At 41.0% G+C, this 72,089-nt stretch overlaps 1 protein-coding gene and 1 long non-coding RNA gene across 2 annotated transcripts in view; both read right to left on the bottom strand.

Moving 5' to 3' along the window:
- Window positions 1-14,191: 14,191 nt before the first annotated feature.
- Window positions 14,192-44,399, bottom strand: PPP1R3A (protein phosphatase 1 regulatory subunit 3A). Its single transcript, XM_081879392.1, has 4 exons — window positions 43,535-44,399; window positions 21,267-21,325; window positions 21,009-21,145; window positions 14,192-18,631 (listed from the first exon to the last, which is right to left on the bottom strand). Exons 1-4 carry the CDS (start codon window positions 44,353-44,355, stop codon window positions 15,830-15,832), a joined length of 3,819 nt encoding a protein of 1,272 aa, XP_081735518.1. The 5' UTR covers window positions 44,356-44,399; the 3' UTR covers window positions 14,192-15,829.
- A 25,418-nt stretch (window positions 44,400-69,817) lies between these two features.
- The window catches only part of LOC309350880, a 21,962-nt gene continuing 19,690 nt past the window's right edge, over window positions 69,818-72,089 (bottom strand). The window contains exon 3 of the long non-coding RNA XR_014160553.1: window positions 69,818-70,864. This is a non-coding gene — a long non-coding RNA (uncharacterized lncRNA). The remainder of the gene's footprint in view (window positions 70,865-72,089) is intronic.

Raw genomic sequence — 72,089 nt, forward strand, 5'->3', positions numbered from 1 at the left:
AGATTAAGTTCGGCGCTTTTGTTTTTGCTATTTATTTTGCGTTTTTGTTTCTGAGACTTTTTCAGTTAATTTGTTTTTGCGACTGTGTGGAACCCAGTTCAGCTGCTGATTGATTGATTATGTGACTGCTGAAATGACTATCATCAGTGCAGGTAAGGGAAAAAAAATAATTTTAAGTTTTATCATCTACAATATTGTCTTATTTATTTTATAGTACAATACATTGATTATTGCTTTCATTTTATGGATCAATGGTCTCGTTAGAGAGTAAAATTCATGTTAAATTGCTGTTTTAGCAGTTGTTTTAAAAAGTCTGGAATGGATTAATCCATTTTGCATTTCTATGGGAAAGCACGCTTTGGTTTTGGAACGCTTTGGTTTTGGAACGGACTTCTAGAATGGATTAAGTTTGAGAACCAAGGTACCACTGTATTCCAAAAAAGTTTATGTGTAACCCAGAGATGGGGAGCCTGTAGTCCTATAGATGTTGTTGGACTTCGATTCTGATTATCTTATTAGCCATAATGGCTAGGGTTCAGCCAAATGTGGAGTGGTGCATGTTGCCCATCCCTAATGCAATATAAGCTCCTTTATGTGTACTGAGCAATAAGTCTCTATTGCCTTCCAAAGGGAGAGGTAGCTGTTACCGAAAACAATCCTGTAGTGCTTTGAAAGTCTAACAAATTTATGATGGCATACACTTTCGCAAACTATAGTTCATCTACTTCGGATAAGCAGATTACTGAAGCACAAATACAGCTTGGCCTGGGAGACATTAGAACTAATTGGCTGCAACTAGATCCACTGCGCCATTTGCTTACTAACAGCTTTGTTAGAAAGCAGGCTCATCTTGTTACATCGTTGGAACAATTGGTTTTGGACTCAAGGGTAAAATACGTGATACGCTGTTAAATGTATCAACAGGAACAGTGACAGGCTAAAAAAAAAAACTTGGGGGAAAGAAATAATTACACACTGCTGAAATGCTATTTGGACTTCAGAAACCACTGAGATCACTTCTCAGGTTTCATTAGGGGAAACACAATAAAATTATAGCTTTTCATCAAACAGCAGCCTAGATTTCACACTTAGTGGAAACAGTCACACCTGACACCTAGAGAGAATATGGTAGGTAGTAGATGGACTGCTGATTTTTGGTGGCTATATTTAAAGAAATGTCAAGAAGGCTAAAATAAATTACTGGTTTTAAATTTCAGTTATTATCGTTGTTTGTTTGTTGTTATTGTTGATGTACCCTAAATTAAATTTGTATATTGCCTTTCACCTGTAGATCTCAGGGTGCTTTACAACATAGGAACAACATACAGAGAAGCAATGTAAAAAAAATGGTTTATCTTCATGTGGACAGCAGCCAGCAATCATCTGTCACTACATGCCATATAAGAGAAGGGAATATGGTCCATCAAGTGGGTGCCATCAAAGTAGATGCCCTCTTCCAAGTAGTAGACAAATTAATCTTGAGGGCTTGTGGCACCACCAGGAGGTCATTATGAGATGGGCTCAGTGACCAAACAAAGCAGCATGGGAGAAGGTGGCTTCTCAAATAACCAGGTGCTAAATAGTTTAGGACTTTGTGCACTATCAAGAAAACTTTGGACTTGACGCAGCAACAATTGGCAGTCGGTGCAGATCCTTCAACAGGGTGCTGCGTAGTAGGCAGCCTCATTCTACACTTGCTTCCTGCACCAGTTACAGCTTCCAAACCAACTCCAAGGGCAGCCCCCTAAGAGCCCATGGTAGTAATCCAGCGTTTGAGCACTGCGCTGCTGTTGCAAATGGACAGCAGATGGATTCACGTACAGTATTATGAAGCAGACATTTAAAAATAGATATCTAATTGTATTTATTTAGACATCAGCCAAGTCTTCTGGGTCATTTACAAAACTTTTAAAAATTTGTAAAAAAAAATGCATTGAAAAATAAAAGTCGTGTAGGGGGGGAAATGGCATGTTATGTATAATCCTTTTGTTCCTACTTCCTGGCTTTGTTCCAATCTCTCTGATTTGGAGGAAGAGAGCCAAAGAATGTGTAGAGTAGACAGGATCCTTGCCTTCTCTTAGCATTCATCATTCCACATCACAAATCCATGGAACTCATACTATACTGCTCATATCCCCTACCTCTCTCTGCCCCCGCCCCCTTAGTCATCACCTATATCAGGCAGGCACATCCAACCTCCAAGAGACTGCAATCTACTCCCACTATAAAAAGCTGGCAGTGATCTACACATTGGAGTTGTTGAGCTTTTTAGGGGGGAAGGTTGAGCCAAAATTGTTGAGCTTTCTGGAGGGACAATCAATCAGGAACCCAAGATCGACCAGGATCGACCAGGCACCCCACGATCGACCAGTAGATTGCGATCAACCTGTTGGACAGGCCTGACCTATATTATCCCTATCATGGGAAGTAGTTACTGCAGGACCCGTGACCTTCCATTTCTTTGCAGAAGGATCTCCTGGGATGAGTCCCTCATCAGATCAACTGTTCAACAGCCCTGGATGCCTAGTTCCCAGCCTGTGTCCTTACCAGCTTGGCTTCCTAGTCCAGAGGGACCTACCATGCCATATAACATGGCTCTTCTTAGGAGCTCCTCTTCCACTGTCTTTCACCCTGCTTTCTTCAAACTGTGTCCACCTGACACATGTCAGTCCAACTATACAAAAAGATCCCGTGTGTTTGTGTGTGTATGGTATGAGCTGCTGAGCATTTTCTAGCTTTATGAGCTCAATCTGTGACCATATTTCTGTATTCCTTCAGCTATCTGCTTCAAATATAAATGAAAAGGTCATTGCTAGCCCAAACCAGGATAGGTCAAGGGCATTTGCTATAGATCGTTTGCTTCAAATGCAATGTTCCAGAAGCAATCTGGCACTAGGCATAAATAGCAACAACAGGGAGTCTCAGATTTCAGATTCACGATAGAGTTTATAGGGGAGAGTGGTTGGGACGAGGCAACATTTAAATCTCAGCCAGCAGCAGAGTGGCATTGGAGACAGGAAGAGGCCCTAGTTCCTTTTGGAGGAAGAAAGTAGTTTGGTTGCATTAGGGGAGAGTAGAGCTGTGATATATTGTCTCTTAGAAGGAAAATGAAATTTTATTTCTTTTTAAATATAATAATATTTTATTCTTTTTTCCATGTAGAAAATAACACTTGTTACTCAACAATTATGGTATATTCCAATTTGACAAAACGGATGACTCCCCACTCTCCCAACATTGATGTTTATAGCCTAATTTACAATTTACAATTGCATTTTAAGGTTCTGTCTTATCTAATTTAATTCTCTCCAACATTCTTCTTAATGTATTCTGTTGTTTTTGTACACTTCAAACCCTGCTGTGGTCTTTGCATATGGGAAATAATTTAGAGAGAGAGGGAGAGAGAGAGAGAGACCTGAAATGGTTTCCTGTCTTCTTTAAAAGCTTTTAATTTTGTATCTTTTATCAGTGCTGTCAGTGTTGCCATCTCTGCATATTCAAAGATATATTCATCCACCATTCTTCTTAGGGGTTTGCCTGCACCAGCAACCTTTGACTATTGGCCACACTGGCTAGAAATTATGTGAATTGTAGTCTAACAATATCAGTAGGGTGCTACATTGGCTACCTCTGCTTTAAGCTGTTAGGGTCTCAAGGAACCAATGTGAGGAAAAAGAAGGCACCTTTTATCTAATAATAATAATAATAATAATAATCATTATTATTATTATTATTATTTATACCCCGCGCTCCCCGGCCAGAACCGGGCTTAGGGCGGCTAACACCAATAAAATTACAATAAAACATAATGGGGGTGGGGAAACATTTAATTAAAATACGGGTTAAAATACAATTTAAAATGCAGCCTCATTTTAATAGTAGCCCATAGATCAAAACCATAAGGCGAGGGAAACATAAGGGTCAGACTGAGTCCAAACCAAAGGCCAGGCAGAACAGCTCTGTCTTGCAGGCCCTGCGGAAAGATGTCAAAGGCCCTAGTCTCTTGTGACAGAGCGTTCCACCAAGTCAGGGCCAGTACTGAAAAGGCCCTGGCCCTACTTGAGACCAATCTAACCACCTTGCGGCTTGGGACCTCCAAAGTGTTGTTATTTGTGGACCTTAAGGTCCTCCGCGGGGCATACCAGGAGAGGCGGTCCTGTACGTATGAGGGTCCTAGGCCACATAGGGCTTTAAAGGTCAAAATCAGCACCTTAAACATGACCCTGTACTCCACCGGGAGCCAGTGCAGCTGGTATAGCACTGGGTGAATGTGATCCCACGGCAAGGACCCTGTAAGGAGCCTCGCCGCAGCATTCTGCACCTGCTGGAGTTTCTGGGTCAGCTTCAAGGGCAGCCCCGTTTAGAGCGAATTACAGTAGTCAAGCCTGGAGGTGACCGTCGCATGGATCACTGTGGCCAGATCTGGGAGAGAAAGGTATGTGGTGGAAATGTAAGGTACTAAAAGAATTTTGGGAAATGATATCTAATAAGTTGAAAAAAATGTTTAAAATAACTTTTTCTATAAAAAAAACAAAACTCGAAGCCTTTTTTCGGAATTCTAGGTGCCAAAATCCCAAGGGAGCCAGGGGGGCACCCACAGCCCCTGGACTGAGACAAACCTCTCCGGGCGTAATAATAATAATAATAATAATAATAGGAACAATTCAGCAATGAAAAGTGTGCATGCTCTATCCTCACTAAAGCTTTTTTCTTTTCTTTTTTTGCAGAGAGGTTCTTTTATATTTCTTACAAGCTTACCTACATCGGCTAATGGGATAGTCCCCTGAGGATGTAGAAACCCCCATGTAACTTATATGTGGAGCCATTTTGCTTCCAAATGGATAGGCTGTTGGTAGCCAACATTGTCCCCTCAAAATACATTTGGACCACAACCCCCATCATGGGTGTGTGGGTGTGGGTGTGTGTTTGTGTATATATGTACACAACTACACGCATATATGGCTGAAAAGTATGTATTTATGGGAAAGCAATCCAGCAATCCCATTCTCTCCCCGCCCCAACAACATGGTTCCTGTTTAATATTTATAGATTCCATCCGACTGACAACAAGACTCTGAGCCATCTTTGCATTTTATATCGGGAATGATGATACACAAAGTGAGGATTGCAAGGATAAAGATTCAACATCCCACATCAAAGTTCTGTTAGCCATAAATCTTCTTGAGGCTGATGCTATAGAAAAGAACACAGTAAATATAAGCCATTTTTTGCTTGCTTGGTTATGCAACTGCAGCAAATAATCTGACAACACAAACACCAAGCCTTTTAAAGGTTTCAAGTGCCCTGATTACAACCGCATTAAATCTGTGTCCTTTTGCATAGAAACTCTGGGCTTGACAGAGAGTAAAATGACTCTAAACCTCATCTGCTTTTCTCCCTCAGTTGGTATTTTATAGTCCCTGCTGTGTGGCATCCGCTACTAAGCTGACATGCCCGAACAGTGGCTGAACAAAGCAGAACCCATTGAAACTGCATTTATTTTCTAAATCTGCATAAAATGACTATTGCAGAGAGGCGCTGCTCAAAACTGCCGACTTCAAAGTTGTTGTTGTTTTCATTTTTCTTTTCTTTTAACCCTATAATCAGCTTGAAACGCAGCATACAATATAATCTCTAAATGCAGGAAATTTAGTTTACATTTTGTAATGTAAAAATGGCTAAGGGCTCAATATAAGGAAGCTGGAGCGGGGAGGGGGCGATTTTACAAAAAAAAAAAAATCCCTATTGAGACAAGATAACAAATATAAGTAGTTTTTCCAAGGGAAATTAGGGTTCCTTAGGGAAAAAAATCACCCCCATCTGCTGTTTTTGAAAACAGTGTTTTGTGGCACCCTCTCCTACTTAGTCATGCTAAAACAGTGCAAGAACAAAGACCAGCCCCGGTACATGCATACATTTCCCTCCAAAATTTACATAAAATTAGAATTTCCAGAACACATAATGCACCAGCCACCATACGGCATTCTTCCTTGAACTTACAGGGGCTCTCGGTTTCCACAGTAAATACAAACTCTTCCCCTACAGTAAATGCTGCAATTCTAAAAGCATCTTTCATGTTTGTTTACAGTGTGTTTGTTCTCTCCGGCATTCAATTACATTCAGGATGCATAGCTTCGAAACCAAGGATTAATTTCTTCGTGAAGGTTTTTCTCCCCTGAAAAAAGTCAAGCCTTAGCTTAAAAGAAGACGTTCGCTTTTCTGACACGTGTAACTGAGCTGTCCGTCTGTCTGACCAAGAAGCATCTCCTCTATCCCTCCTCACATCTAGATCAATGGCAGGGGCTTAATCGCATTGCCTTGTTCCCTCTTCATTTCCTCCGGTTTAGGGGCATTTCAGACATGAATAGCATAATGCTATTGTGAATGTTATTTTAGTGTCAGAATTGGAGTGTGTTTCAGAATAGAACTTACAATGTGTGTGTTTTAGTGGTGGTGAGAATCTGGCCTAATGAGTGCTCTTGGCAAGCCATATCTTCATTGTTCTGCTTTTCCTTTTTTTTAAGAGAGACAGGCAGGAAATCAGGATCAGCCGTCGAAAACAGTTCTGTGCACATTTCATAATCTAAAAATAAATTATGCTCCAAACTCGGTGGCATAAACAAACTGGCTCGCCTGCGTCATTGTTTAAAGTGATATGGATGAGCAGGCCAGGGCAGGGAAAGCTCAGCTGATGTAACAGAGGTTTGAGGCGCTATTTGGTAGGGCCATATTCTTTGAGCGTCTTTGGACATGACATCCAAGGCCTTTTGCACTCTCTGAATTCAAGTACCACTTTGATGGGCTGCTACTGCAACTCCCAAGGTAGGCACAGAATTCTCACATAGCACCGGGCTCCAGAGGTTTGCAGATGCCACCAGTGGGCATTGCCAGTCAACTTGCAAGATTTTCTTTAATGACATCCTTGCCTGAGGCAAACAAACAAGCAAACAAACAAAAAGATCTAGCTGCCGACATGAACCCAAAATGAACAAAAAGGCTAACAGGAAAAAGTATGCAAAAATAACACATTTAATGAATTTAATGAATACACATGGGGGGATTAAATAAATAACATTGATCTCATATAGATATAGATATGCATATACCATGCTTAGATTTTTAGGTTGACCTTGTATTATTTAGTTTATTAAATTGCATGCTATTTTTTGCATATTTTCCCCAATGAGAGCCTGTCTTGGGAGGACTTTGGCAGCACTTCCAATCCCGTGGAAGCTACAGATGCCCAGAGCCTTGGCAGCTCCTTCCTTTCAGAACAATATTGCTTGGCAGATAGCCCCGAATGAGATCCCATTTTGAAAGTAGCGCTTTTGATGGGAACAGAATCATTTGCCCTACAAACCACTTAGCTGTGAGAATATTCACTCTTGTTTATTCCTTTAAGACGAAATGGGCGATCCCTTCACATCAAAAGTCCTTCATTCTTCAACAGCATTTTCAGGGTCTGACAAAGTATTTGATTCTTAGACTGTGTACATATTTGCCATTTACTCAGGCTCCTGTGCATCCCCACCTCTGTTTTTTTAATCTGTTGACACATGACATTACCCATGACCTCATGCATCTCAAGGTTTCCTCTGAAATACTGCATTTTGATCCCATTTTCCCCAAGCCAGCTTCACTCTGACTTGAGAAGTAATAATGAAACATATGTTGTAGATATTTGTTATGCTATTTTTGTGATATACAAATGACATCAGAAAACTTGGTATACTTGTTTGTATAACATTACTCTTGTTTATAAAACCCAATTAAAAAAAGAGAACTGTAGGCTTACTCAATGCACAAGTGAATTCTAGGTGTGTACAATTGAAAAAAGCAGATTTCTGGGTACAGAGATGGAGTGGGGAAACCAGCCAGGTAATGCAGGATAATGCACACCCACCCACACACCTACGTCCACACACATCCCATTTCCACTCACTGGTGTGGACATATACCAGGAGACTTTGATACACATTGAATTGTGCTGTTGTGTACAGCAGAATACAAATTCAATTTGAAATACCCAGAGAAAAAACAAGCTTGCTGGTTTTTTAAGCCGGTAATATGTACCTAACCTCAGATTGATCCACAACTGATTAGGATAATCCATGAGACCAGTTTGGGAAGTACTGTATTGTTCTAAGTTGAAACAGGTCTCCTTTGTCATTGGTGACATCAACATATATCCTGTTCTGGTTGTCTATGTAGCATCATGACACCATCATGTCCAGTAGAGGATACCAGACTGGAAGGCATTTTACGAAACAGAAAGCAAAAATAATGGTGAAGCCTTAGCGAGGAGAGAAACAATGACTGTAAATAGGTTCCAGAAAACATGGGATTAATGGTTTTCCTAAACTGCTATTTTTGGGGCAAAAAGTAAACAAAGGGACATTCAGCTGAGTTCTGTTCACTGCTAGTATATCCTCCATCTGCTTCAGTTTGGGTGCTGTTTGTTCAAATTACTGCTTCTACTTTGTTTTCGTCTACATCAGTGATGGCCAAACTCGGCCCTCCAGCTGTTTTGGGACTACAACTCCCACCATCCCTGACCACTGGTCCTGTTAGTCAGCGATGATAGGAGTTATTGTCCCAAAACAGCTGGAGGGCCAAGTTTGGCCATCACTGGTCTACATGGATTAGCCAAACAGGTGACCCCAGCCAATCAAGAATTAGGTAGTGCCTGGAATGACTTCATGAGGCTACTTAACCAATGCTATTTGGCCCTGTGATGACATCACTGAGTCAAATGAAGTTAATTTAAAGTGAGGGTGATGCTTCCTAAATTATACATGAGTGATTCTGGTCAAGAAGGATCTTATAATAAATAGGACAGTACTGTGATGCTACGCAGCCAATCAGTTTTGGCCGTGTGATGATGTCCCTGAGTCAAATGAAGTCAATTCAGAGCAAAGGCACTATTTTCTGAATAGACAAACTTGTGTCAAAATCATTTAAAAATCACTATACAGGAATAGCAGTTTTTGAAAAGGTGCTTTAGGGATAAACGGACTGTGCAACAAGAGGAACTGTAAATGATTATTGCGTTCATATGGAAACTTTTATAACTCATTAGGTCAGGCTTTCCTTATGACTTGGTTGATGATATTTGATAAAAAGTGCTGTGCCTACTGTTTCAATGTATATTGCTATTTAACTTGTACATCTGTATTTACTTTTTGCATTTTAATTATGCAAAATTAAACTTAGCAGAGTTGGGGCAGAGCATGACTTATTTTGCACACAATGACTGAGGATGCTATGGTATTGGACTCACTCACATGCCCCTCCACCCAAGTCACCTACAAACCTGTGCAAACTGTCGGTCCTCCACAATGGAGGTGAGACTGTGAAGATGCAGAGACTATACTGATGCTCTCTGTTCGGCAACAGTAAAACCTGGAGTTCTATGATCAGCCCAAAGCAATGTAAGTTTAGAAAATATATTGGCACGTTAGGAAGGATTTTGAAGAAAGCAACAAGGATATTCAGTCATATGGGGGAAACAGTTTTGCTTGACATACAGAAAAATTAGAAGGGACACATTAAAATATTTACCTGTAGGATGTCAGAAAGAAGAAAAAGAACTGCCTTCACCTAACAGAATGAAATCCATTGGTTTTAAATTAGAGGGAAATATATCGTTAAAGATTAGGAGATACTTCTTATAAGCAACGCAGCACTGGATAAATTGATGTGCAAGGGGAGTCGTCGATATTTTTGTCTGCCTGGGATGCTATAGATATAGTATTTTCTGTCTGAGGACATGGGATTAGATAAGAACATGGATGGAAAATCTAGATGGCATTAGCCTCCAATTCCCATCATCCCTGACCACTGGCCACTCTGGCTGGGGCTGATGGGAGTTGGAGTCCAAAAATGTCTGAAGGGCCACGGTTTTTCCACCCCTTCCATCACCATCACCATCACCAGCAACAGCAACTCATTACACTTGACATTGTATTGGCACCAGAAAACCCAGGGGTAACAGAGGTCCTGGATCAATCCACGCTGTGTAAAAATACACCACAAGTATTTCAGCTTCAGGGATTATATCGAAGAGTGAAACTTTTGAAAAAGAAGCAAATCAAGAACAATAAGATGAAGGTTAGAGTTGGTCCTTCTGAATGACTATATATTGATTTTGATGATGAAATAAATAAGTGAATGATGGATAGTTCTGTTATCTCTTCATATCTGGCTCACTCCTTTGCTTTGGCTGACTAAAATGGATTGGAGCGAATAAATGTGACTGAGTGTGTGATAGAAATAAAGCAAAAGTTAATAACTTTGCATTGAGCATCTGGGAATACCACATCTCTTTGCTAGATCATTTTTAAATGATCTAATGCTGTAGGCAAACTTGTGTATTGCAGATTGTTATTGATGATACATTAATTTATGAAAACTGAAATAGCTGGAGACATTAAAATAAAAATTGCATTCTGTCTACAAGCCTGGAACAAATTATTGCAGGATTTATTCAACTGTTAGTTTTAACATTTGGCATGAGGAATTTTCTCTTCTAATTAAGATCTCAGAATTAATTCTCTTCTTGTCTCTTGCAGTTCAAAGTTGCCAACAATAATGATGCGAAAAGAAATGAGAGTGGATGTATTGATGTGCAATGTATAAAACAAAGATCAAAACATGCTAGACTGGTGGCTTGGGCTCTGTTGACAGTCCAGAGCTGCCTGGAATCAAAGTCGGCACAAGCGTTGGGTGAGCAAGCAAGAAGGCAGCCTCACCCCTGAATTCCAACTTTCCTACTGCCATCACCATGCCCAATCCCCACAGGGAGCTGTGAAACAAATTTGCAGTGATTCAGGTTGGATGTGGCACCCTGGCATCAAGGTGGTTATGCAGAGGTGTCAAGGCTCAGGGAATACTATCCCTCCACCAGTGACAGCCCTCCTAAAAAAGCAGATAACACTAAGAGTCCTTACTAAGTAATTTATTCAGTATTCACAGAGGAAGACAAAGGGATGTAGTCTCTATGTAATGATGGTGTTGCTCCAAGTAAAGTCCCACCCCCACCCCCATTCGTCTCCCTTAATCTACGTCAGTCCTGCATCGGCTAATCTGAGCCTTCTGCCGCTGTGCTCTCTGTTCTACTACCCTCAATGCCCATCTGGTCCTGGGGAGAAGGGGGGGTCAGGAATGCTTTCCAAGGACACTGAGTCTGTCAGCTGTCTCTCCCCTGGTGCTGCTTCTTCTTCCTGCTGATCCTTTTCCAATATTTCCCAACTTCTACCCTCTGCAGCCTCTGAACTATGCCCTTCTGCAAACCGCTGATCTAAATCTATACTGTTCTCCTGTTCTCAGGAAGGTTCAGGAGAAGACGGGGGGTGGTCCCAACCATTCGTCCTCAGTCCAGCCCCTGACAAGAAGACAGACATTACATGATTTCTCTGTGATGTCTCCTTTAACTGAAGATGTTCTTGTTCTCCATATTGTAAGCAATACTATAAGCACCAGTAGATGTTAGAGCATCTACTTTGTATGAAGAAGGTCCCCATTTCAATCCCCAGCATCTCCAGGTAGGACTAGTATTCCTGAAACCCTGGAGAGCCACTGCCAATATAGCCAATACTGAGCTAGATGGACCACCAATGGTCTGTTTCAGTGTAAGGCAGCTGTGTTCCTATGGGAGGCAATAAGAGGTGACACAGGAAAGAGTGAAACAGGGTGCATGTTTATTTGTTCTAGACAGAGAGCACATCTTGCCATTAGAAGACGTCATTGTAACGCGGTCCCCTGCCTCTAAACACCATTGCATCATGTCCCGAAGAAGAGAACCTCAAAGCTTAGCTCCTGTTGTGCTATTGTTTCTTGCTTCTTTGGGTACCAATCCAAACGGTGCCAAATTGTCATCTTCCACCATAGAAAATCATGGGCAACTCTATTTGCTTTGCAAGCCATATGCCTGCACTAAGACTTGACGTACAGCTGCAGGTGGTTGTCCGACCACATCATCTAATCTAAAATGTCATGATAGGATTTGCTAGTGTTGAATTTCTTGCACTCTGCACCTTACGATGTTTGACAATTCTAAATTAACGAACCATTTTGTCTAAACACTGCTTTTCCATGACACCTTGCACATTATCAAATTAGTGAAACAGTGCCATGCTATTCTGGGGGGGTACGGTGCATTTCGACATGTGATTTAAAGCAAAAGGTCAGAGCTGCAGCCCAGAAATGGCATGGTAGTTATGAGCTATCTATCACATGAAGAGGAGAAAGCAGTGGCCTTCCCTAAATTTGGCTTGCAACACATATTCACATGCTGGTTGTTCCATGCAACTCCTTCCTGCTCTCTGCAGAAAACAGGATGTGTTCCCCTCTCCATCAGCATCTCTTCAGATGAGACTCTTGGGGTTTGATGTTATTTATGTGTTTTAAAGTTCTATATCCAGCTCTTCCATAGATACCAAATAGTTTGCGAATGTTGAAAATTGCACATGCTTAAAATATATATATAAAGATGATTAGTTGAGGCCTGCAACTCTTGGAAATTCATAGAGATAAATATATGTATTTATATTTTTATATATCATTTGTATATTTGTATATTGTAGGGTGTGTTTTTTTGAAAAAGCTACCCCTTTAGCTTCAAAGGTGGGCAATGATGGTTGGAAATGAAAAACGTATGCTTACATATTTAACATGTTAATAAAATTGTTCTGGACAATAGCTGATGAGGTGAAAGAAGGCAATGAAAAATATTTTAGAAGAAATAAATAGAACACAACAACCTGAAAAGTATTTAGTTTTGTCATTGTCAGTAAAAAGAGAAGTACAATTCTGTCTCTTGCATAAATATGTAGAATATGTATTTTATTTCATTACTTTTTTGTGGCAGATATTTTATCTGAAATTTAGATATTTATTTAATTCATTTTATCACTCCCCTGCCCACTACCCATTTGTTTGATTATTCAAGTACAGATTATTCAGATATATATTTGATTCACTTCAGCAGCCATGGAAATATATAGAAATATTTATCTGCAGGTCCCAGTGCATTTTACATATTTTAAAAGTCAAACAACTAGATAAGAATCTAGGTAACCAAGCTGTCAACCTTTTGACCACCATTTTGGATCCACAACTTTTCATTTCCCATTTTAATATAAAGGATAAACTGAGAAAAGGTAATGCATTGGTTAATCACATAAACTCCCAGTCTCTAACTCAAACCTCAGATTACTCTAAATGCACAAGGTGGCAAGGTACAATCAGCCTCAGCATACACTCCCTCGTCTGTTAAATGGGGATAATGTGCTCTACCGAGAAAATCTGCGTGAAACAGTTTGATCATTTAAGAAAACAAGTATACAAATGTCAAGGCATGGATATGTAAGTATATTGCTCAGGGTGTGGGGAGTGGAGCCATAGAATTCTTATGTGGTGCACAGCTCCACACATGTGAAGATAGGGATATGGGGAAATGCTGGATATTACTTTTAAAGGGTTTCAAAGTTACCAGTTATGGAGTCTGGAGTCTGTCAGCTGATGGAAACCATTGTGGCAATAGAAGGTAAATCTACCTGTCTTCCCACAAAAAGAAAGAAAGAAAGAATTTTCTTTCAAGATTGGCCCAATATGGATGCTTAGGGGAAATATATTGACCAAAGCAACTGATTTTCATTTATTCTTTCTTTATTAGCATTTCCATAATTTTCACAAAGCCAAGGCTTACCAGCTGATCCAAACTTTTAGAGCATCAACCCTGCAGCAATAGAAAATACAGCAGGAACTGGAGATGTTTGGAAATAGAATACCACTCCCAGGGTTCTCACATTCCCAGACAATAAATTGTCATGTAGAAGGGGTTTTTTATGTTTTGGGCATACATTTGAAATGTACTTCTGAAAATATGTTTTCTCTCAGCAAGTAACTGAATGAATGCAGCAGATAGTTTTGCTTATCACTCAAATCGTGGGTTATTTCCCTTTTTTAAACAAAAACAAAAACAAAAAACCTTATTAGAACCATTAACAGTCCAAGTAATGTTCATTGGACTACAGCTCCCATCAGCCCCAGCCAGCATAGCTAATGATCAAGGATAATGGGAATCAGAGTCCAACCACATTGATGACACTCTACCATGGCATCCCTGCAGAAGAAGGCTTAGGACTCATTATTATCTTGCGGGGTTCCAAAGTAATCCACACACAATCCAACCATTCAAAATTTGTTTATTATTACTATTATTCAACACTTGTTGGGACTGCCTTTCTAAAGCAACATGGTTTAAACAACATCATTCAGAAAGTCCAACTGGAATAATGCTAAAATTAAGTGAAATTCTTCCCTTGCGTTACACAGTCTTCATTTACAAAAAGTATGTATATATATATATAAAAACAATATCTGAAGACAACCAGGCTTTAATTTGTATCCTTCAGTCTACATCAGTCCATATCAGCTCTGTGGTGTGAACAAGAGCCTGTTTTTTTATGCATAGCACTTTTTTTTTTTACACATACAAAGTTACATCACAATTGCACTGGAGTCTAGAGTTGTAACTGTGCAGACATTTATTAATTAATATCATCACATTGGGGGGGAAAAACAACAGCAGCCACCTATGCCTTCTTCAGGCATTATCAAGAAGTATTAAGTTAACATCAGAGCTGGGGGTATCTCTGCCCCCCACTTGTCACTATTTCTGTCACCCTCCAGTGTGTACAGGACAATCTTCTGAAGTGGGGGATCTCTTGTACTCATGGAATCTTCCTATGTTCTTTAGAACGTTAGAAAATCAGGGTTCTAAAGCACACGTGAGCCTTCAGGCTCTGCTTCAGAAGACTGACCTCCTCGATTTGGAGGGAGATGAGAATGGTGACAAAGGGCAGAGCTGGCATACTTGACCGCATGACCCTCCTCGTATGTTTCCTTAATTCTGATTGGCAATGTCTGATGATGGCTCCACTTAATCTATAAAGTTGAGTTTTTCTCTCAAAATATGCTTGCTAATTCTAGTTGTACATCATTAAATGCATATGGGGCACATTCCTTGCACTCTTGCACAACTCCTATCAATTTCAGCGGTGCATGCAGAGTGACATCCCAGTGGATCGTGCCTATGGTCAGTATTAATATATTAAGGGCATGTCCACATTGCATAGTTTGAAAGAGGAGGAAGAGAAGGGCTCCAACTCGGTGCATCAAATCCCTGCAAACAATACTGCAGCTTTGGTTTTCCCATCTGTTCACCCAGCAAAACAGGAAAATCGTGGGATGAATGGAGGTGATATAGTCCACACTGAGGAATGGTGTGCAAAATTCCCTGGCCACACAATACCTTATTTTGTGGGGCCTACTTCTCATCCTTCAATTTTAGTGCATAACTATAAAATACAGGAAACTCCTAAGTGGACATGCCCTATTACTGTGTTAGTCATAATGCCATTCCCTCTTTACTTACTTGCTATATAAAACCATTTTTTTAAAAGCCTTTCAGAAAGAAAATAAAGCTTTACTACAAAACAAATGAGTGTGATAAAATTGTAAGAGACTCTGAAGAGACTCAAGCTTCACATCTTCCTAACCAGAAAAGGAGCAGCAGCTGTATTTAATTTCAACTTCATGTGCTTCAGAACTCATATTCATATAGGTATTTAATGATCCAAACTTAATGGTCCTATGCAGAATAATTACTTATATGAGGGAGCAAACTCCATGTTCATTCCTTTAAGCATTGTTTCAAGGGAAGGGGGGGGGAATCTTGAGTTGGTTCTGTGTGGACATGGCTGTGCTTTGGGATATACTGATATTAAATGTTAAGTGCTTCATGTAGACATTTGGAAGCTTTATACTACTCTTTTTTGACTGATTCCTCGTCCCCCCTGCCCTCACAGTATAGCCAATACAATGAAAAGAAGTAGAGTGCAAAGCAAACAATTAAATCGTAGTGGTACAACGTGACGCAAAACACAACGAACAAGAGGAAATAAAGTATTTTGTAACCAATGTGCTTTAAAACGAGACACTCAGGTGGTAAGCTATAAACTTCACTTTGCTGGCCAGAAATTACTGTGTGACCAAAAACAGACTGGTGGCCAAGCCCATCAGTGTTCAATGTTTCTTCAGTTATCAAACCTTCAGACTCTGAGATTCTCTCTTCTCTTTCTTCTAGGGGTTCACTAATTAAAATGGTTGGCCCTAATAGCTTCTCCTGTTTGAGCTCTGGCTGATGGGGAAACAGACCTGTGCTACTTTCTCCTTTCTCACTAGAAGGCAGCACTGCTGAACTCTCAGGAAGTTCTTGGAGTTCAGTCTCCAAAGAAATATTTGGAATCATGGGAGCTGTGTCACCAGTTAGGGTGAAGCCGCATTCTGAGTCAGCTGCAATATCGACTGAAGCTTCTGTGTCTGGATGCAACACTTGCCCCCCCTCCGCAGGAAGAGCTCCCCTGGACTCTTCCGAAGATGTCACAGATGAACTTTCATAATAGCTGCCAGCAACAATTACCTCAGAAGGAGAAATTTTGCATTCTGCTTTAGCACCGTCATGAGGAATCATTCTCCAGACACTTGCCTCTTCAGCCTCTTTCTTGCATAGGCCTTGCGGTAGGCCCTGCAAAGCTTTCAGAGATGTTTCAGGATATAAATCCTGCTCTGAAATGGCTTTTCCTTCTGCAGCAGAAGTCCATAATATTTCATCTGGTGGTGAATCATTCCCAGTGCTATGTTCTGCTCCACCAAGCTTTTCGCTTGCACTGCGTACTGACATCATTTCTCCGTGCACCGTTTCATGTATGCGTGCATTATAAATATCTGAAACTGATTCCTCTTCAAATTTGGTGTCATATAATACACCCACTGTATTGCATTGACAAAGAGGATAATGTGAACCATCACTTCTCCCTTCATGTATATCAAACACTGTTTCCTTTTCCTCTGTGGACCTGTCACTTAGTGCAGTCTCTTGAGGTAGCTTAACAATTACTGCTTTTTCACCAGCAGACATTTTTTCTGGAGTACTTTCTGATGTCATTTTAATTATATAAGAGGCTGTAACTGCCTCTGCTTCCCTTATACTATCATGCTCCACTACATAAGACTCTTCATATCTCACTGGGTCTTGGCAGGTAAACAATTCATCTGTGGGAGTTACATCCAAACATCTTGTATCGTCTTTAATTCCCCACATAGCTTCGCCACCTGTTAGCTCTTCCACCTGCACGCCTTCATCGCCTTCGCTTTCCTTTTCTGCCAATTGACTTCCTAAGCCTCTCCAACTTTGATCCCCCCATGTGACCCTGCTGCTCTGATCATCTTCAGTAAACCTGCCAGGATCACTTTGGCACAGCTCTGCCTGCAACATCTTTCTGTTTAATACATCATAGCCCTGACTGTGCTTCCCTTCTTCTAAATTTCCTCCAGCATCAAACACATCTTCTACATTTGTTGATGCAGAATATGTGGATATACTTTCATCAGTTGTAGTCTGAATGTCTTCTGGGTAACTACTCTCAGCTCCCTTTAAATTTTGACTTAATTCACCTACAACAGAAGTTGTGCTTTCCTGCTTATTTCTTTTGCCTGAGATTTCTCCAGCATTTAGCCATGATATATCTATGGATTCATGTAATTCCTCATCTTTTGCTACATCTAACACACCAGGACTCATCATTTCTCTTTGAGAAAACTTCTCTATTGTACTGCCTTCATTGTTACTGGGTGTGAACAACAATGATTGTTGATTTTGTATTTCAGCGTAATCTTTTCCATGCCTGTTGGTAGGGCATGCTTGTGCCTCTTCTGAAGATTGCTCTAAAATGCTCAACTTTATTTCTTTCACCTTATCAAGATTATACTCAGACTTATATTTTTCTTCTACAATGTCATCTTCGGTATGCGAACTTGTGAAAGACCTTGGTGTGACATTAGCTTCAGCTAAGGTATTGGTATTAAATTCTCCTCTTAAATACACCTTTTTGTTCTCATATCTCTCAATTTTGAATTCCTTTTTGTCAATGTTTTCTAAAACTGATTCAAGAGTTTGGGAAGATGTTTCTTGCATATGTTGCCCAAGAAATGGCTTGACCTTGTCATCCACTCTTTCCAATACTTCCTCTTTTAACTCAATGGCTTCATCATACTCTAAGGGAACTATTTTGGGCCTTGTTTCCCACGCCTTTCTGTGGTGATCATAATTATCCTCTCTGATTAACAAACTCTCCGTTGTTTTGCTTCCTGAGGCATCTTCAGATTCATGCTTTTGAACATCTTCAGGACACACCCCATGTTTACTTGAGATAACATCTGTAAAACGGTCGGTCTCTTTTTCTTTCGTTCCAGACCAGTGCTCCAGTGATGAAAGGGTTTCAATGGTACTAAAGCTTTCTGAAGACTGGGCCCTATTGTTTACTGAGTCCAGTGCAGTCAATTTTTCTGGGGGTATCATACAAAAATCATTTCCTGTGGAAGATGTTTGGTTATTGTGCAGACCTTTGACTTGTAAAGCACGTTCAGATGAACTTATCGCCAGAGGTTGCCTAAGCAATCCAGAGTCCATCTTGCCCCCCAGTTCTTTTGGTTCATTTGGAAATCTAACTGGCTCAGTTGTGTATAACTTCCTTTCATCCTTGGCTCTAGTGAAGTGCTGACTTAGCTGAAAGAACAGAATAAGAAAAAAATGATCAGAATGCATGTGTGCATACACATAAACTTAGATATATAAGAGGAAGGATTTAATCAGGAAAGTTTTGTATTCAGTAAGACGGATTTGGAGAAAACAAATCAGTTACAGATTTTATATTGCATGTCCTCTTTAAAATAAAGGGTGTTAGGAGGTTGAGTAAAAGCAAGAAATGAAATAGCCCCGAGTCCCCTCTCTTTCTCGCTTCCACCCCCACCCCCACCTCCCCACCCTCTTTATTCATGAGCTCAGTAAGCTGCAAGTCCATTTCATACAAATGAATCCAAAAGAGAATATTCTCTACAAGAGAAGCTAATTCATTCACAGAGCACATTCCCTCCCAGGCATGTTTTATTTTAAACTGACTGCATTGACACCGCATATCAAAGCTGGAGAATGAATGGTATTGTCCGGTAAAATAAAGATACATTTGCACACTGACAAATACTCTAAGGGTTCCCTTTTCTTCATTCCTCTCAGCACCCATTTTACAGGCTGCATACTGGAATGTTTTGAGAGTTCTAGAAAGTGTAAAAGGAGTTAGTAAAGGAAAGGCCAGGAACGAGTAAGTTTCTTTCCTCTCTCGCTCACTCTCTCCTCCAAATATTGCATTATACAATTCAACAGCATTTCCTTGTCATGGCATTCTCTCCTTGCTTTCGAATACTCGGGCTGATGGTTTCATACCAATCAATTAGAGGATAGCTTCTTGGGGGCCACCTTATTACATTTACACTTGCTGCAGATACCCCCATTACAGTGACTCTTATTAATATGTTTTCTGCAAAGCCTCTGCAAACTATTAATAGTAAAACGTCACTCAAAGAAAAGTGAAGGAACTAATGTTTCTGCAAATTCTGTTTTAATGACCCTCTGCCAACTGGCGCTCAAATGTATCTGAGCTCTTCAGTGATGCCAACTGTCAGGATTTAATAGTGAGATGCCTGGCTTTTCCCCCTCCTCTCTCTCCCTCCTCATAACTGACATTTGCATGATCTCAATAATTATATGCAAATCTTACGATTTTCCCTTCTTCTCACATAAGGCTCATGTTACTTGTCAACTGCCGAGCTGTCTTGTGAGCAATTGCCTATGGGTTTCAAAGATTTGGTTGCATTTCCATTTATTATAGGCCTCCATTGTTTAATTCATTACGCAGCACATAAGGTAAATTAAAATCTGAATGACATACATATACACTCTTCATTTATTGTACAGATGATCACTTTGATTTTCCCTTCTTGTTAAAAACTGTTAAATTTTAGTGTATTCATTGTCTTAGGGAATGCTAAGAGTATCCTGTGATTTCCCCCACCTCCAGCTTCTTATTTCTGTCTTTTTGTTTAAAAAAAAAGTTTTAAAAAAATAAATTTACAAAGATGCTGATTTTCAGACAGTGAATGCTTCTGCATTGGATGACAACTCTTAACTACCCTAAAGTTAGAGAAAGGGAGTCTTCGTGCTTATATGTGAAAAATTCATTTTCTTGCTCACTGTCCAAAAGGGCTGCAAGTCCTGTTGTGGGTTTCAGCTTTCCTGTGTTCTCAAACAAACAGTATTATATTCCATACTTATTTAGCTATGTGCACACAAGCGATATGAGCTCCCGACTTGCTGTCATTTCTTCCCACAAAATGCAAGGCAGGCTATTTTGGATGACCCACACAGGTTAAATGCTTGTCGTTTAGAAGGGAATTGATATGAATCAGAGGTGCTGGGAATGTATATTTTATAGCTGGCAGGTGAGATTCATGACCAAGATGTGCACAAATATTGGTCTTAAAGAGCTTCATAAGCAGGAAGAAAAGAGGAATTTGTCATACCAGGGGTGTGGGGTACAGCATGATTCACCTTACCCATTGGCCAGATGCCAAGATAACTGACTCCCCACATCATTGCTGTTGCTCTGTGGTGAGCTTACAAGCAGCCACTGCAGGGCAAACAGCCATCTACATCCAGTCATTGTGTGAGGCAGCCTACATGTAGAACAAAGGAAGTCTACTGAACAAAAATTGTATACATGTGTACACTGATCACAGAGACCAGAGAGATAGGACTTTGAAATAGTCTTCTAGGGCTCTCAAATTGTCCCTTATCGCCTGTGATAAAAAGAAGAAAAGAGATAAGTTATTGAATTAAGGGCAGCAGAACATAATGGAATAGACTGAATCAAAGCACTTTTTACCACCAATCATGTTAAAGATGCAATCAAAGCTCTGATGTTGGCATAGCAATGGCAGATCTCTGTGTACCTATCAGCACTGTTGAAGCTGGAGAAGAACTAACTTTCTTTGAGCAATAAATGGGTTCAAATTATCAAACCGTTAAGTGAATTATGCACAACACTTACCAACAACTCTAATTCTTTTTCATTATCTTCATTATCATCTTCGTTACGTTCCACATCTTTGCTGCTTACATTTTCCTTACGTTGTTGAATTTCATTATCATCCACATGCGAATAAAGAATTTTGGGGATGTCTGACTCTGAAGAGTTAACACAGAAAGACACACACACACACACACACACACATATATCAGGGTGTTTTGTTACTTTTAAAAATTAAGATGTGCGGCAAGGAAGAACTAATTGAATGGGGTTTTATACCTGAACTCCTGGAATTATTCCATATGTCTTCATCAGCCGTTGGCAATATTTCTTCTTTACTGTTAAAAGAGAAAAGAAAGTCAGTGATGCTCCCCAGAATTTAAGTTCGAAATCTTTTTATCTGCAAAGCTAATGGCATCAAACTTAATGAGGCAGAATAAGCCATTAGCATTTCTCCATAAACATAACTTATATCAGGGTTCTCATGTGGCTTGAAGTATCATTGTCTGAGGCCACCATAGGAAGACCCTGGCAGATGCCAGAGGTAGCCTAACATCTTTGTGTCCTTTCCAAATGAGTTGGGCTGAAAGCAGAGGGCCAAAACATCCCCCCCCCCAAGACTGATTATCCCATTCCTTGTGTTGTTTCTTGGGCCATATCCACGAGGCAATTGTCCATTAATCACATTGTTTGCAATTCACTGGGGTCCATTCTGTGTATGCCATATAGATCAATGGCTGTACATGCAGAAGCTTCCAGGTTCAATCTCCAGAGTGGGCTGGGTATGACTTCCTGCCTGAAACTGCACAGCTGCTGCCAGCCCGTGTAGGCAATACTGAACAAGATGGACCATTGGTCTGACTCCATATAAGACGCAACAAATGATGTACTGACCTCCAAAGCTGAACTCAGAAACTGTGATCGTTGAGGACAAAAAAATGATACTAAGTATTCCTAAATAGTATAGGGAGGGTATACAACTTTAATCCCACATATAATATTAAAATGTAATAAGGATATGAATAAAAACAAAACAAATTCCTTCCAGTAGCACCTTAAAGACCAACTAAGTCAGTTCTTGGTATGAGCTTTCGTGTGCATGTACACTTCTTCAGATACACATCTGAAGAAGTGTGCATGCACACGAAAGCTCATACCAAGAACTGACTTAGTTGGTCTTTAAGGTGCTACTGGAAGGAATTTGTTTTGTTTTGACTATGGCAGACCAACACGGCTACCTATCTGTAACAAGGATATGAATAACATTGCTAAAATGCAATAGTAAATGGACTCATCTATCCAGGTCAATGCCTGATCAACAAACTAATGTGACAAACAGGGCCGTCTTATCCATAGGTGCTACGGGTGTGGGGCACCGGGGTGTCAGGCTCTTAGGGGCGCCAGGCCAAGAGTCCAGGGCCCAAGAGTTGAGTCCGGGGAAGAGCCCGCCCATCAGTCAAAGCGCCGCAGTGGGCTCTTCTGCTGTGGGAGGCTCTGTGCTGTGAGTTCGGGGATGACTGAGCCAGCGAAATGCTGAGGCAGCTGACCGGCTCCGCCCTCCTGCGCGCCTGGGACTGGGCAACCTGGGGGGGATGCCGGGCAGATCTTTGCACCCTGACATATGCTTAAGACAGCCCTGGTGACAAATAGTGGTGTCTTAATCCTGAAGAGAGTCATATGGGGTCGTTCATGCCATTCTGTGCCCCTAAAGAAGAGATACATGCATATGACTGCTAGATCTATTAAGACCCACATTTGTGAGAACAAACTATATCAAGAACCACTTGCTCAGCACTTTCTACAACAGGGGCATGATTCTGTTTGAATTCTGACTGATTATAAGACAGCTTCCAACAACACACTATGTTCCTATGCTGTCAATAATTGTGTTGTCTCATGCATTCTCCATTCTCAGATTAATTTGCACATTCTGTGGCTGAGGACAAGGAGAGGTAGGCCATCTGTTTTGTTCTCTTTTATTGTTATTTATACCCAGGCTCTTCAATAGCTTGTGCCTTGGGAAAGACGGCTTTGGCGCAGCTTGAGGAGAATTCTGATTTGAAATGCCAGTGTCTTTTCCTACATGAATGAAAGCATTTTTAGAAATTGATAATACAAAGAATGTTTGTTGCGATGGTCAGAGAAGGAAGGATGGAAGGAAGGAAGGAAACCCAAGTAGTTCCAGTGACACCTATCATTACATCATTGCTGGTGTACAAAAGCAAATGTTTTGTACAACTGACTCACAAGCTAGCTGTGTAGCTCACTAACAAAGGCTTCAGTTCAAACGATCAAAGGTTTCATATTTTTTATCCTAACCCTACTCATCTTCTCTTTCCCCCCATGTAGTATTATGTTAACTGGAAAGACAGTTTTATTGTGGAGTAAGCCAATAAGTGCTGATGAGTAGGTAGACACAGTGCCAGGATGGGAAAATTCATGTTGGTGCTCTGACTACCTTTGCCTATGGCCCCATGCACAAGTGGCATGCAGCCCTCAAGCCAAAGAAGGTTACCCACCCCTGGCCAAATGCGTCCCTAAAATCACTTGTTTATTTATCCCATCACTGGAAATTTTGCACAAGTCAACTGGCACACAACTGATCACAGTGCACCCCCTTGCTAAAGCTAAGCAGGTGTCAGTCTGGTCAGTGCCTAAGTGGAAGACCTCCTAGAACCCCAGTCTGCTGCTTTGAGTGCCAGGATGGCAAAGAGGTGGACTATAGATGGAAGTTGGAAGAAATGAAGAATATATTTTATTTCACTTTGAGTATATTTATAGGCTGCCTTTGTGGGTAGAACGCTCTCAAGGCAGCTTTCGTGACAAACATTCAAAAATATAAAATATAAGATGATTTGTACGAAACACCCCAGCACTAAATGAATCAGCCATAGGAAAACACTGCTCAATCCCAAATAGGAAAACATTGTTTTCCCTTATTATTCCAGTTCAAAGAGCACTACAGCAATGAAAGATATAATTCATGTCTAGGTCACCTGAAACAAAGAGGTCCTCAGAATCGCTCTACAGGGCTGGAGTGTGGTGAGTTGACAATGAATTCTAGAGACATAGAGCTACCACGGAAAAGGTCCTCTCGCTGTTTCCTTTTAATAGCACTATAAGCAGTGCTATTTTTCTAGAAGAGGTGCCAGAACTCACCATGAACTCCTCCCTTGTTATTTTTTAATGGCAATGGCGCCCACCTGAGAGGTGCCAGAACTGAGTTCCAGTTGAAAAAAGCTCTGACTATAAGGACTTACAGGTATTTACACACACACACACACACACACACACACACACACACACACACTATGCATGCACATGGCACCAGGAAATAATAAAATAATTTAATTCCTATCCGGAAATGGCAGAACAGAGCTGGAGAGCCCTTGTGACAAGACCCTTCCTGGAGCCTGAAGAGGACATCAGTGAGGGTGAAGGAAGCCCCGAAGAGACAGAGGCACAGCAGGGCTTTGCTTACACTGCTCAGCCTCCCCATCTAACAGCTGGTGTGTGGGACAGAGCAGCAGCAGCAGTTTTCCTGGGCATCCTCCAGCCTCCTGCCAGCCCAAGAGCTTTAATTCTAGTTGTGGATAATTTTGGATGCAGTATTTTTGGTATGGATTGAAGAGAGAGTGCCAGAGAGGGCGTTTAAAGGGTGTTTCCAGGGTGCTCCCCACTTTATGCAATTTCACTTATGTGTGTGGAGACCCAGAACATAACCCCTGCTAAAGTGATGGACAAAGGGTTTATAATGATCCCTGTTGAAAACAAACTCATCCAAAACCTATTCCTACACTCCATCAGGAGCAAATAAATAAGATCAAGTACACTGCAAGTCACTTTGAACAGGGATCTGTCGTTTTGGCTAACAATTTTGTTAATTTGCAAAAGCAGTGCTTACAATTGTGTAACAACAATGGCAAAAGCAGCAGTTGCAGCATCGGCCACAGTATTATAACAGAAATACCCTTTGGGACATTCGTTTTAAGATCAAGTATAAATAAGTGGGGCAGATATGTCAGTTCCTGGTCTCTCCGCTTCTCATTTTCTTCCTATCTTTCCGCAGAAATTTGCAATTAAAAACAAAAAACCCTCATGAAAATTCATGAGCATTTTGGTGCAAATTTACCATATTAAACACTTTTTTGTACAGAGTTGTGACTGAAATATACACTTTTGCATGTTATTTTCCTTAACAGACAGCTATGTTCACTAGTATAATGTGTTTTTATGCATGACTCTCTGACACGTGCATTCTTAGAGAACTGCATCATGAAATTCAGAGAAGAGTAAGTTTCTTAGGACAGCTTTGTTTCAGTTCGTGTATTGGTTCAAAAAGTGTGAACTAGGTAGATTCTCATTAAAATGTAAACAAAACCAAATTTCTCCTCCACCCCCAAGTATACCTTTGAGGAGTCTGCTACAAAGCTAAATCAGTAAACAGCTTGCTGGTTCCTCTGTAGCAAGTGCTTATCTCACTTGAAATAGTTAGATGTACTTTATAACTAAATATGGAGGCCTCTTGTATTTTTTTCCTATTGCAACATTTACTTCTGATGCTGCCACATGGCAATGGAGAGAAACAAATGCATGACTGCTAGCGTGGCCAAAGACAAGGGATGATGGGAAACTGTAGTTCGGCAGCATCTGAAAGGCTACAGATTCTGCATACTTGCTTTAGGGGTGTTTGCAACAACAACATCCTAACCTGGACTAGACGGACTTCAGCTCCATTTCCAGCCTTACAGTTTTCCAGTTTTATTCCCCTCCCTCCTCCCAACTTTAGGAACTTCTCCTGTAGGAGAGCTGTCTTGTAGATCTGCCCTATATATTTCCATTTGGGTAGGGGAGGCATTTATGTGTTGCCGTTAGGGAAAATCCTGGAGTTATAATGAATTATACATCTTTTTCCATTCCATTTTATTCAAACATCTTGCAGGCAAGCTGAAATAATTCTCCAAAAATATTCAGCTGCAGGTTGCTAAATTTATACTTGGCTACAACAATCTACACATGACCTGTCACCACCTTTTTAAATTTATAATGTAGCCTTTACTTCTTTCCTTAGTTCACCAGTATCTTATTCGCAGTGGGAAAAGTTGTTTTGGACAAATAATGTTTTTATTTAAACAGTATCTCTATCGTCAAGCAACATCTCTGCCCTGGATAGGTGCCCTGCATATGTGAAAACCACAAAAGGAAATATATATTTCCAATTTCCTGGCACCATACGGTCGCTTCCCACAGAAAATCCACTGAGTTGTATCCAATGGTTCTGGGAGTGGAAGACAACTTGCAAAATCAATCTTACCTTTCCCCTCATCTGTCCTACCCTCCACCATCTGCAATCTTCAGAGGATCTGGGGGACATTGCGGGCTAAATCAGTAGCGTAGTGTGGGTTGCCAGTGCCCGGGGCTGCGTTGAGGGGGGCAGGAAGGAAGGAGGGAAAAGGACAGAGTACACATGCACATTCAACTGCCTAATAGTGTCCATGTCACACAGGAGATTGCAGCCACTGAGATTAGAAAATAAAAGTCATACCATTGTCTGGAGAGATCGCTTCCTGGTTTGCATAGAGAAGCTATTTTCAATGGACCCCATCAATGAAAGCGCAGAACGAAGAGTGAAATGATACAAAATTGGGCTAAGGGACCTTTCCCCAATGGAGCTCTGCTTGTGTAAGGTTCCTTTGTCTGGTTTAGGTGATTTCCCCATTCCTCATTCCCCCATCTTACATTGTGGCACAACCCGCAATGATCAGTAGGTCCCCTTGGATAAGCTTTTCAGGGTTATTGGTGGCTGCAGGAAAGAGATGGGGAAGGTGAAGATTGGTTGGGCAAGCTGCCTTCTATTGACACAGCCACTGGACAAAAACCATTGTCTTGTGGACATTTGTGGATGCTTCCAGTTACATTTTCATTCTATCGGTATTGTATCAATCCTTCGCTTTGTTTCTACCTTCTAGTTTCATGTGCATTCTTTTCTGTTCATGAGCCAACATATTATAGAGGGAGTCTGCCTTTTACACATATCTTGCTCTACAACACATCACATGTGTTGCATGTGGGCTTTTCATAAGCTGTCCATTCTGAAACTGTGGGTGATTCTAGATCTCAGTGATTCTGGTGAAAGGGAAGCCACTTTTAGGGAGGGTCATCAGCCTGACATCTAGTATGAAAAAGAGCATTCAACAGACCACCCAAAACAAGAAAATCCGACACTTTCCTCTGGTGATGGGGATTTAGACCGCTAAACCAAGGCACCAGAATTCGCCGTTCCCTCATATCTCCAGCTGCCCAGACCCCTCTTTCCCTGGGGTGCTGTGAGAGGCATACCAGTTTTGGAGCACCACAGGCCACAGCACTGCCATCTTTGAATTCTTGCTACCCTTATGCTTTTAAGGGGTAAGCAGGGCTCTGTGTCAATATTTAGGTGCCCAGGTGAGCTCAGGCCTCTGCTAAGCATCTTACATTGCTTCTGGGTTTAGACCCAGGTTCCTTTCTCAAGTCTAGCCTTCTCAGAGTCACCCTTACCCAGTCTGACTTACCTGGATCCTGGCTACCCACTGTTTTCTGCTCATCTCAAACTGCCATCTCCAACTGGCCTTGTTTTGCACTATGCAGGATTATTGCATCTTTTTTGGAGCAAGGCAAGACATCAAGCAGCTGCAGCTTTCACATTTTCAGTAGGTCTCATGTAAATATTATGGGACTGATAAGCAGAGATGGCTCACCACAAATGGAGCTTAAAAGCTAACAAGGCTACATATATTGTGAGAAATTGTAGGAATGACTAATGGTGGTAGCTAAGAATGGCACAACAAGAAAAAAATTGCCAGTTCAGAGCTAAACATGTGAAAGGGATTTTGGTATAATCAACAACCACAGGAACCTTAATATTTAATCCAAATTCTGTGTTTTATGAATTTCAGTGAAGTTTTGAATTTCATAAAAGGTGTAGCTGATAAGAAGGTAAAGGCTCATGTGCAGGTTCTTACAGAGGCGATGGAATGACTTTTAAAATACCTGTCATATTTAATTACAAGGTATTATTCTAGTGCTGTGCTGAATATGTCTCCCACATTTTTCTGTTAAGGGGTGGAGGGAGGTGTTGAAAAATATTTCAAGGGAAGAAAATATTTCTGTGAAATACTCGTGGGCGAGATGCAGGGTTTGGGTTATGCTTCCCTTACATTTGAGGAGGGCATGGGTTGCTGGTGATGAATGTCCTTCTTTCATTCTATGAATATTCTCTTTGGTGGTTTGTACTCTGCAGCATTTCCAGATGTCTGCTGCTTCAATGAAAGCCCAGAGAAAGACAAAATGAGGTTTTTCCACACATGGACTTTTTTTTTAAAGATCAGGAAGCACAGACAACTGGTGTGGGGCCTGCAGAGTGCTAGATTTAGGACAAGAGAAGTATAGCTTTGGACAGACCCCACAGAAAAAGAAGAAGCAGTCAAAATTTTGTAATCACATCTGTTCTGCTAATGACCCCGTAAACATACATAGCAGTAAACACAGCAACTCTGAGTGCTGAGCGATGCCTCATATCTGCAGTGCAGGATGCAAGTATCATGTCACCAGTTCCCTGTTCCATTAAAAGCCAAGGATCCTGTTTCCAGTTTTCATGAGCAAATGCTATATTTCTTCCTCACACCATGTATGTCAGACTTGTCTCACTTCCTCCATACTAAGTAGGTGCAAACCCAAACCTATACTATTTGCCACAGATGCAAAGGATGGCTTAAATCCTGTTCCTGTGAAATTAGATGTTATATTAGTTATGTAGCTGTACATTAGTTATGTGTGGCGTTTGTTTGTTTGTTTGTTTGTTTGTTTGTTTGTTTGTTTGTTTGTTTACGCCAATTGCCAGTGTAGGGGTTCCATTCTGGATCAAAATCTTAGTGCCACTCTCTGGCACACTAGGTTTGGCTTTTCTTGAGAAATGTCAGCTTTCCACTGGACCACATTAAGTTTGGACAAGGGATTAGGTGTGGTTACAGTAGCAACTGGAGGCAAATTAAATCCTATGCTTGTCAGATAATTGCACAGATTGTTTTGCTGTTTTCAAGCTTCAGACGGTATTCAGAGTTGACTGACTCATGCGATGAGGTGTAGAAACACTTCTCTTCTCATTCTCCAAAGAACAGAGCCACTAGTGCTTGTAGGAATCATGGATTCATATAAGTTAGCAAAGGTCAACATCTTCTCAGAGGAGGACGTTCAAGTGGTAAGGCATTTTTGCTGCGTTTCTCCTGGTTATTCCTAAAGTATCCCCAAGAGCAATATTTCAAAAGTATCACCAAGAGCGTTGCCTTCTAAAAAGGGGAAATCCTGCATTATTTGGCAGCAATCCTCCCATTGTAACAAACAGGCCCTCCACTTTCAGACTCTTCAACACTTCTTGAGATGCTTTTATGCTGACCGCTCTTTTAACTTCTTAGAATAAAGTGGATCTTAAGCCCTGCTCTTGTGAGCCACTAAACCACTCAATAAGTATTAAGATGCAGCAAAATAACCATTGGGCCTCAGCATGCTCTCTCGGCAAGGTGAGCGACTGCTACATTAAGGAAGAACAACCACCCCCAAATGGGCAGAGATGGAAGCATATTAGAATCAACCCAGCAATTCCAGAACCAGACATGGTGGCAGGAGAATTCTGACGTCCCATTGCATAGGATACCGCTGGGGTAGCGCTCCAGTCTGTGCCTTATCTTTTCTATGCATATACCCAGGGTCAGAGTGCCAGAGGCATAAGATAGGAATTGAAGGCTTCTTCATGCTGAGGAACATGACCTCATTCCTGGGTAGTCATTACGTTGTATCAAGTGACAGCTAGTTCTCATAACCTTTTTGGCATGTAGGTGCAGATGTCTTAGCCATGATTTTCCTGTTCATGACAAGGTCATCTAAAAGTTGCATCACAAGCTCCGATCATCAGCGAGCTTGCGTTCACCTTCGTTACTCAGCTCAACACCCGTTTGCCTGAGTTAACAGGAGGAATGGTTTTTTTAAGGTGACTGTGCAAGATGTGTTTCTTTCCCTGTCGATATAGCCAGCATCGCATGGCCAAGAACCTGGCCTTATTCCATCTGGTAAGCAGGATTTGGCAGCAGCCCGGCTGTGCAGCCAGCACTGATCCTCTTAATCGGCTCGGACTAGCAGGGATTGGCACAATTCCAGTGTGGCTTTGCAGAAACTGGGCAAGAGACGGTTTCAGTTCACCCGACACTTGCAAATACTTCTGCCTGCGACAGCCCTGAGACTAAGCTGCCAGTTTGCAAACCATTCCAGTTTTCCTCCTGATAACAGGACAAAAAGCACTGAGTTTAAACTGCAGAAGGATTGTCGTTAAGGGTTAACAACAGGGGGGAAATATTCTAATTGTTGAGATACTAACACGTTAAGCTCTTGGGGCCAAGTGGACCAAGGACGTTCTCCTGCATGAGCCCAATGAAATGAATGGAGCCTTGCCCTTGCAAGAACTCTTGCAAAGCTCCCATTCATTTCAACAGAGTTTGGCAGGGGAAGTTCTCAGTGGATTGTGCCCTCGGGCTGTACACAGGAGTTTCTTGATGTTCTCTACAGTCCCATCAGATTGTCCCCATGGTAGGAGGTACCGGAGTTCTTTGGAGCATTATTTCAGATGAGTCCATAACTGGTTGCCCTGGGAATGCTTCAGTAGAGCAATGGTAATGCAGACAGGGTGTTCTTGTTCAAAGCCACCCAGAAGGTCCATACCCTCAGCTTAAAAGACAAGCATTGGACCTGGGAGACAAGGTGCCCCAAATCCAACTCCCAAACCCATTTGGCTGAAATAAAGGGGGCATTACACTCACTAATCCACATTGTTCACTATCATTCTTGCTTTGTAAATCCTTAGCTTCAGTCTGCTGCACGAATGGCAGCAAACATGAAGGCCAATGCTCTCACAAGGTTCTGCCACTGATTATCTCATTTTCAACTCGTATGAGCAGCTGGCTCATGTGATCAGCGCCCCGTGTGAAAAAGAGCAGGCAGCACAGAATGTAGCACCTTCTTCTATGATGCAGGGAGCTCCAAAACATTCCTAATAGACCACACATTACACACTCTTCGCATCTATAAAGTACATGCCTGAAAGAGACAGGAAGTGTAGGGCAGGGAGTCTAAACCAGTAGTGTATGACAGGGAAACCAGCTCTTGAGTGTCTCCAGAGATAGGTATGGGCCAGAATATTGGTCTATCTAGTCATATATTAGACTAACATTAAAGGCTTACATGCCTAAGGTCACTGCAGATTACCACCTTTGGAGATGATTAGCAGATGAGTATATTTGAGCATGATATTTGAGCTGTTTAGCATGCTGATCATGTTCAATATTTAGAGGGTAACTGACCAATGGGGAGGGGATTTAAAACGTGAGTCTGGAAAGTTTAAGAAATTCATAAGAAAGCTCTTCATGGTGCTGTGACAATTGGCCTGTCTTGTTTCATGGGCTTCTTTATGGTGACCAGATTGGTACACCACCAGATTGGTCTGTTTTTCATCTGTTTCACTTTGCATGCAATCATAAACATGTTCTGTTTCTGCACTAATCTAGGGGTTTGCATTTAAGTGTGTATTTAAATGTAATTGCCTGCAAAAGAGCATTTGTAGATATATATTCTCTCACGGTGTACTTTTTTTTTTAATTGCATTTATCTCAAACTGCAGCTCTTTTAATGCATTCTGGTGCATTATTTTAGATCTGAGAACTGCATCACTGTAATTGGAGAAGTATGAAATCTAATGAATTGCCACATTGTGGTCTGCACATTACTCTGGAAAGGGCAGTTGACATCTGAATTCACAAATACTGAATTTTTCAAAGATCTATAGTGTCAGGATGTAGCATAGAATATGGAAACATCAATGAGAATTAAGCTTTTTATTAAAAGTGTTGATTTTGTGATCTAATTCAGGGTTTGCTCTTTAGCAACCCAGTGGGTATGGGAGTAAAGCATAACCAGGGATAAACAGCAGATACTACAGATTGTACCAAAGGCAAATAATTTGGTTTATTGGTACACCATACTTCAGTCACCTGCACAAGCATAAGGCAGCGGACAACTGGCTTACCAGTAGCATATATGAAAAGGATCTTGAGGTCTTAGTAGACCACAAGCTTAGCATGAGTCAACAATGTGATGCAGCAGCAGCAATGAAAAATAATGCTATTCTATGGTGCATCAACAGAACTATAGTGTCCAGATTAAGGGAAGTAATAGTACCACTCTATTCTGCCTTGATCAGACCACACCTGGAATACTGTGTCTAGTTCTGGGCATCACAATTTAAGAAGGATATTGACAAGCTGGAACATATTCAGAGGAGGGCAGCGCAGATGATCAAGAGTCCAGAAACTGAGCCTTATGAGTAACAGTTGAGAGAGCTGGGTATGTTTAGGCTGGAAAAGAGGAGATATGATAGCCACCTTCAAATATCTAAAGGGCTGTCACATGGAAGATGGAGCGAGCTTGTTTTCTCCTGCTGTGGAGGATAGAACTTGAACCAATGGCTTCAAGTTACAAACAAGGAGATTCTGACTAAGCATCAGGTAGAACTTTAGGACAATAAAAGCTTTTCAATAGTGGAACGGTCTCCCTCAGGAGGCTGTGGACTCTACTTTCTTGGAGGTTTTTAAGCAGAGGTTTGTTGGCCATCTGTCATGCATGCTGTAGTTGAGATTCTTGCATTGCAGGGGGGTCAGACTAGATGACCCTCTGGGTCAATTCCAGCTCTACAATTCTGTGATACACGTTAAACAAAATGCAGAGTCCCCTGAATTTCTGGCTCTTTCAACATGTCTGTCTGAGACCTGCTGCTTACATCCATTAGTTATAGGCAGCATCATTAGGCACACCAATTTGATGTCCAGCAAGGATTCATTGCCTGCAAAAAAAAAGTATGCACTGCTAAAACTCCATTACGCAGTGCAAACTTTGCTCTTGATTCCTAGCCTGGGAACAGAATGGAGAAACGGTGTGTTGGACTGGCCAGTCCAGTCTGCTCACCATGGAGATGTGTACAGTATGATCAAACCAGATTCATTCTACTCTAGTTCCTGCTCTGCTTGTTCCCCACTCTTCAGTCTGACAAATAATTTCTCCAGCTCTATTTATCCTATTGAATGTTTCCAGAGATAAGGAACATTTACTTAACGCTCTAATGCAGGGGTCAGCAAACTTTTTCAGCAGAGGGCCGGTCCACTTTCCCTCAGACCTTGTTGGGGGCCGAACTATATTTTGGAAAAAAAATATGAACGAATTTCTATGCCCCACAAATAACCCAGAGATGCATTTTAAATAAAAGCACACATTCTACTCATGTAAAAACACGACAGATTTAGAAGGTGATTGGGCCAGCTCCAGCCCCCCGGGCCTTAGTTTGCCTACCCATTCTCTAATGGCTTCTAAACTCATTTGAGTTTCAGCACTACCTGCAGCGCACAAGAAGTCTGTATCTTCTCACAACACCTTTCAAATTGCAGCTTCTTCCCCATACCCATTACAAAGCAATAGAGTGCATTTGCTCCAATGGCATGTGCAGAAAAAGAGAAGGAATTACACACACACACACACACCCTAGTGACATTAGTCAACATTTTGCTTTGCACCATGTGTACTAGAAATTTACTTTTGGCGGGGAGGCCAATTTTCTGAGCACGCTCACTAAGAAATCATATCATTGACGGCATTGGGGGAGCATGGGTTTCCATGGCAGAAAGACATAAAATGGCCAGCTGCAATACTGGCAGCTTGGTAAATGAAAACCTGAGCACATCACTGTTTATTGTGTGCTGTGGTGCTTGTCTGACAAAGGCGCCAGGGCTCTCCCTCCCAGCTGTAGCCAATTACACACCGTTGGACGGCCAACAGAGCCAGCCTCTCTGATGGCTGCAACACACCCACTCTTGAGCATTTGCCCTCCACACACATTTAAATTTGCTTTTGTGCTTCTCTCTTGCTGTTTATTTCAGTGCCTGATCATTGTTCTCATGTGCAAGAGAAAGTGGAGGAGAGGCTCTTTGTAATGGAAATGAGCATCCCGGCCAAAGGCACATTTTACATTCACGTTAGGAAGCTGATTGAAGCTCGGAGCCTGATGTTGGGGTGGGGGATGCTGTGTGTCTTGCTGCCGTGGTCCACAGTTCCTGTCACTATTCTCTATTAACTATGGTCAAGATCGGATGAGCAAAAGAGAAACACTTCCCTTTCTGGGGGCTGGTGGTATATGAGTCAGCATTTTTAAAGACATAGTAGGGTTTTTTGCAACTGTTATATAAATATGATTTTTTTAAATGCCAGCAGATCTACATAGTTTAACCATTTTCTTGAGCAGTCATTCGTTTTAATGATTGCTTTTAAAAGTTTTTGCATTGCTGTATAAATATTTTAATAAGTTAATAAATAACTGCATTTACCAAAAATCTTACCCTTTTACATCAGAGTGACTGCATAAATACCATGCCTGTACCTTCATTCATTCATATTCATATATGAATATATATATATATATATATATATATATATATATATATATATATATATATTCTGTATGTCTGGATTTATTTGGTATTTGGTTTATGTCCTTTTCCCCTTATAGTTGTTTCATTTACTGACACTCTTTAGATTTAGGGTTGTAGGCAAGTAAATTCTACTCAGAGTAGACCTGCTGAAGTTAATGGGCTCCTTTGGGAGAAGGGGTGGGATAAAAATTAAAATGAACCTAGGTTAGCCATCTCCATAAATTTCAATGGGTCTACTCTGAGAATGGCCAACACTTAATACAACCCGCAGTAGTGTAAATAAGAGGAACTGCTTATTGATGGTCAGTTAACCTCTCCATCCTTTCCCACACTCCAATGGTTGGCTGAGATGATGAGAAAATGTTTCTGAACCTCTGAACAGCACATGTGGAATCTGATGGCAATTGAAAAAACATGATTAACTTACACACAGAGACAGACACACAAATGGATGCAAATAAACAGATAAGAGGCTTTTTGTGGTAGGATAGGTGTGAGCTAGGAAGTCAAGGGTGAAGGGGCTCTCTTGATACTGAGCTCAGTCTTTGTTTCAACACACAAACCAACCTGGACACCACATTAAACCCCTCTGTCCTTTCTCCATTTGCCTTTTCAGTGGTAGCTTCCTAGTTGTGGAATACTCTTCTGAGGGAAGCGCAGCAGGTGCCTTTGTTGTCTGTTTCTAGGCACCAGGCAAAGGCATTTTTATTTACAGCCAGGCATTTGGTCCTTAGTTTGAAGGGTAACTAGCTATATCTGTGGCCTCATCTTATGTGCATCATTTTAAGTGGGGTGAGAAGGATTTGTACCATATATATTTCTATTTTGATTCTGCATGCAGCTTTGATGCGCTTCAGTGTGAAAGGCGAATAACAACAACAACAACAACAACAACGTTGTCAATTGGATATTATTTATGTGTTGGGCCCAAAGAAGTTGCAAAAAGCAATCTATTTCTTTTTACAATTTCGCTGCCAGAAGTGCCCAAACATTCGAGACTTCCCTAGCTGCCCAAAAATTACCGTGAATTTCTTAGCAGTAGCTGCTGGTCCAGTGTAAAGAATATTAAAGAGGATCTGAGAACAGCGAGAGTGTTGTTTTCTCAGTTGTCACCCTGTAAATGCAAAGCCCACCCTCACAGTAGCAGGGAACAGCTGCTCTGCTGGAAAAGACCATGTACTGGAAAAGACCGTGTACATCATCACTTCCTAATAATAGCAAAGGGCTTTAGCCAAAGCCACAGGCTGATTGCAGGGTGCTCTTTCAATTTTGGGCTTGGAGCAAAAATCCCAAGCTATGCAAAGATGTATACTCTTTTTAACAAACGTCTTTCTTTTGTCGAGAAAAAGGTTATTAATTGCTGGAGAGCAATCATTTAAAGGAAAACACAAGGCAAACAAGTTTTCTTAAACAGAGAGAAGATCAGCAGCTGTCGGCATTATCAAGTGAAGGCTTTGACAAGACGTACCCAAAGGTCTGTTAAAAACAAAAACCCAGCCTGCTTCTGCAAGATGAGCACCGCACGTTTCTGACTTATCCTAGCAAGGAAATTATATGCATTTGCCTGTTTTCCAGCATCTTAACATGCATCATTTGTTTAAGAGATTTTGTTTGATTGTTTGAGATTTTGTAGTTGATTGTTTTTTTCATTTGGCGAGGAGCAGACTGATGGCAGGAGAAAAGTCAAAAGTCAAAAGTGAATTAATAGCAACAGGGGTGCATTCACATGATAACATGACTGGGTGCTTTGTGCATGCATGACCCGACACTCAAAGGAACAGAGAGCCAATTCAAAAAGTTATCTGAGATTCATGGTACAGCCCTTACAGGATTTTGCCACCTCTGAACACATGCAATCCTAGACACACTTACTTGGGAGCAATCAACATTTGACTCAATGGGTCTTACTCTTAGTAGATATGTATAGGTTTGACTCGGTTGTTAACTCTCTGCATGTGAAACAAGTTATTTCACAGGAAAAAGTCTGGCTAACATTATTTGTTCTTTCATTCATTTATTTAAACATTGGTGTCCTGTCCTTCCGGTGAAAAAGCAGCACTCTGGGCACCTTGCGACATTTAAAATTACAAATTCATGAACGCAACAATATAAAATAAGCAAGCAAGGACAGAGGAACCAGCATAAACCAATCACAATGAGAATATCAGCTGCCAAAAAAAAAAAAAGCCTATTGTAATAAAACAGTCTTTAATAGCTAAACATCAAAAAATAAAACCCCCATGCCAAACATTTCAGGGCAAGGTATTCCATGACAGGGTTCAGCCACTGAGAAGTCCCTCTCTCGCCAGCCTAGGTGGAACAAAGAGAGAGGAGCCACTACTTCTGGTGGCAGGTTGATAGGGAAGCAGAAGAATATGGAACATTGTAAGCCTTAGACCTATACTTTAGGTCCGAAGGTATCCTGGATCTAAGCCACTTAAAGGCTTTAATCACAAATACTTTGAATTACAATCAGAAACATATTCGCAACCAGTTGTTCTCCCTAAGTTGGCAGGAGTGCCAACTTAAATAAAACATTGGGGGGCAGGTAAGCTCCATCCCACATAATCAATCACATGACACGGCACACACACACCATTTGAATGACAACGCCCATCAACTTGGAGGGGGCAGTCCCCTCAAATATTTTATGGGGGAGGCTGAAGGGACCTTGGTTCCAAGGAGTTGGCTCCTAGGAATGACAGGTTTGCATATGCAAGCAGAATTCAATATGAGGTTTTATAGATGTAAGCTATTGGCAAGGTTGTATTATTTTCCTTTATTGTACAATTCCCAGTATTAGGTATCATCATTATCATCATCATCATCATCATCATCAGGTGATACACTCAGATTTGTGATCTCTCTCACACATATATATAGTCATGCTGTAATCTTGGGATAATCTGTACCCCATACTTTTGCTAAATGTATGAATTAGTACTAAGGCTTTTACAGACACTGGGTTGTATCCATTGTTACAGTACATACTCAGAGTAGACACATTGAAATGAACGAGCATGGCGAACAGGGCCAGTAATTTCAATGGGTTTACTCCGAGTAGAATTTAGTTGGGTTAGAACCCATCACTTTAATATTTCTAAACATTTCCACAGCTCTTTGCACTAGAAATGAGTTAGGTTTTTTTTCTTAAAAGAAAGCAGACAGTTTCAGCAAATCAAAATCCTACATAATTGTCCAGATTTATATAAGAAATTCTACCTACATTGGCAACAACCACTGTTACATGCATATTTTAGTTGTGGTTCCTTGTGATGGAACACTCCAATATTAAAATATTTGGTCTCTCGTTTATCTTAGACCTATGACAGAATAGATCTAGTAATCCATCACGTATTATCTCTTAAAAAATAAAAATCCTTCAGTAACATTTCAGATGCATCAACTTGGGCTCTAAAGAATTATATAACTAATATCTGACTATCTTAACACAGTGATGACAAAAATTATTGATTGTGCCTTTCTTTGAAAAAGAACAGATTACAAAATCAAATCATATCGTAAACTGAAAATGTGTGACTGTGATCCAGGAATGCGCCCTGCTTCCCTGGAGTCCTGAATGATGCAACAAACTCAGGAAAGATACTATTATGCATTTTCATTATGTACATAGTAGAAGTGACTAGTTCAGGTAAGCAAAATAGGTAACTACCCTCATCCTAAAGCAGTTAGATGCAGCACCCCATAGTGATATGTTTTGGGCTAGCAGCTAATCCCTCTAGTCTTCTTCAGATATTTCTGCCATCCCCTTCACTCCTTCATGAGAGGGAATTCTGGCCTCTGCCCCACCTCTCTGAACCATCCCACTGGACTCAGCACCCCTGATAAAATTTCTCATGACTTCTGGCCATTTCTGCCCACTCCTAACATGGCCATGTCTCAGCCATTCTTGAAGACAATATAGAGTGACACCCTTGTCAACCAATCCCTAGCCCCATACCAAAGCCAAACTGCTCACTTCTCATTTTCTATCTCAGTCTGCCAGCATCCATGGCTGATAACATTTCTGAGTATCACCAGACATGACTGAGACAAACTGATGATTCAATTGTGTGGGGCCAAGGTATAGAAAGGGGGCACTCCAAGCTCCAAGCTCTCAGGCACAGTGAGCTGCTTTATTATATATTTATATTATTAATATTTTCTAATTGTATAGTTAAAGCTATGATTTTCCCAGCAGCGATGTATGGAAGTGAGAGCTGGACCATAAAGAAGGCTGATCGCCGAAGAATGAGTGCTTTTGAATTCTGGTGCTGGAGGAGACTCTTGAGAGTCCCATGAACTGCAAGAAGATCAAACCTATCCATTCTTAAGGAAATCAGCCCTGAGTGCTCACTGGAAGGACAGATCATGAAGCTGAGGCTCCAATACTTTGGCCACCTCATGAAAAGAGAAGACTCCCTGGAAAAGACCCTGATGTTGGGAAAGATAGAGAGCACAAGAAGAAGGGGACGACAGAGGACGAGATGGTTGGACAGTGTTCTCGAAGCTACCAGCATGAGTTTGACCAAACTGCAGGAGGCAATGGAAGACAGGAGTGCCTGGCGTGCTCTGGTCCATGGGGTCACGAAGAGTCGGACACCACTAAACGACAACAATCGTATTACTGGGGGGTGGCAGCAGCCTCAGGAAAACAATGTGTACAGAACACATTGCAATATTGTCTCATTTATGGACAATATTGGAGTGAGAAACATTAGTCTGAGAGAGACAGAATGACTTTCACAGCACCATCTAGATCAGGGATAGGCAACCTAGGGCCCATGGGCCACAAGCGGCCCATGGGGGTTATTTAACTGGCCCATGAGCCACCCCCAAATCGAGCCGCCCATTCAGCGAGTCTCGGCGCACTGCACTAAATCAGATTACCAGAATGTTCATGCTCCACAAGCAGGAAGTTTGGGAGAGGGATACCTGGGTGCCATTGGCTTAATTGCTGTGACATCACCAATGGATAAAGCAAATTGGAGTCCATGAGGTGACTTGTAAGTGTAATTGGGGAGATTTCAAAATTCTAATGTCAAGGTCTATTAATTACTTTTGTTAATAGACCTTGACATTAGAATAGGTTAATAGACCTTGACTATATATAAAAATCTGCATTAGATTACATTTTACAATTGATACATAAAAGGGGTTAACCAGGTTATCTGGAACTACAAATCATCATCGTCATCATCCACCCATCTGACTGGGTTGCCCCAGCCACTCTGGGCGGCTTCCAGCAAAATATTAAAAACATACACACATAAATAATCAAAAAAAACTTGGTGATGGTGTCAGCCACACATCTCCCTTATTCCCATACAACCTGTGAGACGGGGCATTATTTTACGAGTAAAACCTTTGGATCGTGGACACCACACACACCCTGCAACAAAGCACATGCCACAGACTATCCTTTTGGCTCTAGTGGAGTGCATCTTTCAAGGTTAATTTCTGCAAGTGGTGCAGCCAAAGAAAGAAACCCTGTGGGTACCAAGGAAGGTCTCTACAGATGCAGGTATGCCTATCTGTGCCACACAGGCAACCTTCGAAAGGAATATATGAAAGTGCAAAGGGTCATCTGGTGAGTTGGAGAGGTACTGAGTGGTCGCCCTCCCCAAAAGCAGCATTTTTGCCACTTACCAGGATGGGCCACCAGGTGATTGAGAGGTCGGGGCAAGATGGGCACACCAATGGGAACATTGCATGGATTCTGAGGTGTGGCTGGGCATTCCCAACCTCAGCACCACCATGCGCCTCTACTGCATCAGTAAGCACACCACCTGTTCCTGGGAGAGGGGCACTGCACCCCCCCCTGACACATACACCACCTGATCTCCCCTCACGCAGTTGCTCCAAGCACTTTTCTCCCACCTTGGCTAGAAGTGAGTGAGGAATAGAGAAAAGCGTCTAAGCCACAAACCGAGGGGAAAGGAGGCTGGAAAGAGGATTTAGCACATCTTTCGTATGAGCTTCTTTTAGTGCTCAGTCAGATCCAACCACTTCCAATTGTTAGACAGAGAGATAGAGAGATTATAGTCTTTCACCATAAATTTGTGACATGTCCTCCCTCATGGGGTATGCTTTTTTTCCTTGTTATTAGCTTTTAGGAAGAATTTGAAAATGCTCCTTCGTGGCTGTTCCTGGCTACCTCGAAATCATTGGATAGAAATAGGTTTTTCATTGCAGTCCCTTTTAGAAGTTTCTAACTGTAATTGTTTTTGGAATGTTTTAATCCATTTTAGACTTTTTGTTTTGGGTTTTCAGAGTATATATTTGTTGAATTGTATGTCCTTGGGGAGGATGGGGAAGATATAAATTCAATTAATAATAATAATAATAACAATAGTCACAGATTAACCAGGGCAACAACATACATGTTATATCAGTTCCACGGAAGAAGCCATCCTAATTCAGCAAAATCAGATTAAGATGAATACATTTGCCCCCCATCTGTGAACAAGGCAGGAAGGCATGTGGGGGATTAAACCCTGCCACTGTCCTGCATAGTTCAACCCTTAAAACTAATTCAGTTGTGTCACAAATTGTCAGCCTTATATTTGAGTCCTTAGAATCATGACCAACTAAATACAAATAGGTCATTGTATCAAAATATCCCCTTAGGGTCAAAACTATTAAGGGAGCAGGTGCCTGAGCTTAGTTTAGAGCTTGCAGAAAACTCGTGATCAAATGCAGGTCTAACAGATGAAAGGCAGCATAGGTGTTACGCTTTTGGAGGTCAGGGCCAGGATCCAACAGAACTGCACAACTAGTCCCCCACACCCTAAAGGGCTTTGGACTCGTGTTTCATGCACATCCTCCTCACACCATACAAGTTGTGAGTCTGAGGGGATGTCCGAAAGCACTGCTTTGAAACAGGGTTCTCGGTGGCACCTATCTGTTGATATCCTGCTCATGGGCTTCCTGTAGGCATGTGGCTGGTGGTTGTGAGAATGGGATGCTAGACAAGATAGGTCAGGTCTGATCCAGCAAGGCTGGATCTAATTGGATCTAATCTTATAAATCCAATCTGCACAATCCCACCACCAGCCCTTGGCACCTCAGGTAATCGCTGAGCATCCCCATTTGTGGATGCCTTCTGTCAATTGGGCCTGCCTATCCACCTTTGAGGATGCAGGTGGCACTGTGGGTTAAACCACAGAGCATAGGGCTTGCCGATCAGAAGGTCGGTGGTTCGAATCCCAGTGACGGGGTGAGCTCCCGTTAATCAGTCCCTGCTCCTGCCAACCTAGCAGTTCAAAAGCACGTCAAAGTGCAAGTAGATAAATAGGTACTTCTCCGGCGAGAAGGTAAACGGTGTCTCCGTGTGCTGCTCTGGTTCGCCAGAAGCAGCTTAGTCATGCTGGCCACAGGACCCGGAAGCTGTACACCGGCTCCCTCAGCCAATAAAGCAAGATAAGCTCCGCGACCCCAGAGTCGGCCACGACTGGACCTAATGGTCAGGGGTCCCTTTACCTTTACCTATACCCACCTGTGCTCCCTCGGGCCCATTTTACCTTGTGAAATGGAACAGCAGCTAAAATGATCGCAGGGCATTGAACAACATTTGAAATGGTAGTTCCTTGTTACAGATCATGACGCAATGCTGCCCACTGCCACTAACATGCCCAAAGAGGAGCCACCATTGTTGCGGCAGCCTGCCAATGTTAGGAGCCCATTAGGCAAATGGTTTGCGGCTCAGATATAGAGCCAGCTCTGATTGTGACCACAACAGGGCTAATGGATCATTGTGCAAAAGAAAGCATCTCCGTGCATTATTTTATGCCATGGCAACGAAGCAAATCATCTATGTAACCAGAGCAGGCACCATTACAGGCTGCTTGCTTTAAACCTGCAAAAAGATAGCTGAAATCTCTGAGATAATGGAGATTGTTAGGGACCCAACATTTCATCTGCAGTAAACATTTCTACACTTGTAGACTTCCAATCAAAACATACACAGGTAACAGATAGGAAACAGCAGAATCTAGATCAGGGGTACAGAACCTGTGGCCTTCCAGATGCTGTTGGACTACAACTCCCAGCATGCTTAGCTATTGAGCCTACTTGTTGGGGCTAATGGGAGTCGGAGTCCAACAACTTCCAGAGGGCCACAGGTTTCCCATCCCTGGCCTAGATGATGGTTAATAACCAAACAAAACAAAATTGATTATTGCTTTTCTCAGAGCAACCAAAACATAGATCTTTACATTGTGTGTTTTCTTTATGACTGAAATATAACAAAATCCTAAATACATTCCTCTTTATTCCTCTCATGCATGAGTCAACAGCTGCAGACCTCTGAAGCAAACCTGGATCCCTAAGGATGCTGCTATCTGCCCCTTCCCAAGGTACCAGTCTAAAGGTGAAAGATAAGCTGGTCTCTGTGGCAACAGAACTTGGTGGCATAGCATACTAGATGGTCTTTCCACCTCTTCTCCCACCTCAAAGTGTCCCCTGGACAGACTCATTCTTTACCAGACCTCTGTTATGACCAATATAATTGTTTTTAAAGGATTATGGGCCTTTAAAAACACTTAAAACATTTCCCAGCTATCATCGAAACCCATTTAAACTCTCGGGAATATACAACAACTATGCAGGTTTATTGCTACATTTCTACAGTGAAATTAAATAGGAAGTGATCAATGTCTAACTATGCTCGACATTTTAGGCACCAGGAATGAGCTGTTTCACCTGTAATGAACTGCTTCACCTATACTTAGTAGTTATGACTTTCATACTATTTTGGTAATACACTTAGGATGTAAGACGACGGTAATTACATTTCCCTCAAGTTAACCTCTCTGGAAAAATATATATATAATTATATACATTTTATTTAAAGTAGTATGGAAGCACAAAATTAACCACAGGGACAGTTTTTGAAAAGTTATTAACAGCATCTCCTTCTTTGAAGAGATCACTGAAAGAGGTTTTACAATACTTTTTTTAAAAGGAAAGAAGTGTGAGATGCAACCTCACCTGCTTGGTATTGTCTTTAAGCAGCCTTTGATATATTTGTCTGTAACACCTTCCTGGACTTTATCTGTAACTTCTCCCTGGACTTTATTCTCTTCTGCTGGTGGCACAGTTTCCTTTTTGTGGCAGATCAAAATATAATTACGATTGTCATTGTTTGCCCAAAATATTCCCACTGATGTCTCATAACGGATGCAAAATTCAACCTTAGCGTCCTCTCTCTGATAAGGAGGAACCAATGAAATCTTGAACAAGAACTGGTCAGTCTCGCCATCACAAGAATTAGGCACATAATCTCCTAAGATGTCATAATAAGTCTGCCAGTTGTCCAAAGACATTCGGACATAGACCAGCTTTTCAAAGGATACATTCAGAACACGGATGATGCCCTTCATACATGTTATCCCTGGCAGGAACTCGACAGACTCTAGCCATACTTTATGTGCACGCACTTTTTGCAAAAGCTCTTCTTGTGTGGCAGGCAGTATAAACAGTGGAGATAAATAGAATTCCTCCACAGGCACAACTTCATCTTCTAAGTCGTCATTTGGTAATGTAATTGGAACATCCCAGGTATCAAACTCCTTAACGGATACAAGGTCAAAACCAAATGCATCAGCAAATGAAACTTTTCTTGCAATGGTGGATGGGGTTTCTGCTTCCATTTCTTCAGAAGAATCTGAATTCCGCCTCCGGGGGCTGGGGGAGAAGCGGTGCTGCAGAGTAGCTTTAACATCTTCATCTTCTGAGAGAGAATCACTTAAAGTGGGAACTTCTAATAAGTTCTCCCTACTAACCTGACCAGGTTCTTCAAAAGACTCCATTGGGTTCTCTGATATAAACTGAAAGAGACCCGTCTGAGTAGTGGCAGCTGATATTTGAGACCTGTGATTTGAAACAAGGATTAATATTACAGTTGACATTGCAGAAGGGACTCTGCTCTATTAATAGAAGCAATGGCTTTTTAACTATGCTTGCCTGTTCTCCAAAGGCCTTCAGTCTGATAGCATTACTGTGAAAACATCCATTTTGAAACAGATGTCAAGCAGCCAACAACTTAAAACCTGAAACCACTTTCATCATGAAAGCAAACATAAAAGCATATGTATTCATAATATACTAAGTTGACATTCCAAGTGATAGAAAGCAACCATAGATTCCTGATCTGGGATGTTTATTTTGTCATCTTGAGGATTCCTATATTGTATGAGATTTCTAAGTTATGCACTAAATAGGCAGTTTGACTTGCCTTGCATACGTGTATTTTTTTAAGGGCAGGGAGCCAGTATCTGCCCTCCGTGAACCATGTTAATCAACACTTTGCAGACAGATCCTAGGGTTGTAATCAGTTAATTTGGTTTAATTTGGTATTGATGCCACTCCTTGTCCCTGTCATTGCTATAGCTGCCTTAAGTTTCATTTAATATCCTTTCTATATAGTTTTTGCCCTGTGGTTTAATGCATAGTGTCCTGAAAATCCACAATACTTTCAGCTTAAATGCTTTTCAAAAGGTAAGAGTCTAACAAATGCATTTTTTTCAACAGGAACTCAATGGAACTCAGTTCCGGCACCTCTCTGGTGGGTTCCATTGCCATTCTAAGAGAACAACGGAGGTGTTCATGGTGAGTTCTGGCACCTCTTTTTCTAGAAAAACAGCACTGATTCTAACCCTTACACTTGAAGCAAAGGATGAAACTGCCTCGTATCAAAACCCATGAAGCATTGTGGGGAAGCTGGAAGGAGGGAGAGAGGGCCAGCGGGGAATGTTGTAGGATTTTAATAAAAGGTTATGATCATTGCCAGCTAGCAACTGCAAAACAGATGTGTCCTATGTGGCGCAAGTGTGGCAAATCTGCTCTGCTTTGGTGCCTGTCAGATATAATCCCATTATAAATGAATACTTCATTGTATCAGGTAGCTCTCGGCATTGCATGAGTCATCTTTTGACCAGCCCCTACAATAGTCTTTCTCCGCCCATTCATATATATATGCAATGACTTTGTGTCAGCATTAGAAAGCACCTGCACATTGTGCAAAAGAGATAAAGCCTACCCTGAATAGATTACAGATGGGGGATAAATTTGGTTTGGTTAGGATTTTATTGTGAACCTACCTAAATTGCACTTAACTGAAACAATATATGAGCCAAAACTCATCTGTCCTTTGAAATTTCTCCAATCAGATGTGTGCAAAGATGTGTGTCTTAGGGGACAGTTTGCAAAAAATACATATATTAAAGAAAATTGCATATGCATTGTACTGTATTGGGGGAAATTGCCTGCAAAAATGTGTGTATTAGGAGAAATGCTGATTTTTTAATGTTGTGAACTGCCCTGAAATATAACAATAACAATAATAACAAAAATAACAATAACAACAATAACAATAACAATAACAATAATTTACATGAGGACTTTTTAAAAAACAGTCCATTAACTGATACAGAAATGTAGCAGTTCAGGGAATGTGAATACACTGATGTCAGTTACATCTGAATAACAAGTAACTGCATATGGTGCAATTCTGTATTTATTGAACAATCAGGCTCCATATTGGTATTCAGAATCAATTCTGAATTAAACTGAAGTCCCGTCTAGTCTGGCATCTTGTTACCCACCGTAGCCAAGTAGATATTTCTGGGGAGCGCAAAAACAAGGCATGAATACAACAAGCCCCGGCTGATATGCCTCTGCAGCAAATGGCATACAGAGGCATGCAGGTTTCATATAGCCACCATTATTAGCAGCCACTGCTACCCTTACCCCATGTGACTTTGTCTAATCCTTTTTAAACCCTCATCTAACCCAGAGGCTATCCCTATGTCTTTTTCCACAAAATCCCATAAATTACAAATTATTTTGTCTCTTCAGAATCTCCAACAAATCAGCTTCATTGGATGACCACAGATTCTTCTATTATGGGACAAGGAGTAAGAATACCTTTTCTCTATCTGCTTTCTTCACGCCATGCCTAATTTTATTAAAATGCTTAGCATTTATCCACCCCCATCACATTTTTTAAAAGTAAAAAAGCCCCAAAGGCTTTAGCTTTCTTTTCCAAATAGACACTACTTCAAACCTCTTAATTTTGATTGCACCTTTTTGCACCCCTTCCAGCTCAACGTACTGTATCCTTGTTCAGATGGGGTGAGCAGAACTATATACTGTATTGCACTTGTGATCCACACTGCAGACTTGTATTAAGGGAATGATCATACTGATGGTTTTATTTTTAATCCATTTCCAAATTCCCTCACATGGAATTTCCTTTTCCTTTCTTTTTCTTTGCAGTCGCCACACACTGCATAAAAAAAGTCTTACCCCTCTCTGAATTTCTTCACCATCTCAGCAAGAACAATTCAAGCAAGAAAAATTCAAAACAGGGGTGTTTTCTGTTGGAAGAACTCTCTGACTTGGTCTCACATGTGGCTCCACCAACATCCATGAATTTTCTGTCCAGTTTACTGTCACAACATATTGGTAGTCACAACATATTGACATTTAATGTCTCTGTTTTGTATAGTATATTTTCAGGCTTCATTCATGTACTTAGATACATTACATTGGCAAGTGGAACATAAAATGGTTTTGTAAGAGACTTGGCCCTTTGTAAACTGGATTTTTTTTGTCTCCGTGGCTTTTTTATTTTGTAATGTTTAGTTGTTGCTGTTTTAATTGTTTAAAGTTCTTGTGGTTAGGATTGTTTCACATTCTTTAAATAAATAATTGGGAAGTCCCTGTACCATAAGGGAAGGTAGAATCGGTGTTAATTAACTAATTGATTGATGCAATCTTTCGAATAAGCTTTTCCAGCTAGATGAAAAGGCCTCTGTCCTAGGTGTTCATTTTGTAATCTTCAGCTGTTTATATATGTATATAAAAGGTGGTTCATTATGCATGAGACATGTGTAAAAGGCGAATGTGTGTGTAGTCTTTCTGTACACCAAAATAGGTAATGAAAACTGCTAAAATATTAATCCAGTCTGATCTATCCCATGGGTGTGTTTAGATCAGATGTGCTGTGTATCAAACTGTATCTCACTGAGCAAAGGCAACCTCATTTGCAGCAAACAAATTCCTTGGCCTTTCCACAAGAGAAATAGAAGCAGCCTGATAAGAATAAAAACCAAGAAGCTATCAAAAACTCACCCTGGTATGGGGAAAGGGAGGATTTCCGGATGTTGTTGAACTACATCACCCATCATCTTGACCATTGGCCATGATGGCTGGGACTGATGGGAGTTGGCATCCAACAAGTTCAGGAGGGCCCCCCTCCAGATATTCAAGCCATCCCTGCTTCAACAGTTCATGTGTGCGTTAGTAGCGAACCACCTCTTTTCTTCAGTATCTCCAGCTCCAAAAGCCAGCTGTGGGTTTTCTGAAGATTTCACAACTGGTGCACAGCATGAGGCAAGGTGAGGTGGCTGCCTTAGGTGGCAGATCTGGCTTCCAAGAAATGCATTGCTCATTGTTGCTGCCACTGCACTCCACAGTTGTGCCTCGTGTAGATCTTCACTCCTCCCCTTGTGCCTGGCAGAGATATTTTTAGTCCCCTCTTGTTCCCTGGTGGATGGGCGAGCGCCATTTTGTGGTTTCCCTCAGGTGCCAAAATGTACTGGGCTGGTCCTGGCTAGCACCACATGTTCCAGGACCACACTGCACAATCACTTGATACGTTGGTAGTGGTCAGTTACCTAAGCTTGCATTTCATGGACTGGTGTGTTTGCATGATAATTAAAAATAGCACTATACATAACTGTTTATCAGTGGCAGCTTTTTCATACATTTCTGTTATCTTGAGGTTAAGGTATTGAGGTGCTATTGAAGCTGTGTTTTAAATAAAGGTTTCCTTCAACAAACAACTTATGAAGTTTTTAACAGTATTATTGTACATTCAGATCCATTCTCTCTATAGAATATTAATCCCAATGCCCTTTTTCCATTTTTGCATGTAATTAGATTCTGGTATCTGAATCTGATGAAAAATATCATTTCCCAGCTAAACCTTTTGAGTTAACTGATGCAATTAATGTTTCAGATGCTGTCTTTTCCCAAACTGAGGTAATTTTTCATCCCTCTTAATGATACTCTTTATCTAGAAATATTGAAGAAGTCTATTTGCACCCATTTTATTAAGAACTTTATCATTACCACCCATTTTATTAAGTTCTTGAAGAGATAGCAGATGCCTACCACATGTTAGTTTGGTTGTTTAAATACATGCTATAATCATACCAAAAAAGACACCTCCTAAGACATTGAGTAAAGTGAAGTTTTCTTTGCAGAAATCCATGTAAAAGGAGAAGGATCTGGCTCACCCAGAGAAGTGAAGTCTTCTCTCTGGTCTGAGCCAAGGCCTGTCTCCAAACAATATTTTGGTCCCAATGAACCAATTGTGAGCACTGTTCATAATTATTTAGAGGCCAGCTGGCAGGCTCCTTTCCACTCACTTGTGCAGTCTGCTGAGGGCAGCATGCATGCCTTTCAGTCGCATGGGGGAAACATGATTGTTTTGCTTCAGCAGGAAACTTCCAATTTCCCTCTGCAATTCCCTCTAGTTTAAATTTGTTGGCAACTCTGTTTTTGCAGATTTTTTTTTACAGATCATTGCTCTGGGATCAAGTTGTGACCAGCATCATGAGTAAGGGCTACCAAGAAGAAAGGTTTGAACTCAAAGATTGTGCTTTTCCTCGACCACCTGGTGTGGGTGGGTGGGTGGGTGGGTGGGTGGAGAGAGAGAGAGAGAGAGAGAGCACTGACTCCCCCAGGAGAACCTACAAGGACCTGTTGGACCAGCAGATCTGGTCCAACAGGCCCTTGTAAGAGACAGTAAGAGCTGTTCGACAGTGGAATTTGCTGCCAAGGAGTGTGGTGGAGGCTTGACAACCATATGTCAGGAGTGCTCTGATGGTGTTTCCTGCTTGGCAGGGGGTTGGACTCGATGGTCCTTGTGGTCTCTTCCAACTCTATGATTCTATGATTCTTGTGCTACTGATGGGGTGTCATTGGAATGGCAGGCTCCAACTGCTCTTCAGAGACCCTGGAAGTGCTGTGAGTCCTGCTCTTCCTCAGGAGTCTTCTTGGACTGAACCTGGTCAGGCACTAACAAAAGTTTAGGCCAGGCATCCCCAACCTGTGGCCCTCCAGATGTTTTGGCCTACAACTCCCATGATCCCTAGCTAACAGGACCAGTGGTCAGGGATGATGGGAATTGTAGTCCAAAACATCTGGAGGGCTGAAGGTTGGGGATGCCTGGTTTAGGCCATCAGTAATGAAGGGCTTCAGAGATGAAAGCTTCTGTTTTTATTTTGTGCAATAGACTGGAAATAATTACAGCCAAGTCCGCAACAAATTTCACTTCAATTTGTATTTTCTATCAGGCAAGCATGTGTTCTGTCAAATGCAAACATGTTTGACTAGGTGTCATGCACAGGAGCCAAGCAGTGATAGCAGTTTGTTCTGCATATCAGCAAAGGGTCTAATCCAGGGGTCAGCAAACTTTTCCAGCAGATGGCTGGTCCACTGTCCCTCAGACCTTGGGGGGGGCCGGACTATATTTTTTTGGGGGGGGGATGAACGAATTCCTATGCCCCACAAATAACCCAGAGATGCATTTTAAATAAAATCACACATTCTACTCATGTAAAAACACCAGGCAGGCCCCACAAATAATCCAGAGATGCATTTAAATAAAAGGACACATTCCACTCATGTAAAAACACACTGATTGCAGGACCATCCGTGGGCCGGATTTAGAAGGCGATTGGGCTGGAACCGGCCCCCAGGCCTTAATTTGCCTACCATGGTCCAACCCTTTCACAATGCTATCAAACTGCGATCTTTTTTTCCTTCAGTCCTTGGCTTTCAGTGAGGAACACTGAAGGGTGTTTTCCCAGATTATACAGAAGGGAATGGCAGTCTGTTTATCTTCATGCTTTTCTTGCTATAATTGTGTCATTTTCCCTCCCCTATTCAGTTAGGATTTGCACCTTGATTTCTTGTAAATATGAGTAGCTAACCCAGTATAAAAGAGAGAGCAGAATATGAGCTGAAGCTGAACACCCATTTAGGTTGCGTGTACCTCATTTACTTTGGCTGCAAGCGGCTGTATCAAATGAATACTTTTACCAAAAATCTTCCCGTAAAATACTGTAAAACCTAAGCAGTAACCCGGGAATTCAGGACTACTGCAATGATTGGCAACTTTGAGAGCAGCACAGACATTCCAAACACCTGTGGAACCTACCAAGAAAAGGTAGGCGCATCCAGTGGAATTTCTCCCCATTGGTGTGCTATATGCCAAAAGAAGTCTATCAAAAACGCATAATCAAAGATGCTACAGAGAAGCCACCACTATCTTATATCACTTTGATTGCTAATGAGATTCTTTCCTCACCTACAAGGAAGCTCACCTTAGCTGCTGTTTACAAATATATTGAAGAAAATTTTCCTTTTTACAGGAAAAGAGGCCAAAGCTGGAAAAACAGTGTCAGGCACAATCTTTCACTAAATGATTGATTTATCGAAGTGGGAAGGTGTGAAGACAGCAAAGGAAATTGCTGGAGCATCTGGCAAATGTAAACAATTTTGTGTGTGGTGACTTTCGGCAACACCGCAGACTGCACCAACAAGGACGCCAAAGGTAATATGACCCACATCACAGCACATCTTACCTTGCACCGTGGGGAAACTGCTCTTGTTTGATACTCGCTTTGCCTTCTCAAATGAATCCCTACATTTGGGATCCCTTCTGGGAAATGCTGGTTGTGAAAATACTTTCCAAGGGCTGGAGGTTAACTTTGGTTTTTCCCATGGAAAGTTTTCATCTGTGATACAATTCAGTGAAGCAAAATGGAACTCCGTGGATTTGTTTTATGGGTTACGTTCTTCAACTGTACAGCAGAACATTTTCCTGAATGTTCAACAGATGTTCCCTGCTTCCTTATGTATGTGCCCTTTCAATCAACAGAGTAGAGATCTTTCAGAACCTGAGAGGATGCTACTTGCACTTGGACTGGACCAACTCAGCTGGACATTTCATCCCTGATGACCAATTCATACTGTAATAAATACAACGTGATAAAAGTATTTGCTGTAAAAGACAGTAGTGTAATACGGGGACTTTGTTGGAAATGAGTCTCATTTATTTTAATGGAAATTGGTTTCGCATTAAGAGTGCTTAAGGTCAGACTTGACTGAGATTGTACTGCAAATCAGTGAACCGATGTCTTTTATTGTCACAGCTGTTGCTTGGGGGAGTCTCTCGCTTTTGGTTTTTACACTGTCAATATTATATTCCACAGTTGCAAATGATGCTTCAGAGAATACAGTCAACATCGCTGCATGGAAATCACAAACCATTTCATCTAAGTGATTGTTCAGGAATTGTTTAGCAAACCTCACAGCATTATCTTTAACAATAATGATTGCAAATAGCTACTGTTTAGAAAGCTTTAAGCTGTTAGTGCTGTACATTCTTCTTTATTCAATAAGATAACAAGAGTTGCTGACTTTTACAAAACTGCAGTTACTGCTGATATAATCTGAAATGATGATATGACTGTCAACACATTGTATAGTCCTATTTCAATCTGAAGTTCATTGCATTGTTTACATTTATTAACAATGAACTTATCATTGTAATGGGGATAGTCTGATCTCATATCTTCTGCTTCAACAGGAATAAACCAGAAGCACTGGCTATTATACCATACAGTTAATGTATCCTTTAGGCATACTCATGTGGAACTATGGACTGGGAAGCCAATGACATAAATGTTTATTCATCGTGTGGGGTTTTTATGCCATCTGAAAAAGTGCCATCCTTTTCTAGAAGTCATTCTTGCTAGTATTATTGGAATACTGCATCCAGTTATAGGTGCCACAATTTAGGAAGGATGTTGAGAAGCTGGAACGTGTGCAGAGAGAACTCAGCTAATAAATTTAGATTTAACTTGATGAAAGATTAGAAATGTTAGTGGGAGATGGAAGATAACATGCTTATACAGATAACTACTGGTACCTGAGATGAAACCATTTAGAGATAATTACCATAATTGGTGTTACTTGAGTTATCACACGACAAACAAACAGTATGCCAAATGGACCCATTGAACCAAAGACATTATTCTTCACGGTTGATAAAAAGTTTTTGTTTTAAAAAGGCACAAATATGTTTTAATTTAAGTGTGTGTCTTGAATAAACAAGGCAGGAGGCTATCCTTTTCTCTGCGCAGCTACTTTTGGAGTGTACATATTAAATGCCAAGTGACACATAAATAGCTTAGGCTGAAGTCATGCGGACTCCTATAAATAAGCCCCACTGGCTCAGTTTTTCTTATACCGGCAGACAGTCCCCAACACACTGCTTGAAATAAAGGTTGATTTGTATATTCAGGGGGAAAGCACATTATTCCCAGCTTCTTGTGACTGTGGGAAAATCATTTGACTGAATGTTCAGCTGCGTCAGTTCAAAAAATCCACCTGTGACAAAATGGGCCTCTTAGGATGAATGGTTTCTGCTGTAGCCCTGCCAGAGTTTTCTGTGTTCAGGGCATTTGCCACAGAGGAGATTATTTGAATAGGCAACCGGTCACTGCATTTCTAAGTCATACCATTCCAAGAGGGCTTTATAAAATGATCTTCCTGAATGTGTTGATCAGATCTCAGCCCCATTGGTTTTATATTTCGTATTTCAGGACTGAAAACAATCAAAAGCAGAAGTAAAATAACTTGGTTGAAATGTTATTTTATCCTACATTTAGCAAATAATTAATTCTGTGACAGTCCTGGCCTTATCTTAAATTGAAGGTTTATCTCCCCCCCCCCAAAAAAAATGCTATTTGTTTTATATAGTGCATGCTGATTATTGTGCATTTTCTATCTATATGAACTAGCTGTTCTTGCCTTAGGCTGTGTGCCAATGGTACCACCAGGCACCACAAACCAGCCCCTGCTACAAAAGAACAGTGTTGCACCTCTGGCAGTCACTACAATGTCTTCCCTACCCATTTATTTACTTTTCACAGGCTGCTACTGCTGTGGAGCAAAGACACTTCAAGCAGTTGTGCCTACCAGGTTCATTTCCCAGAGTGCTGTGCCTCTGGGCTCATGTGAAAAGAAAAACAATCAATTGATGGATGGAGAGCAGAAAATAGAACAAATCATCCGAGTTGGAATTCGTCTGCTTCTGTGCATCCTGTGATTGGGGGGGGGGGGGTTGGACCAGTCCATTTCAGTTGTACCCATTTCTAATTTTCCCCGTCAAATTCAGTTTTCTGCATTTCTGCATCCATTTGGGATTTCTTTTAAATCATAATTAAAAATCCTCATGCAAATTCATCAGCATTTTAGTGCAAATTTCTCCTAGTGAACACAAAAATTTGTATGCAGCTTGAAGTAATGCACACATTTTTGCAAGCAATTTCTCCCAACTTAATGCTTTTTGTGTGCTCTTTTCACCAATATATGCATTTTTATGTGTACCTTAATATACACACTTTTTTTTTTTTTTTTTTTTTTGCTAACTAACTGCATCGCAAAGTTCAGATAAGTGCGAACTTTGAACGGCGGGTGCGTGTTAGCTTTCATATTGTTTTGGGGAGTTCAGATTCAATAGATTTGAATAGTCTCAAGAGAGAGACTGTTCCACTGTCCAACAGCTCTTAGTGTTAGAAAGTTATTCCTGATGTTTAGTCAGAATCTCTTTTCTTGTAACTTGAGGCCATTGGTTCGAGTCCTACCCTCCAGAGCAGGAGAAAACAAGCTTGTTCCCTCTTCCATGTGACAGCCCTTGAGATATTTGAAGATGGCTATCATATCTCCTCTCAATCGCCTCTTTTCCAGGTTAAACATTCCCAGCTTCTTCAACCTTTCCTTATAAGGCTTGATTTCCAGACCCCTGGTCATCTTTTTAGGAAGAATAAAAAGGGATCTGTTCATTTTGTTCCTGCCACCTTCATGCGTGAATGTATTCCAAGACAATGGTGCCAAGATAATGTCCTGCACAAGCATTTTCCTCCTTCAGTTCAATTGAGGCCACAGCCCTGAATGTCCATTCCTTTGTCTACCATGTGCAAAGAAGCACATGGAGAAGTTATGGTTCATCACCAGTTATCGAGGTGAAATGTATTCAGTTACCTTGTGCAAACAGGTTATTGGCTTTGTGTTCATTGACAGACCTTGAAGGACAAGGTGCACTCAAAAACCTATCACTGTGCAGTTAATAATTCTGTCTCTTCTGCAATATCTACACATCAGAAGTGCAGCAGTTTCAAAGTGGACGTCAGTGCTCCTGGCATTAATGGTTGAGGTGTTTTATTCCTTCACCTCTTGATCACGGAAGTGTGATATAATTATCCTATATGTGCCTAGTAGTTTAGCATCTTTTGATGCCGAGATGGAGAGTCCATGAATCCCTATAACTTTAAATGCAAAGAAATTATAAGAGTTAACAATAACACTGAATCTTTAGAAAGAGCCCAGATATAATATAGGGAATGATACACAAGCAAAGATAAATGAGGATGCAGGCACCTCTCAATGTTTTGCAGGCTGCAGGAAGCACTGTAGACGACCATCAGAAACCCAGGCACTGATTTGGAGAGCAATTCTGAAATGCAACACAATAAATTAAAAGGCATGCATCACAAATCGCAATCAATCAAGACCAAAGTGTTGTTATGCTTGAAAAGCTTTTCTAGGAGACTTGTTCAGCTGTGGTTCTTCAGCTGAAGATCTTTCTTTCTTTCTTTTTAATTGAGAGGCAACTGCTGCACATTCCCTCCGAAGTGTAGTAAAGAAATGGCAGATGTTCTACCGGCTGATAATTACTCCATAAATTAGAATCAAATAATAGCTTTTTAACAATTAGAATAATCATAGTAATTTTAAGGGTGGCTGGAACAAGAATGCTGGTGCCAAGTTTGTGAAATTATACAAAACTGAAATTAATATGTGAATAATCTCCGCCATTAATCAAGAAATAAATCCATCTTACTACTGGATTTGCGTTGAGCAGCTAATAACTGCCATCACACTTCCCTAAGCCTATAAGCCAAATATAGATAGAAGGGTGATGGATTTTACTTGTCTGAAAGTGACAATTCTCTCCAAAATATCACTAGAACATGCGGCCGACAGGCTTTTGCTGTTAGTGGACAGAGCAATCCTTTGGAGGTGGGAAAGTTGGAAGTGAAGGAACTGCCAAGTCCTGCTGGACCCACACCAACAGGAGGGAAAGTGTGTGGTGTGGTATGTGTGTGTGATTTTTGTCCATTCTTTTCAGCCTTTTTCTTTAATAATAATAATAATAATAATAATAATAATAATAATAATACCCTTGCTCATCTGGCTGGGTTTCCCCAGCCACTCTGGGTGGCTCCCAATAGAAGATCTATTGATGCCAATGGGAGAGAAAATAAACGTTCCAGTCTCAGGGGAATCTTCTTCTTTGGCGATCACTCGTAACCAAGTAAAATTGTCTTCCATAAACACGGTCTTAACAGTGAGTCCGTACATGAGTGTGGAGGCCAATTCTGGATCCACACGTCCTTCCACAGTAGGGACATAGCTTTCCGGGTGGGAGTTGATCACAGTGAGGGTTTGCCAAACATGCCTTCCTCTTAGCATGTTTCTCCCTTGCGTCCTGAGTTCAAGCGCCTTCAAAGTCCATAACACCTTTGGTAAAGGCTGCTCTCCAACTGGAGTGCTCGCAGGCAAGTGTTTCCCAATTGTTGGTGTTTATACTACTTTTTAGATTTGCCTTGAGACAGTCTTTAAACCTCTTTTGTTGACCACCAGCATTACGCTTTCCATTTTTAAGTTCGGAATAGAGTAGTTGCTTTGGAAGACGAACATCAGGCATCCGCACAACATGACCAGTCCAATGAAGTTGATGTTGAGGAATCATTGCTTCGACACTGGCGATCTTTGCTCAGGGGAATAGAATGGCTTTTGATATTGTTTTTTGATATTGATTAACTCTGATTGGAAATGTTGGCCACCATCTTGATACCCTCCAATGGAATGAGCTCTGCTTCTGTTCCAGATGTTTAACCCTGGCATCCCTTCTTCCAATACCTGCTGAGTCCTGTCTATGACATCTTTGGGATAACCACCTTTTTCTAGGTTACGTACAGTAAGTGGGGTAGCACATTACAACTGATCTGGTCAGGATAAGCACCCCTTTTGGATTACACAGCCATGCCTCGAAGGACTACACAACCACACCTCTGACAAATTCAGTGGCTCGGTTGCAGAATTGCATCCCTGCTGATGTGCATGCTGGAGCATCAGAACTGCTGGAAACTGCCAAAAAGAAGAAGGAGGTAGCAGCCTTCATTTGAATCTTTATATCCGAGCCCAATATACTGAGTTGAATCCAGACTAAGTTAATTGAATTTCATTCCCATTAAAATCAATGAGCTAACTTGCCCTGTTGATTTCAATAGACCTAAACTCACCTAGCTTATTATGAAGCCAACCCATTTACCTCTTAGAATTGCCATGAAAAATAATTTGTATGCACATGAAATATAATGTATTGATGAGATATGAAATCCAATGGAAATAGCTTGCTGTGAATTCCAGTCTTTGTTCCCTCTTTATACACTCCATTGCCCATTGTTGGTTTTTTCCTGAAGGTCTCTTTCTCATAGACCCTCATTAATAATGCCACTTTGTTTCAGAAATAAAATGCAAGGGCAGTTCTATATGACTTGATTTCCCATGATTGTGTGGCTGGGGTAATTGATTCGGTTTTGCTTTTAATAAATGCCAATCAATTAAAAATGAGGGGTGATACGAAATATGAAATAAATTGGTGTCTCTGTGCAAACTGCTAATCAATCTTCTTCTTTAAAAAAAAATTCTGAACTGCCTTTCACTTTGAAAATGAAGGATGTCAGATACATCTAAGTTGATCCAACTGCTATTTAGCAACTTAAGCATCTAAGAGCACTTTTGATAACCTGGGTAAGATGTATTGATTTCTCCATTGATTTTTTAAAAAGACTCTCACAGAGTAGAACGGAATAGCTTAGCAAGTGCAAGTTCTAAGCAGTATAACAGGTCTACTCAGAAGTAAGGCTCATTGAGTTCAGTAGGGCTTTCTGGTAGGTAAATCGGGATTGGATTGAAGTCATAGTACTCCTCTTCTTCACTTGGATAGACACAGATTTCAAAATTCTAATATTGTTGAAGTATAAGCCAGTGTGATGATGTGGGCAAAATCAATAGTCCTAGATCTAAGGAACCTGGGTTCAAATCCTACCATCACCACCAACTCATTGCATACTTTGAGGTGCTGCTGCTGCTGCTGTTGTATTATAAAACACACACACACAGAGAGAGAGAAGTATAGAGATTTCTGGTTGCTAACACCATCGTGAAATGTTTTGGTAAATCTATTTCCCCTTCTAACTTTGCAATTTATCACATGATAGTAGCGTACGCAGACTTTTTTGAAAAGCTAAAGAATGCACCATGTCCCTGTGATGGGATGTCCACAACTCCCACTGATTTTCATGATACTGTGCTTTAGCAAGAACCCCGGGGTATCAGTTTGGACTTTGGAGCTGCACCTGCAGGCTCCCAGATTTCTAAAGTGCAAGGGGTTGAACAGAGCTGATGGTTCGGCCCTTGCAGCACAGCCCACCTGAAAGTGAACCCTGCTTATTTCAGTTGAACTGCTTTCACAAAAGAACTCCACTTCAATTATTTTTATGCATGTAGATAGCTAAAACAGACACTAAATGTGTTGGTTCACATGCCATGTCTCCTTTTATAACCCTAAAAAGCCACTGCACTGTGTGTGTGTGTGTGTGTGTGTGTGTGTGTGAGAGAGAGAGAGAGAGAGAGAGAGAGAGAGAGAGAGAGAGAGAGAGAGATGGGGAGAGATTTAATTCTTTCCTCCCTCCCCTTTGTCCCACTGAATCTCATACCCACCCAAAGCCAGACCCTCCAAATGTCCCTATTTTCCAGGGACATCCCTGATTAAGAGAAGCCATCCCGGTTTCTAATTTGCTCCTGGAATGTCCCGCTTTTCCTTAGGACAGGGGTCAGCAAACTTTTTCAGCAGGGGGCTGGTCCACAGTCCCTCAGACCTTGTGGGGGGGGGCGGACTATATTTTGGGAAAAAAGTAATGAACCAATTCCTGTGCCCCATAAATAACCCAGAGATGCATTTTAAATAAAAACACACATTCTACTCATGTAAAAAGACCAGGCAGGCCCCACAAATAACCCAGAGATGCATTTTAAATAAAAGGACACATTCTACTCATTTAAAAACACACTGAGTTCCGGACTATCCGCAGGCGGGATTTAGAAGGCGATTGGGCTGGATCTGGCCCCTGGGCCTTAGTTTGCCTACCCATGCCTTAGGATGCCCCTATTTTCATCAGGGAAATGTTGGAGGGTCTGGAATAGGATGTCCCTATTTTCACAGGAAAAATGTTGGAGGATGTGAAGTTATCTGACCCCCGAGCCGTCTGAAGGCAATCCTGTATAGGGAAGTTTTTTTAATGTTTAATGTTTTATTATGTTTTTATATATGCTGGAAGCTCCCAGAGTGGCTGGGGCAACCCAGTAAGATATGTGGGGTATAAATGGTGAAATTACCATTATGGAATGGGACGTCCCTGTTTTCATCAGAGAAATGCTGGAGGGTATGCAAAGCTACTGTTTGCTGCTAGAGGGAAACATCAACTGGTGCCAAAGGCAATGTCCACCCTGCAGTGAATAGCAGCTTCGGGGGGGGGAGGGGGATTTTCACCAGGACTGCAGTTAAGAGGCATCCCATGGTTCCTGCAATACTGATAGTGAGGTTTCAGTGGCTATTTATGGTTGTAGATAGAGACATGGAACTTGAAGTGATCGTGCCTAATTTGGCCCCCAGAGGCTTCCTTCCACCTGCAAATGTGTTTTGCTTTGTAACTTCAATGGAGGGGGAAGCTCTGTGCAATCATCCCTTTGCCTATATTAATGAATTAAACCATTAATATACTGCTTAACGCCAAAGCAGGCTTCTAAGTGGTTACAAGGTATAAAATAAAAAAACACACCTGTTACACAGACCTTAAAATGTAAGCATCCATAATTAAACAACCCCATTAAAACATTAAAATAGAAGCATCCACAATTAAAAAGCAGGATAAAGCAATCCCATTAAATCAATACAGCAATTAAAACAGGAGACTCGGGTTGAGAGAGATGGGCTCTGTATAAAAGGAACGAGCCAAATTAGACATGCATGGATAGGATTGCTCATGTGTGTTGCCTTTTCTTTTTTAAAAAAAGTCAAAGCAGTCATGAGTTGAATGATTTGGATTGAGGCTGCAGCATTGAGGGATGGAGACTGGACCACTTCTGCTCTGCTGTCCTCCTCCCCATGCTGGTATTTGTCACATTCAGCGCCTCTCCAAACCTCAGCAATCAGAGGGAGCTAAGTGGGGCTGTAAAGTCCTGTATCTCCCTTTGTGGCTGTTTTGGACACGCTGTTCCTCCCTTTTTGTCACCCAGTGATGAATGCACATGTGTGAAGACACCTTAAATGGTACAAAAGATATGAAGGTTCCCCATCGTCAGTGCAAAGCACAGCAAGAAAAGATTGCAGAAGTCCAACGAACAGGGAATTCAGTGCACTGAAAGCACAAACTCTCTGGCCTAATGGAACCCTCTGGGGCGCTTCATGTATCGCATGTTTCACGCATGCACAGAAAACCAGTGTCATTCATGCAGTAAGCACAGCTTTGCAAGCACACAAATTAAACGTCGACAAACTGGCATTGGATACAGTTTCCTTACCACCATGGCATGGACACATGATCGTCTGCAAAGCAACTCTAATTATGTGGTATTCGGGGGGGGGGGATATCTGAACTGTACACATATGGGAAAACAGTGTGTTGTCATTATTAGTTTCAAAGTGTTGAATTTAAATATTGAGAATGACCTAAAACAGATGCCGTTAAACCAGTTCAATAACCTATTAACCACTAGGTGGCACCAAATAGCTATTATTGATAGAATGTCCTTCAAAGGTTTAAGGTATACATTGTACATACATACATGGTGTCATTCCAGAAGATTCATTTATATTCATATTTCACTTGCAATCAAAGCCTACTTTTTATTTTAAAAATGCATCAAGTTGGAAACAACTGACAATCACATGAGTGCATATTAGTGTAGATATCCGTTTTGAGATTCTTTTCTTAAAAATATGAAGTGGTTTAGACATAACAATGACAAGCATATTAGCATGCATTAGTATACATTGCCAAGAAACAGAAGATTATGTGCATTCTATTGTTGAAAATCATATGAAAATAGTTGTGCATCATATTTTTAAATATAACTTGGTCATCTATTTTTAAAAAACACATTCCACAGGCAAATACTGGTCTCATTATTATTATTATTATTATTATTATTATTATTATTATTATTATTCAATTGTAGTATTTTGGTGACTGAAATTAAGGAGTTACATTAAATAAACAAAACAGAAGCTACAAAAAAAAAGTCCAATGTCAGCTATATCTACTCAAAAGTAAGTTCCACTGTGTCCAATTGGGCTAACACATTAGTAACTGTGTTGAGGACTGAAGCCTAGCAGTGTGGTTTTCTACAGCACTAGTGGGGAAACTTTTTTCAGTGCCCAGAAATTTTGAGAAGTGGTGGTGTTGGTGGGTACTTTGAGTGTGCTTCAGAGGTATCGTGTGTACACAGCCTAGCCTCTGAATATATGTGCATAGAATTGTAGCCTAAATCTGATTGATCTGTTGTAAGTGTTATCTGCTGTAATGAACTTTGTAATTATTGCAGGTTTCAACAAAGTTATGGCATGGCATTATATTCAGCAGTTTATAACACAGTTAGCAAATATCAAGTGATCTTTTTGGGGAGGGAGTGGATTATCCTTCTCATTGAAACGGCGGGGGTTGTTTCTAATCGTCATATAGATTTTATGAAATAAGTAAATAATACATTGCGAAGCATCAGAAAGGAAGGACAGAGCTCTCTGAGTGAAACATGAGATACAACATGGTGGGAAGGTTTTAATGTCGCTGTGAAATATACATTGTATATTGTAAACTTTGGAAAGTTGGGAAATTTAGAAGAATGGAATTAAAAAGTGCTGTTGCCGAGTGACAAGTTGGTTCATAATAAATTCTCTCTTATCCATGACTTAATGGTGAATGAGGAGGCTTGCCTGACACTGACCTAGCTGAGTTGGTCTCTTCCAGCTGTGCCAATCTGGATGGCCTCTTCAGCACCAGTTTAGACTCAGAAGGTGTAGGTGGATGAAGTCTTTAGGAATTCAATTTGACTGATGCAGCTGGGATGGCTCAGGACTTCATGGCTTGCCATGGCAACCACAGAGTTGCTCTTGATTTGGTTTACTAGGGGGAAAAAGAAGTTGGCTTGAAAGTAGAGGATTTTACATCTCTTTTCTGGTCATGATTAGTCAGAGTACTTCCTACTGGTGTTTAGGTTCACAGTTATTGTTCTCTGTAAGGATGGAGGACCTATTAAAATGGTCCACCCCTAGAAGCTAGTGGATTTCTGAGGGCTCTGAGGGATTTTCCAGGTGATATAACCATACAATGTAGAAATGACTCCGGCGGTTGACAAGGTTGCATCCAACTGCTCTCGCCCACTGAGCAGAGCCCAGTTATTCTGTGCTGAGGGAAACTAAACTTAGAATGCAAGCAGAGAAAATATTGCAATCAGTCTGATCAAAGACACAAGGAATATCGTTCTAGTGCTGTGTTTTACTTATTTTGCATTGTGTTTTAAAACTGCTATTTCTTTTCTAAGATGGGCCCAGATATATCATTGTTCTAGGGAAGCCTGTAAATAATGTGTGTGTGTAATATATATATATATATATATATATATATATATATATATATATATGAATGAGTGGGGGAGAGGTAAACTTTCACACAAACCTTTTTTACACTTTCTGTTATATTACTTTACATTTACTGCAACTATAAATCAGAGCCTTTGGGAATGAGTAGGATTTAAAAACACAAAGAAACGTAAAAAGCTGATTGTGGTATTATTGCCATGCTGCATTCGAGAAATCTCTCCAGCTGTTTATGGACATTTCTCATGTAAGCCTTCCTTCATTTTCACCTTCCTTGCTCTCTGGTGTTTCTGTGTCTGTCTTGAACTTCTCCAATTCCTTGGGTGCTAATTACTTTTGGTTATGCAGAAGAAGTGGTGGTGCTAATTATGAGCTACTCTGAATGTTCAGAAGAAGCACAGAGGTGGGGGAGCACCAGTGACTCACATTCATTCATTCCCCCCTCTTCATTTGAGTGTTATCCAAAACAGGAAGATGCTCAGTTTTCCTTTAGGAGCTGCTAGCATTTGAACTGGCAACCTTCAGCTCTGCATGCAACTATCCTGGGTGATAAGCCACTGAAGTATATGTTGCAACATCTTTCTAGGGTTGTTTAGTATCTTCTAGCCCAGGACTGGCCCTGCTGGCCATTGGATCCTCCTAGTAAGAAACAGCTATATTAGGGATTTCTGTTCCAATTAAGCCTTTCTTGACCAACAAGGTCTTCCACAGTTCTTTTCTGTTTGGTTATCCTCCAGTCCTTACTTCTGGCTTTGTTCCACGGCTGCTGGTTACAACAAGTGGCTTCCTACAGCAGAGTTCTCACATCCAGGGAGAAATACTGGGATTCTCCCACCAAAGGAGATGTATGCTTCTACCCTTCAGCAAAGGCCTAGAACAGGGGTAGGCAAACTAAGGCCCAGGGGCCGTATCCGGCCCAATTGCTTTCTCAATCCGGTCTGCGGACAGTCCGGGAATCAGTGTGTTTTTACATGAGTAGAATGTGTCCTTTTATTTAAAACACATATCTGGGTTATTTGTGGGACATAGGAATTTGTTCATATTCCCCCCCCCCCAAAAAAAATATAGTCCGGGCCCCCACAATGTGGTGTAGTGGTTAAGAGCAGTAGATTCGTAATCTGGGGAACCGGGTTCGCGTCTCCACTCCTCCACATGCAGCTGCTGGGTGACCTTGGGCTAGTCACACTTCTCTGAAGTCTCTCAGCCCCACTCACCTCACAGAGTGTTTGTTGTGGGGGAGGAAGGGAAAGGAGAATGTTAGCCGCTTTGAGACTTCTTCGGGTAGTGATAAAGCGGGATATCAAATCCAAATTCTTCTTCTTCTTCGCAAGGTCTGAGGGACAGTGGACTGGCCCCCTGCTGAAAATGTTTGCTGACCCCTGGCCTGGAACTACCAGAAAAGGAAGTGCGAGTCACTTGCTCATACTCACTTTTGAAGCTCTAGTGGCTACTAGAAACTACCATTCACTGCATCTTTGTATACCACTTGTTTTTTTTTTTTAAAAAAATATTTATTAAGATTTTTAAATACAAGTATAAACATAATAACCAATATAACATGTATCGTAGCATAGTTTCATAACTTCTTTGGACTCCCTCACGTCTCCCGCTCCCACTTACATCATTGTAAATTTTTACCAGCAATTTATCATCTTGTTTACATTCTTGTGCCCCATTCATTTAAATATAGTCTAATAGTTCTCCAGAAGATTTATATTTCTCACTTGTCATCCCAATTCCATCTAATTTAGTGGTGCTCAATTATTTATGATCTAGCATCCTTCTTAACATTCAACCAAATTACAGTATTTTTGCAAATACATCTTAAATTTCTTCCAATCTTCTTCAACCCTCTCCTCTCCCAGGTCTCGGATTCTGCCGGTCATCTCGGCCAGTTCCATATAGTCTATCAGTTGCATCTGCCATTCTTCCAGGGTGGGTAGATCTTGGGTTTTCCAATGCTTAGCGATGAGTATCCTTGCTGCCGTTGTTGCGTACAGGAAAAAAGTTCTGTCCTTCTTTATCACCCTCTGGCTGACAATACCCAGGAGGAAGGCCTCTGGTTTCTTGGGGAAAGTATACTTAAATACCTTTTTCAACTCATTATATATCATTTCCCAGAAGGCCTTCACTCTAGGGCAGGTCCACCAGAGGTGAAAGAATGTTCCTTCATTTCCTTTACATTTCCAACATTTGTTGTCAGACAAATGGTATATTTTGGCAAGTTTAACTGGGGTCATGTACCATCTATATATCATTTTCATTACATTTTCCTTCAAAGCATTACATGCAGTGAAGTTCAACCCAGTGGTCCACAACCTTTCCCAGTCCTCAAACATGATGTTATAGCCAATATCCTGTGCCCACTTTATCATAGCCGATTTAACCATTTCGTCTTGTGTGTTCCATTTTAACAGCAAGTTATACATTCTTGAGATTACCTTAGTCTTAGGTTCTAACAATTCTGTTTCCAATTTCTATTTCTCCACCTGGAACCCTAACTTTTTGTCATTTTTAAAGACTTCTTTAATCTGAGTGTAGTGTAGCCAGTCTCGCACTTTATCCTTCATTTTCTCCAAACTCTGCAATTTCCAATTGTCTCCATCTTTTTCTAATATTTCCCAATATTTTGGCCATTTGGCCTCCATATTGGGTCTTTTTCGGGCCTTAGCTTCCAGAGGTGATAGCCACCTTGGAGTTTTGTTTTCCAATAAGTCTTTATATTTTGTCCAGACATTGAACACTGCTTTTCTGACAATATGGTTCTTAAAGGCCTTATTGATCTTAACTTTGTCGTACCATAAGTATGCATGCCAACCAAAAGCATTGTTAAAACCTTCCAAATCCAGTACATCAGTGTCTTCAAGAAGTAGCCAATCTTTTAGCCAGCAGAAAGCTGCGGCCTCGTAATACAACTTTAAGTCTGGCAGGGCAAAGCCCCCTCTTTCTTTCGCATCAGTTAATATCTTAAACTTAATTCTGGGCTTTTTGCCCTGCCAGACAAACTTAGAGATATCTCTCTGCAACTTCCGGAAGCACTCCGTCTTGTCCACAATCTGTAGTGTTTGAAACAAAAACAACATTTTTGGCAATACATTCATCTTAATAGCAGCAATTCGGCCTAACAAAGAAAGTTTCAATTTTGTCCAACTGTCTAAGTCTCTCTTAATTTCTGACCAACATTTTTCATAGTTATCCTTAAATAGACTCAGATTTTTTGCTGTTATATTTACCCCTAGGTACTTTACTTTTTTAACCACATTTAATTCTGTCTCTCTCTGAAACCGTTCTGACTCTGTATCTGTCAAGTTTTTTTCCAACACCTTGGTTTTCTGTTTGTTTAATTTAAATCCCGCCACCCGACCAAAGTCCTGAATCAATTGTAATACTCTTTTCGTACTAGATTCTGGCTCCTGCAGGGTCAAAACTAGGTCATCTGCAAAAGCTTTAAGTTTATATTGTTTCGCTCCGACCTGAATTCCTTCCACCAACCGGTCCCCTCTAATCATATTCAAGAGCACCTCCAGAACCGAAATAAATAACAAAGGGGAAATAGGGCAGCCTTGTCGTGTTCCTTTTTCGATATTAAACTCTTCTGTAACCACATTGTTAACTATCAATTTAGCCTTTTGTTCTGAGTATATTGCATCAATCCCATTCTCAAAACCCCGTCCCACTCCCATTTCTTTTAGATTTCCCTTCATAAATTTCCAGGAAATATTGTCAAAGGCCTTCTCCGCATCTATAAAAATTAACACTGCTTTTGTATTTATGTCTGTTTGCAAAAGTTCCAAAATGTCGATAATGTTCCTTGTATTAGCAAACAAATGTCTACCTGGGAGAAAGCCTGCCTGGTCCTTGTGAATTACTTCATTTAAAACTTTTTTAAGTCTACTTGCCAGAATGTCTGCAAATATTTTGTAATCTACATTTAAAAGAGAGATGGGACGATAGTTCTTAAGTTGTGTCTTTTCAGCTTCCGATTTTGGTATCAATGTGATAAAGGCTTCCTTCCACGATTCCGGCGCCCTCTTCCCCTCCATAATTTCATTGCTAACCTCCATCAGTGGTTGTATCAAATAGTCTTTTAATGTCTTATAGTACTTGGAGGTCAGCCCATCTGGCCCTGGAGATTTGCCCAGTTGCATGTTCTGAATGGCTTGTTCGATCTCTTGTCGTGTTATTTTACAATTCAGGATTGATCTATTTTCTTGTGACAATTTTGGTAGTCCATTTTTTTCCAAAAATTGTTTAATCTCGAGCTCGTCTTGCGGCCCTTGAGTATATAATTTTTAAAAATATCTCTGGAAGCACTTTCTAATGTCCACAGGGTTCTGAATGTTTCTTCCCTCAATCTCTAAATTTGTAACTGTATTTAATTTTTGTCTCCTCTTCAACTGCCAAGCTAGCAGTTTTCCACATTTATTCGCCGATTCAAAAGTTTTTTGTTTCATTAGTTTAATCTTCCACTCTATTTCCTGGTTTATCAATTTAGAGTATTGTGCTTGATGGAGTTTAATTTCTCTCAGAGTCGGCTGTGACTTCGGATTTAATCTTAACTTCTTCTCTAATTCTTTAATTTTCTCCAAAATTTTGTCTTTCCGCTCATTTTGTGTCCTTTTCTTTACAGCATTCTGTTGTATCAGGAACCCCCTCATCACAGCCTTACTTGCATCCCAGATAATCCTTTTTTCCACCGTAGTGTTCAAATTTATCTCAAAATAGTCTTTCAAAACTTTTTGGGCCTTCTTAGTGATCTCCTGGTCTCTAAACAAATTGTCATTCATCTTCCATCTAAAGGAGCCGGTTGGTAGTAGTGTCATGTCCATCTTTACTGCATTATGGTCGGAGCAGGTCTTTGGGCAGATTTCCACCTTTCTAGCCTTAGGTGCCAGACATCTAGATATCCATATTTGGTCGATTCTTGTCCAGGTCAGTTGGGCTTCAGAGAAAAATGTTCCCTCTCTTCCCAAGGGGTTCTTTGTTCTCCAAATGTCAATCAGGTCCATATTGTCTGTCATTTCAAAGAAAGTCTTTGGTAGTCTGCCGTCTTTTGTGACATTTTCGCTTTGTGACTTATCCATGTTAGTTGATACGACCCCGTTCATGTCTCCCATCCCATCTTTGTATACCACTTGGAGACATTTTTTGGTCAAGTGCTTTATAAATCTTCTGAATAAAAATAAGGGAAGCACGCAGAACTTCAAATTTAAAATGATACGAATTCCAGAGAAATTGTGCAGCAAAAGGAAGTATAGCTTTCCTAGGGAGTATTTCACCAGCCATCTATTTCAGATATATGTTTTCTGGGAATTATATGGGAGCATGGCCCAGTGACAGCTATGTAACTCATGTATTTGGGGTGGAGGTGGGGGGTTAGTCAGCAAGTGCAGCGTTCAGTGAGCAAGACAGCATGTTAATAACAGTAACCATAGTAGTGATCATTCAGAGGAAACCATGCAGTGTACTGTAGTTCTTCTGAGTTCAATAGGACTAAATCATTTACAGACGACTTTTCTAGGCAAGCTAAATCCTAACAGTTAACAAAATAAAATCCCCGTTGGACTACTGCCCCTCATAGTGCCTCCCCTTGTCCGTTTCAACACACCAAAGGCACTTAGTTGATCAGTCTGTAAGACACTGGGGATGCCCTTCTGTGCAAAACACTGTTATATTGGTTACAGATGTCAAACCACTGAAACAGAACGCTAATTGATAAAGTGGTAAAGGGAGAGAGGTAACATTAGATCTCTGCTTAAAATGGTATGCAAGCACATTACATACAAACTACCTTTCTGAGATGGCTCATATGAATTTCTGTCTGTCCAAATTCACTGAAGTCCATGTCAATAGCCTCTCCTTTTAAACGGTCTTTGCCTCAATAAATACTGGCAGTCTTCAAGCCAGTCTTCTTGAGATTTTTGCTGCCATGGACAAATATGGCTAATATTCCATCATTTGCTGTCAAAGTGAACATCCTCAGATCACAGAGGATGTAGTAAGTTTAGAAGGTGAATGCCGTGTCATAAACTTTGACAGCTGCTGAATTTATTTCATTATATACTTGCTTTCATAGCCCACCTTTTACCATATGTTCCCAGGGTAGGTGACAGAAATATAACAATTGAAACTGTACATTTGGAAATCATTTGGAAATAGAAACCACAAAAACAATCAGTGTCAGAAAAAAAGAAAACAGTAGTACAGAGCTGCAGCACAGAGCAATGGAGAACAATTAAATTCATCTCACACAGCATTCCAATATCGCCAGACCACTTCATAAGGGACAAATTGCCTCCCTGTGCTTGAGCTACATATTCCATGGCTCTCAAGCCCCAACATTTAATTTCTGTTTGCTTGCTAAATGGTTCCTGCAGACTATCGCCAGCACACAAAGCCATGCTCAAAAATCTGCACTGACTGCCTATTTGCAACTAGGCCAGGTTCAAAGTTCTTGTATTAATTTATGAGGCCCTTAACTATTTGGGTCAGGATTCCTCAAGGATTCCTTATTCCTTATATCCCTGCCCAATAATTGAGACCTTCAGCAGAATCACTGTTAGCAGCCACCCATGGTCTGAGTGCATCGCCCAAATCCACCCGGAGCTCTGTGGGCCCAGTTTTATGGAACTCCCTTCCAGGTGAAATCAGACAAACAAAATCTAGCAAATGTGCCCTAACAAATGTCCAGTGCCTACTGAAATTGTTGTTGTTGTTCCATCAAGCATTTTAACTGAAGTCTGATTTTATAGTGTAACTGATTCTTATTTTAGGTATTGTATCCCTGTAAACCACATAGAGACAAGTAAAGGTAAAGGTAAAGGGACCCCTGACAGTTAAGTCCAGTTGCAAACGACTCTGGAGTTGCAGCGCTCATCTCGCTTTACAGGTCGAGGGAGCCAGCGTTTGTCTGCTTCCGCAGACAGTTTTTTTGGGTTATGTGGCCAGCATGACTAAGCCGCTTCTGGCACAGTGGAACACTGACACCAGAGCAGCACACGGAAACACCGTTTACCTTCCCACAGGTAATCTACTTGCACTTTTTGGCATGCTTTCAAACTGCTAGGTTGGCAGGAGCTGGGACTGAGCAACGGGAGTTCACCCTGTTGCAGGGATTCGAACTGCTGACCCTTTGATCGGCAAGCCCAAGGCTCAGTGGTTTAGACCACAGCGCCACCCGCGTCCCAAGAGACAAGTAGTTAAGTGATATATATGTTATTCAAATAAAATAATAAAATAAATACACATGTTCTTTATTCTTTAAAAGGATGAATCTAAAACACCAGACATTTTAAACTTTGTTAAAGCCATGCCTGAGGTAGCAGTCATCATCATGCTCAGTTTAAAAATAACTTTCATCATGATGCTAAATTGAATACTAGGAGTACATTTTGGCAGTGGTGGCACCAGAAAAAAATGGGGGGGGGGGGAGGACAGAAAGAGTAATGTTTCAGAAATGGGGGACAAGTGAGGAGCTGAACCCCTTGTTTTGGGGGGTGCTTTTCTATGCAAACTGTGGGATCTAGCAATGAAATCCCACTTTTAATCCAGTACAGAAGATGATGCGATTCAAGTGCTATTGAAAATTCATTTTGAATATTTGCAATCCTTACCTACTTTAATAGGAGGTTTCCTGCACATTAAGGATTTGTGTAGTTAGGCTTTGGTAAGTATAAAATCCACACACCCCTGAAATATTGCTAACATTTAGGAATGTGTTCAATTTATTTCTTAACTGCAATGATCTTTCACAAGTTCTTGACAGCATAATCTCCCCCTTTCCACAAATACTAAGGCACTCTTTTTAAAAATGCAGCAATATGTTTCCCCAAACTTGCAAAGGCCATGCAATGCAGGAATACTGGATGTGATGGGTAGAATGAGCTAAAGTGAAGCAGCTCTCAATAAGCTGTACAATTGCAGCTATTAAAACATAAGCCCTCTTTGCCCTAAGCAAACATGCTGAATTCGAAGGGGACAACAAAAAGGCATCACCTTCCCCAGTTTGTGTGGTTAAATTACATTTATCAAACAAACAAGTCAAGGCTCGCTTTTGGTGCTTGTTACCACCCAAAAAGCTCAGCCGGAGGAATCTCCACATTGCGAGAGTTGTTGGACCAAAACGTGGTTTGCTTGAGTCTCACTGAAGTATTTCTGTATCTGGTAGAATAAAGGCTTCCTTCCTGAAGCTGTTAAACCACTTGCTCTTCTGCTCCATCTCTCTGAAGCCCCGGTAAGCCCTGCTGAAGCAGCTCAGCTGGAAGCAATACCTCCCAGCACACAGCATTTGGCAGAACTTCTGCTGATCTTGGAGAGATCAGGCTCACACGGAATTCTATACTGGATGAATACCAACCTAGATGCTGATGGTGGAGGAGTGTGTTTGTGAACTGGAGATGCCCACCTTACAAGAAATCCATCCAATCTTACAAGCCAGGGGCACTTATTTGTTTCTGCAAATCAAAACAAAAATTGCACTGACAGAAAACTGATAGAAGCTTCAGGTTCCCAGATAATGGCAGCCCTAATAGGATGTTTGGAAATCTCTTCTTCCTAGCTACCAGCTCATAACTCACTGGACTCCGATTTTAAATTAATTGTCTTGTGTGTTACTTGTTTTTCGGCATTATAAATTGGCTTGATTGCTAATTTTATTCCAGTTGTTATTGTTGCCCTAGAGTGTGTTTTGAATGGGGAGGGTTTTCTACATATATTCAAGAACACTTTCGTTATTGCTGTTCTTGTAAGTGTTACACAGTTTAATTTTTTTAAAAATGTCATTAATGTCTTTAAATGTTCTGAATATGTTTTATTTTATTTTTAATTGTATTGCTTTTACTTCATTGTTGTTTGCTTCCCTGTGCTCCTTTGGAAGGAAGGTCGTGATATAAATATAATGGTAGATAGATTAATGGAAAAATCAAATAATACACAGCATTCCGTGAAACAGATAATTCAAAACCCTTCCAATAAAACTGACAGAACCTCGTGGATCTTTTTGGTGTCTGCCCTTTCCCACCTTCCCTTTTTGCTGTGTACTGTCAGCTTGGTTAGTGGGATTATGTCAGCCGAAAGCCAAATCATACCTGACCACTGGTCCTGTTAGCTAGGGATGATGGGAGTTGTAGTCCCAAAACATCTGGAGGGCCAAGTTTGGCCGTGCCTGGCTTAAAGAGATACATTTGTATTATTGTTCGATGGTTTCTTTAAAATGTATGAAAATCCCAAAACAATGTAACACCAAAATGGTGTAACTGTGTTCTGGATTGTGTCCAAACTTTTTTTTTTAAAGTAGCCTGCGTTAAAGTGTTTTGTTTTGTTTTTTGCCCGGGGGGGGGGGGCAAACGCCAAACGGACCACATAGCCGTGATTGGGCTCATCTCTGAAAGGGAGGGTGAAACAGACTATAGAGATGAGGTGGAGCGGCTGACAGAGTGGTGCAGAGCTAACAACTTGCTCATAAATACAAGGAAGACAAAGGAGCTTGTGGTGGACTTCAGGAGACAGAAGAGCAATGTCCAGCCACTTTTGATTGATGGGGTCTGTGTGGAGAGGGTAACAACGTTCAGATTTTTGGGTATTGAATTACAAGAGGATCTGTCCTGGAGTGTCAACACAAGGGGGCTTGTGAAGAAGGCGCAGCAGAGACTGTACTTTTTGAGAATCCTAAGGAAAAAC

This window comes from Podarcis erhardii (assembly GCF_964252035.2).
Source record: "Podarcis erhardii genome assembly, chromosome: 10".
Classification (NCBI taxonomy): domain Eukaryota; kingdom Metazoa; phylum Chordata; class Lepidosauria; order Squamata; family Lacertidae; genus Podarcis; species Podarcis erhardii.

Coding starts and splice junctions, on each gene's coding strand:
- PPP1R3A (XM_081879392.1), bottom strand. CDS start 44,355: ATGGAGTCTTTTGAAGAACCTGGTCAGGTTAGTAGGGAGAACTTATTA. Junction 21,326..43,534: donor TTAAAGACAATACCAAGCAG/GTGAGGTTGCAT, acceptor CTCTTTTAACAG/TAAAGAAGAAATATTGCCAA. Junction 18,632..21,008: donor AAAAAGAATTAGAGTTGTTG/GTAAGTGTTGTG, acceptor CTGTTCTTTCAG/CTAAGTCAGCACTTCACTAG.